Source organism: Sphaerodactylus townsendi, linkage group LG08 (assembly GCF_021028975.2).
Source record: "Sphaerodactylus townsendi isolate TG3544 linkage group LG08, MPM_Stown_v2.3, whole genome shotgun sequence".
Taxonomy (NCBI): Eukaryota; Metazoa; Chordata; class Lepidosauria; order Squamata; family Sphaerodactylidae; genus Sphaerodactylus; species Sphaerodactylus townsendi.
This window is the reverse complement of record NC_059432.1, coordinates 5,844,939-5,916,155: the sequence shown is the minus strand read 5'-3', so window position 1 is coordinate 5,916,155 and position 71,217 is coordinate 5,844,939. Positions and strand designations below refer to the sequence as shown.

General features: G+C 48.3%; 1 protein-coding gene across 2 annotated transcripts; it reads right to left on the bottom strand.

The window, feature by feature from the left end:
• Positions 1 to 39,710: 39,710 nt before the first annotated feature.
• CXCL12 (C-X-C motif chemokine ligand 12) lies at positions 39,711 to 62,704 on the bottom strand. 2 transcript variants are annotated; one of them, XM_048505902.1, is made up of 6 exons: positions 62,189 to 62,704; positions 60,306 to 60,423; positions 52,505 to 52,591; positions 50,575 to 50,628; positions 40,661 to 44,836; positions 39,711 to 40,525 (listed from the first exon to the last, which is right to left on the bottom strand). In XM_048505902.1, exons 1-5 carry the CDS (start codon positions 62,265 to 62,267, stop codon positions 44,821 to 44,823), a joined length of 354 nt encoding a protein of 117 aa, XP_048361859.1. In that variant the 5' UTR covers positions 62,268 to 62,704; the 3' UTR covers positions 39,711 to 40,525; positions 40,661 to 44,820. The 2 variants fall into 2 exon arrangements, with proteins under 2 accessions (XP_048361859.1, XP_048361861.1); XM_048505904.1 differs by lacking the exon at positions 50,575 to 50,628 and having other exon boundaries at positions 62,189 to 62,700.
• Positions 62,705 to 71,217: the final 8,513 nt, after the last annotated feature.

Sequence of the window (71,217 nt, the reverse complement as noted above, 5' to 3'; positions counted from 1 at the left end):
CTCCTGCTGGTTGATGTAAGTAGGTTGTTGGTAGAGGGTAACCTCTCATTTCTTCAACATCTTCTGAAACAAAAACAAAAAAAATGCAACATACTTGACAGCTTCAACATGTATAATTTTTGGCTGCATCTAAACATTGTCGGATAATATACCATTGTTGTTCTCTAGCAGTCATTTGTAACTAGATTCTTGTGTCCCAACAAGAAAATCCAGCTGTGAGTGGTTGTTGTATTGTAAAATCCAGCAATGTGTCCACACAGCCCACGTCTGCTCCCAAGTTACTGTCTTCAGTATTTCTCATGGTGTATCCACATCTCCCTTCTTTTAAAAAATGGATGCAGCAGTTTTATTATGTGACTACTATGTACCAGTTTTAATGACTAGTTTGAGAATATCATTCCACAAGTTTGACTCAATTTTTTTTAAAAAATTCTGGGCTAAATCTGCGTTTCATTTATTCTGGTAACAGACCCTGCTTACAACAGAATCAAAAAAGTTCAGGAGGGCACTCTTGTAAAGGGATTAGATCTGTAGTGTGATGGCACAGCGCCAGCAGACCCTTTCAGAGGGGCAGATTCATAGTCTGTTGCAATGTTTTCTGTATGTATCACCTTCCGCTTTCTGCAGTTGTCTTCCACCTTGGTTATCCACATACTACATTACAGTATGAAATGTCTTGAAGAGTTATTTTTGTTTGGGTATTTGTCCAGTTCTGCAATTCTAAACCTACATCGCTGTTAATTGGAGTTCTCTGTGGTGTAGCAGCAGTGGCGTAGGAGGTTAAGAGCTCGTGTATCTAATCTGGAGGAACTGGGTTTGATTCCCAGCTCTGCCGCCTGAGCTGTGGAGGCTTATCTGGGGAATTCAGATTAGCCTGTGCACTCCCACACACACCAGCTGGGTGACCTTGGGCTCGTCACAGCTTCTCGGAGCTCTCTCAGCCCCACCTACCTCACAGGGTGTTTGTTGTGAGGGGGGAAGGGCAAGGAGATTGTAAACCCCTTTGAGTCTCCTACAGGAGAGAAAGGGGGGATATAAATCCAAACTCTTCTTCTTCTTCTTCTTCTTCTTCTCTGCTGTCTCAGTGCTTTTATATTGGCTGATTAACCACCGGCACTCTGGCATACAGTGGGACCGGAAGCGCATCAGGGCAAGAAATCTTGTCCCAATGGACTTCCTCTTTGCAGCACACTGATAGAGGAGGTGCAAAAACTCTTGTCGCAAAGCGCTTCCTCTTTGTGGCGCGTCGAGTGAGGAAGCGCGTCGTCGGGGCAAGATTTCTTGTCCTGACATGCTTCCTCTAGCCCCATGTGCACTTCTCACTTTCTGTGGGGAAAGCAAGAGCACTTCTAGAGCAACATTTGTGCCAAAGCAGGGCAAGGGCGGGTACAGGCTGCAGTGGGTAATCGGCCATTATGTCACTCAACTTGAGTTTCTGTAAGAAAGGTGAGCTATAGATGATTTAAAAGTGAAGAAAAAATTAATAATTAAAAATTATTGAGTACTTTTCGCCATTTAAACTACCAAAGGTCATCTTTTCTCTCAGGGACCAAAGCACATCAGGTCTAAGAATACTGGAAAAGCAGAGACCAAAATCTCCAGCAACCAATGCCTGCCACCATTTTATCAGGATAGTTTAGACTGTATTCCAGTGTGACGCCAACTCATCGTGCTACATTTCTGTTTATCGCAATGTAGCATGGAAGAGTGTCCCGCAGTATGCACAAGTTGTACTTGGAGTTGCCTCTGCCAGGGCTGTGCATTTTGAACGGTCCCTCAGCAAACTCCTCTTGTTGGGCCCATCGTGTCCTTGCCAAACGCCCCTTTGCCCTGAACCCCCTGTCAGTTCTCTGTGCTGCCATTACCCCCCCACTGCCTACTTGCAGGTAAGGAAGCAGGTGGTAACGGAGCAAGAGGAGCAGCATACCTCACAAGGGAGACAGTGCCAGGATCTCAGTGCTGTCATCAAGATGGCCTCACTACAGGCACCCACCCGATGAACCTCTGTGGGATGGGTTGTGTTTTGTGTCTCTTTTAATATATATATATATGTTTATGTGTTTTGTGTGTTCTTTTTATGTGAGAAATTTTTTTTAAAAGGATGGCAGAATGCTCAGCTACCTGGTTATTTGGGTCATAACTGCAATTGTCAGCCTCCAGGAGGGTGTGGAGCAGCAGTGGCATAGGAGGTTAAGAGCTCGTGTATCTAATCTGGAGGAACCGGGTTTGATTCCCAGCTCTGCCGCCTGAGCTGTGGAGGCTTATCTGGGGAATTCAGATTAGCCTGGGCACTCCCACACACGCCAGCTGGGTGACCTTGGGCTAGTCACAGCTTCTCGGAACTCTCTCAGCCCCACCTACCTCACAGGGTGTTTGTTGTGAGGGGGGAAGGGCAAGGAGATTGTCAGCCCCTTTGAGTCTCCTGCAGGAGAGAAAGGGGGGATATAAACTCAAACTCTTCTTCTTCTTCTTCTTCTTCTTCTTCTTCTTCTTCTTCTTCTTCTTCTTCTTCTTCTTCTTCTTCTTCTTCTTCTTCTTCTTCGTACTACAGAGATCTTTTTCCCTGAAGAAAATGGCACAGCTACAGAGGGGCAGCAAACTCTTTGGTGTACCTTCCCGGGCCAAGAACAATTCCGTAGATTCTAGCTGAAGTCCCTCCCCAAGTTCTCCCCTCCACAGGCACAACCCCCAGAGCTCTGCTTTGGCTGCCTTCATGGGCAACGTACGCAAGAGTGCCTGGGGTGGGGGGGGGGGCAGCTGCAGTTCAGGCCCAAAGCTGCTCTGCCGAGAGTTCAGTTCAAACTTGGGGAAGAGGGGGGGTCAAGGCAGTCCAGTGAGAGGCTCGATTTGCACAAAAGCCCAGTTTGATCACAGAAAGCGTCAAGGCCAATTATGATCGCTTTGCAGTTCTCTCTCAGCATCTCTGCTCAACAGCACTGAACTTGATTGAAATTGACTTTGAACCGTGGCCAGCTATGAAACAGGAGGAGCCTGACAAGGTCATCCATCCAAAATTAAAAACTTCTGGTTTGCATGTATATATTGAAGAAATAAACCTTGTGTATAATTCTGTCTCACCCTCTATTTCATCCCAGGACGAATGGTCACAGAAAACAAGAACTGGGTAGTATCCTAGACTGGAAGAGCTCACCGCTCACTAGAGAAACTCAGAGAACATCCTAAGAAGGTGAGCTGTGATGAACAATGGCAACACCCTGTCAGACTCTCGAACATGGAAATAACAGAGACCGTAGGAAAGTCCTAAAGCAGTTTATTTCTTGCAACACAAAGAGTAACAATAGAAAGCAGGATCTGAGCTAGAGAGCTCAGATCCAGGACCTATATCCTTTAACCCCAACCCCACCCCGTTTCACCCCACACCAAATGTCCGCTACCGTTTCTACAACAATTGCACTACAGACCTTCAAAGAACTTGGGAACCTTCCACACCTCTTTGAAGATGGGCTGGCGCCCGGAGGTTGCCAGGAAGGGAAGAGGGGAACAGGAAAGCATTTACAGGAAAACATTTGCAATTCACACACAGCAAGACATCTAGGTACTGACAGGCTTGGTCCTGACATTCCGCCCCCCTTAAGACCTCCCCCCCTCCTGGGCGATCAGGGTAAGCCCGGTGAAACGCCTTCACTAAGCGAGGGGCTTGTACATGTTCGGAATCGACCCACTCATTGTCCCCAGCTGGGTAATGGGTCCATGCGATCAAATACTGTAGCCGGCCATGGTGTACCCGAGAGTCTAAAACTTCCTCCACCTCGTGGTGAGGCTCCCCCCTCACTGTTACTGAGGCCGGTACCGCCGGCCGAGGGTGCCAGTCATCCGGGAGAGGTGCCTTCTTGAGGAGGCTGCAATGAAAAACAGGATGTACAAACTTCAAGTTTTTTGGCAACTGTAATTCGGCTGTCACATCATTAATCACTCTGAGCACCTGAAAGGGGCCAATGTACTTTCCCCCCAGTTTCCTACACTCTTGCAGCCCCTGCAAGTTCTTGGTGGACAAATACATCCAATCCTCCACTGTAAGAGTAACCGGCTGCCGCTTCTTGTCAGCCTGCCGCTTGTACCCCTGCTTCGCCTTCCCCAGGGCTTGCTGCATCGGCCCCCACGCTTGCCGGATGGTCTGCACCCATTCCTGAAGCTCCACGGGCCCCTGCTGAACCTCCCCCAGGAATGGAAAGGGCTTAGCCGAATGTCCCGAAATGACCTCAAAGGGGGTCTTCCCCGTGCTGCTATGCACCGCGTTATTATAGGCAAATTCAGCAAAAGGCAGCAGATCAACCCAATTGTCCTGATGGAAATTAATGTAACACCAGATACTGTTCAAGAGTCGCGTTCGTGCGTTTGCTCTGACCGTCGGTCGCTGCATGAACCGCTGACAAAAGAGTTTGTTCGGTGCCCAGCGGTTTCAGAAAGTGCCGCCAGAACTGCGAAATGAACTGCCCGCCATGGTCTGATACTATCTTATCAGGGGCTGCAGGGAGCCGGTAGACGTGAGTTTCAAACAAGCGGGCCAACTTGCTCGCCGTCGGCAGCGAGGCGCAAGGGACAAAGTGCGCCTGCTTTGAAAACAAGTCCACAACCATCCAGATCACCGACTTCCCTCTGCTGGACGGGAGGTTGGTGATAAAATCCATAGAAATCACCTTCCAGAAATCACCTCACCACTGAATGAGGGCAAGTCTTCTCTCACAACCCACAGCTAAAGTTTTGCAGAATGGAAGCATTTTCCCATGAAAGCAACACCCTCCCCGCCCCCGCCCCCCAATTAAGTACTGAGCCCACCAGCAAACTACAACCAGGAGGCGCAAATAGTCCTTTCTCCTTAAAAATCCACCTGGACCCTTCCCAAAGATAAGAGCCCATTTTCCACCCCTCCCCCTGTTCTACTGGACTGTTTTGTTCCCTGCAGGGTTATTTTGTGCCAGGTCTTCTCTGGCAGGGCTCACCCTACTTTCAGTAGCGCAGCTGAGAAAAGAACTGGGAGGGGGGAAAGTACTCCTGAAGATGTGCGGAGGGCCTCTGCTTCTGAACAAAAGAGCTGCATCTCTTCATCCCCTGTGCATTTCGTATGTAGGATCAGGTTGCCTCTGAGCATAAGGTGAAGGATGTAGAGCTGTTTGGGGAAGGGCCCATCATCCCTTTCACTTACCCTTTATTAATGAAGAGCCATTAAGTCATAACCGACCCCTGGCGGCAGAGGCGCAGCTCCAAGGGGACAGGGGGGCGACGCACTGGGCGCATGCCCCTGTGGGGTGTGGTGAGGGTGTTCCGGGGGTGTGGCGGGGGCAGAGGACGCACCGGTGCATCGGGCGCTTCCCCCCCTTGGTACGCCTCTGCTTGGTGGTCTTGGGGTCTTGGAGGCCAGAGATGAGCAGAGGGGTTTATCATTCTCTTCCTTGGCATAGCAGCCCCCTTGGCATAACAGACATCTTGGTGGTCTCCCATCCAAAAAAACCTGACCATGGCTGATCCTGTTTAGCTTCCAGGGCTGTGGAGTCTGCTTTCCTTTAGACTGGGTGTTTTTCCCAATCAGGATGCAGCTGCCTTCTGGCCACCCTGCAGAGTTTTAAAGGCAAGAGGCAAACCGAGAGAGGGGGATTCCTCACACCATGTTTATATCTAGTTGCAGTAAATGGACCCATTTTCCTTTTTTCTGTTCATATGTGTGCCATTTACGCGTTCAGGAAGAAATTTGAGCCCATGAAAACAATTGGGGGGGGGGGTTGTGCCTTTGCATGAAAACGCTTCTCTTTTTAAAAAAAATTCCATGCATGCATAGCTGCGAAAGCATACAGAAATGGAACCCTCGCAGCCATTCTGATTTTTCCACGGCTGCACCTGTGTAGCTTCACATGTTCAACACACATTTTTTAAAAAAGGAGAAAAACAATAATGCAACAGCCAGGCAATAACGGATGTGTTACTGTAGACCTATGAGTGAAATGGCAGTCATGCCTCCTGCCACGGGGAGAAAATGTGCTTGGGAGACTTGTGAAATGGCGGGCACCCAAAGAATCAGCCTACAACTTGCTGGGCGAACTGCACAAAATGGCGGGCGGGCGGAATCTTCCTGACACGGCAGACAGTGGCAGAAACAGAAGCAAAAGGGTGCAAGAGAATTGGCCAGCAGGCGGAAAGAATAAAGCGTTCTTTGCCCGTTGTGTTTGCACGGGAGTTTCTTCAACCCAGGATTTGGCAAAAAAATAATAATTGCTAGTTTAGCAATTTTTGAAAAACCCAGATTGAGAGGAATATAATTGGCTCGAGTTGTTTTGGGGGAGACCTGTGTGAAGTTCTCCCCCGAAACACTATTTATAATATCCTAAAGACTTTATATTTGTGCTGTGCAGAATCCATCAAAGTTTGACTTTGCCTGCCTCTGAGTAGCGTACGGGGGGGAAATGGCGCCCAGGGTAAAATGGCGCAAAGAGCAGCCGGCTGAAAAAGCAGCCAGGTGGGAACTACACTTTCCAGGAGACCTTGCGAGCCCCAGCTCTTGCAGAGGCCTCCTTGGAGGGGTGGGAAGGGGGCCTTTGTGGTTTCTGCTCCTGCCGCACCAGAGGCTGCTCTGAGCTGCCGGGCCTGCGGAGGAAGGGGGAGGGTGTGGGGGCTATTTTCCACCCCATGTGACTGCAATGGTGCACGCCCAGGGCATGGCCCTGCCCCATTGCCCCCTACCCCATTTGTCTTGACGTGGTATAGTGGTTAACAGCGGTGGACTCTAATCTGATGAACCAGGTTTTGTTTTCTTGCTCCTCCACATGAAGCCTGCTGGGTAACTTTGGGTTAGTCCCAGTTCTCTCAGAACTCTCTCAGCTCACAAGGGGTCTGTTCTGGGGAGGGGGAGGGCAGTAATTTGTAACCTGTTTTGAGACTGCTTAAAAGGTAAGGGGAAAAGTGGGGTATAAAAACCCTTTTCTCATCAATAAAAGGAAAGTGGAAGAGGTCGAAGAAAGTCTTTTCTTCCTTCCTGGTGTAGCTAAGGCAGGATTCTCAGCAAGCTCAGAGAAGGAACATGTTTTTATTGAGTATCAAGGCTTTGGGGGAGAAAGGGGGACTTGCAAAAATCGAATTGTGCCAAATCCTCCATCTCTGTCAAAGCTTATATATTTGTGGGATCAAAAACTGTAATTTTAGACACCGTATCTTTGGTATGCGTCTCAAAAGGAAAGGACAATGTGGAAACATCTTGGCTTCATTTATGAGGCCTATTTGGGACTTCAGTTCCCACAGCCAAGAGGAAAAAGAAAAAAGATGCTGTTCTAAAATCAGCTAGATTCAAGTCCAGCAGCGCCACAGAAATCAACGGTTTCATGGTGTCAGCTTTCAACAGTCAAAGCACCCTTCATAAGATACCTCTAAAATCAGGAGGTATTGAAGTCTGGGAGATGCCTCTTTTCCTGACTATGGTGCCCCTAAGCTGCTTGGTGGGAGAAACGGCCCGGCTTCCTCTTTCTCCCTATCTCCGCATTTGGTAGGGTTTGGCCTTCAGATGCCCCGTTCAGCTTGTTGCCTGTGTTGGATTTCTTCCTCAGTTCGCAGATCTTCCAACACGTGGCACTGAGTTCCCTATCCTCGGGGATTATCTGAGACAATGGCTGATTCCGCATGGGTCAAAAAAAGCAGTGTGAAAACGGTGTGAAAATGGTGTAGAAGGGTTTAAAACAGTATAAAAGGATTTATACTAGGCTGACCAGACGTCCCGCTTTTGGCGGGACAGTCCCGCCTTAAAACAATTTGTCCTGCGTCCCGCTGGTTTTTTCAAGTGTCCCGATTTTTGGAAGGCTGACGCACTGCCTTCTGGGGTGCAAGGCAGTGCGGCAGCCTCCCGCGCACGCAGCCGCAGGAGTGCACGGCCTTATGGGGTGCTCCCGTTTCCCACCCTGTGACAGGGCGGGAAACGGGAGCGCCCCAGAAGGCCATGCGCTTCTGCGGACATGTGCGCCTGCGGGCGCCCGCCTACCCACCCATCCGTCCATCCCAGTTTACAAAGGTGACCATCTGGTCTCCTTAATTTATACTGTTTTCACACCGCTGTTTTTCGCCCATGCGGAATCAGCCAGTGTTTGGTGTGATGTCTCTGGCACTCCAGTTCCAAGTGTAGGGAGACAGCACTAAGCTTAGTCATCACCAGGCAAACAGCAGCTGTGTATACTGAGACACCCGTCAATGCAGCCGATTTGTGGGTGAGGCCAAGAATTCACAAGAAGTCTCCAGAGGCCAGATAAAATGGGAGCTCTGCAGCAGGCTCTCTGTGGCATCACGTGCCTGCCCAGGGGGAGGAAGGTAGACAAAGAGAATGTTTTCTCCCTCTCCCAAAATACTTGGACTCAAATTGAGCTAATGGACATTATATTCAGAATGGACAAAATGAAAGACTTCTCTAAACAGTGGGTGGAATTAATGGGTGGAATTCAATGGCAGAGAATGTCATGATGGCCACAGACAGAGGTGGACTTGGCACAGCATAAACATAAACATAGGACATTATAAAAAGATCCACTTTGGCATTTTGTGTTCCCACAGCACAGGAGAACAGAAGAGTTGCCAGCCAAAATGAATCTTTTTCCCCGCCATTTTGTGTGCTGCTGCAGATTCTCCATGAAGATTTCCCCGGGCACATGCCTTTTGGTCACACGGAAGTGATGAATGCCCCCCCCCCCATGTCACCAAACGGTTTGTGCCTTTGGCTGGAGGCCAGGAGCTGAGCCAGGCATGCGGCATGCAGCCGACTCCCAGTCCCTAGGAGTTGGTTTCAGACTGCGGCGTCTGGCACCCTGCTCAGCTCATCGCCTTGAGCCGGAGGCACAAAGCTCAGCTGGATGCCAGAGCTCCCAATCCTGCCTTCCCCAGCTTGGGAGGAAAAGACTTGGAGCCGCGATGCAGCTTCATCTTTGCCATCTCTCACATTCAGTTCCCGCCTTCCACCAGAACCCAGACCTGTAGTTCCATGTTAAGGCTGCGTCAATCAGAAATAGAACTTAGCTGGACCCAAGAACCAAGATTGCTTTTTTTCTCAGGTAAACTCCAAAATTGTCTTTTGTTCCCAGCAGCACAAAAGAGAGCTACAGACTCCAAATCCCTGCTAGGTAGCACTTCCCTTCAGCTATTAAATACCCTGCATCCCATGTATAATCTTCATTCTAGGTCTAAGTAATGATTGCCTGTGAGCAGGTTTATCCCATAATGCATCTCAGAGGCACTTTCATTATGAAAAAGTAATTGGGGGGGGGGGTGTTGTCATGGACAATTACGAATTCATGGGAGTTAAATCCAGCAGTGGCTGTTAGGCTAGGCTGATCAGACGTCCCGCTTTTGGCGGGACAGTCCCGCCTTCAAACAATTTGTCCCGCGTCCCGCAGGTTATTTCAATTGTCCCGATTTTTGGAAGGCTGCCTTCTGGGGTGCAAGGCAGTGCAGCAGCCTCCCGCGTGCGCGGCCGCAGGAGCACAGCCTTCTGGGGTGCTGCCGTTTCCCACCCGTTTCCCGTCCTGCCGCCCGCCTACCCGCCCGTCCCAGTTCACAAAGGTGACCGTCTGGTCACCTTATGTTAGGCATGATAGCTAAATGGAGTCTTCATATTCAGCGGAGGGATACCCGGAAACCACTTTCTGACAGGTAAAAGGCAAGACTGCTTCTTTGTATTCATTTAATTGCTGTCTTTCTAACAATCCAAATACAGTTACAATCGTAATAACCTTGGTCACAATTAAGTTGTACTCAGAAAGACCTCAATTAACAGTTGAATGCAACGTAACAATCACTTCACTGGGCTTCAACACCAAAATGTATCAAACACAAGATAATAATCTTGAGATTGCGATATATTATATGATAAGCGTTGAGGCGAAATAGGGTGGACCATCAGGAGAATGTTTCCCGGGAAGTGAGCCAAGCCTACATGTATTCATTCTCCCTGATGAAACTATTTGTGCACAGCTGCAGGAGTGATTGTATGTTAATGCTAATGCACTGTTGCTTGCAAAAACACGCTACCATGCAACGTTTTAAGTCTGAAAACGATTGTAGTGAGGTTTGTATTTTAAAATTGAAAGGCCGTGTGTACTGCAGTTTGTACTTTACAATTGCAATAGGGCAGTGGTGGCGAACCTTTGGCACTCCAGATGTTATGGACTACAATTCCCATCAGCCCCTGCCAGCATGGCCAATTGGCCATGCTGGCAGGGGCTGATGGGAATTGTAGTCCATAACATCTGGAGTGCCAAAGGTTCGCCACCACTGCAATAGGGCATCATCCCAATTGTAATAAATGCATTGCAAGGAACTTGTTCTTCAGTTAAAGAACGGCATGCACACGTTGTTAAGGTTTTTATTTTCCTCCTAACCCTGTGTGGGGTTCTCACAAATTGTTATTTGGATTGAACATCGTGTGATGCACCCAGACTTTTTTAGTGTGTGTTATCTTGTTTTTTATAAGGTTTGGCGTTGAAGCCCCGTGAGGCGATAGTTACATTGCATTATTAAACTCATCATTAAAGTCTTTCTGGTTACAACTTAATTATGACCAAGGTTATCACAGTTGTAATTGTATTTGGATTCTTCCGTCCATGTTGCCAAGTATTTTATAGCCTTTTTTAACAGTAACATAAATATAAAATAATAAAAGCTACAACATCCCCCCCAAAAAAAATTAAACACCTCAGGGAAACCATAACTGGCACTACACTATTCAAAGCGCACGCGCGCGCACGCACGCACGCACACACAGCCCAAGGAGGGGATCTCACCCAGGGAATAGAGGTGGGCAGCCCAATCCCAGGGAAGGGTCCCTCTCTGGAGAGGTCGTGGGCTTATGCTGGTGGAAATGCCTCCCCGGGACACTTATCTCAGCGGAGGGGCAAACCTGCTGCTCCCAGCTGTCTTCCAGGGGTGTTCCAGAGGGCACAGAGCCCAATCGCCCTTGTGCACCAGCAGAGTTGGCAGCAGAGATATGTCACAGTTTTTGTGGCTTATCCCTTTTGCCGCTGTGGGGACTTTGAAATGAGGGTTTTCAAAAACTTTTCCAGGCTTCCTGCACTGTGGGAAAGCCCTCTGGAGCCGGTGGAGTGGCGTTGAAGCGGCCCCTTCCTCGCCCGCCAGTCAGCTCTGAATTGGGCTGTTAGTCTCAGACACTGTAAAGAAGGGGTCCTTGATGACAGAATGCCTCCAGAAAGCAGAGGAAGGGGACAGCACTAGCAGGATAGAGATGATGGTTGCCAGCCTCCAGGTGGTGCCTGGAGATCTGGAATTGCAGCTGGTCTCCAGATGGCAGAGACCTGTTCCCCTGGAGAAAATGGCCGCTTTGGTGAGTGGATGTCATGGCATTATAGCCCCACTGAGGTCCCTCCTCTTCCTAAACCTGCTCTCTCTACAGCTGGCAACCCTAAGTAGGAAGTCTTATGGAAAATGGGACAGCGGCTGTTCAGGGGCTAAAAGACGGGGGGGTTTTTTAAGTACGTGTTTCAGCTGAAGTGCAAGAGTTGCTATGAACAGAGTTTGGAAGGGAATTTCAATTCTGAGCATGAAGAAGAAGTATTAAAGTGAAGCAAATCAGAAAATTCCCATAATAAAGAGCAAGGAATCCTTACTGTTAAGAACTTCTTAGAATCGCCTTCATGGCCAAAATAGAAGGGAAATAGTATTAGCCTCATTCCGCACATGCAGAATAATGCACTTTCAAACTGCTTTCAGTGCTCTTTGAAGCTGTGCAGAATGGCAAAATCCACTTGCAAACAGTTGTGAAAGTGGTTTGAAAATGCATTATTTTGCGTGTGCGGAAGGGGCCGCAGTTTCTTCTCTTCTGTTTCCTCCTGTTCCGTTTTGTTTGTTTCTTCTCTTTGGTTCATCTTCTTTTGTTCCTTCTTCTGGGTTTTTTTTTTCCTATTCTCTTTTCTATTCTTGTCTTTTAGTTATCAATTTCCACTTCTTTGGTTTCTTCTTCATTTTTTCCTCCACTCCAGTCTGTTCTGTTTCTGTTTCTTTTTTTATGCTTCTTGTTTCCTTCTCTTCAGTTGCTTTTTCTTCCTCCTCCTTTTCAGGTTATCCTCTATTTTCTAGTTCAGTTTTGTCTGTCTCTCCCCACCTTCATTTCTACTCTCCTCTTCTGTTTCTTCATCTCCTTCAGTTTCTTCTTTGCTCCGTCTCTGTTTCATATTTATGATTTCTTCCACAGCTGTTTCTGTTGCTTCTTTTGAAAACATGGGTCCAAAGCAGCTGACAGAAATACCAAAATGCAGTTTAAGCAGACAATTTAAATGGGTAGAAACACACTTTAGATTAGCAGAACAAACAAGGAGTCCCCAAGCATGCTTGTCAGTTTATACAAAAAAGACACTGCACATTGAACTTTTTCCCTGTCCTGTTTTCACTTACAATTCAGCTGCTGTTCTCTTATTTCATTATGAGAACTCAACACACTTGTGACAGGGCTGGGGTCTTTCCCCCTGCTACGGAGAGTGTTCCGAGACAGAACAGGACTTGAGGGTGTAGTAATATCCTTTATTCTTCATAGCACACTCATAGCATATAGATTCTCAGCACAACTTAGGAGTCGTTCAGTATTTCCGTCTTTATCATTAAAGACCAATTCCTTTAGGAAATGTTTCTGAGCACTCAGTTCCACAGGATTCTGATACTTGATTGAACAAATCAGGATTGGAATTCTGTTGTCCCAGCAGGAAAAGTAAATTACTTCTTCATGAGATAGGGATTGCCTTGTTTATTGTTCTGAATCGGCACTACTATGTGGATTTGTGGAAGTTTTGTGGTTACCCACATTTCTCCATATTTGTCCTGTGCAAACTGGTGAATTTAATGTTGACAGAAAACTGAGCATTATGTGTTTTTATTGTGCCAAACAGTTATTTACAGAGAACGAATAATGGGGCATTGTATTGGTAAGAACTTTGTGGCTAGTGGCACCATCCCTTGCTAGTCCTTTGAGACCTGTGCATTTGGTTGGTGTGGTCAGATCCAAAGTGAGTGTTCTGCATCTCTCAGGGACAAATCTATATATATTGCTCAAAACAGCACTGGGAACATAGATTTTGTAGAATTTCTGAAGAATAGTGCATCTCTCTCCTGTAATCCGATACAATGTGTGAACTTGGTTGGATGAGATTCCTTAGAACTTGGCATGCTCATATTTTTTTTTGTAATTAAAATGGGTTTTGATGGAGAAACAATTAATGAAAGTCAAACAGTGCACTGGTCTTGTCTCTAGACCAGTGGTGGCGAACCTTTGGCACTCCAGATGTTATGGACTACAATTCCCATCAGCCCCTGCCAGCATGGCCAATTGGCCATGCTGGCAGGGGCTGATGGGAATTGTAGTTCATAACATCTGGAGTGCCAAAGGTTCACCACCACGGCTCTAGACTGTTGCTCTGGTTTACCTCTAACACATTCTGTTTCTTTCTGTAAAAACAAATGTAATGTAGTATCTACTTTAGCCATTCTATTCTGTTCCAGAGGCATTTTTGATAGAAAGGGTTAATATAAGTGTAACTGTGCAAAGTTTTCATTTCTAAAGTATTGTTCTCAATTACCGTTACACATCCCGCTGATTTTTGTACTAATATTGTTTATTACATTGCTACTCAATTTCCGCTCTGGCGGTTCTCACCTGCCAGTCTCGGTGGCCTTCATGCCTGAATTGTGAGTTTCCTAGAAACATCTAAGAGGCCACAACTGGAAACAAAAGGCTAAGATCCATTATTTAGTCCACTGCAATTGGGATTTGCACCTGGTTTGCACCATTGGTCGGGTGAAGCGGGAAGTGTGAATCTTTCCCAGCTTGGTCTACCAACATTCTCAGACAGGGATTGCCATTAAAGGTAGCTGGCTGTTGTTAGTTTTCTTTAAATATCACAATCCTTTTCATTTGTATCCACAAAGCGCCCATCAGGATGAGCCTGGAGAGAGGACCCATAAGGTGACCCGGCTCCAAGGGCTGAGGTAGAGCCCAGAATTGCACCAGGCTTCACAATGTGGAACCACCACCACAGGTTTTGCAAGGCCCCCACCTGTTCTATTATATTTCTGAAAGCATAGAAAGGTGATTCCGTGCTAAGAAATCCCTTGGTCCCAGCCTGGTATAGCTCTCTGTCCAATGAGACCAGGCCCCTGTGGGACCCAGCACAGTTCCACGGGGCCTGCAACCTGACACTTGAGTACAGCAATGGGTCATTTACTTGGTTCCCCTCCCCCCTTCCTTTCTGTTCCATCCACCCCCTCTTCCCCCCTTTCCCTTTCCCCCTCCAATAACCTCTTGTCGCTTTCCACGCTGGCTACAAATCAGAAATCATAGCATCAGCTGGGACCCATGATCAGAACGTCATGATTGTTTATTAATAATTTTTCAACAGGACTCTTCAAGCTATCTATATCTAACGATAGCAGAATCCAAATTTCCCAATTGGCTCCCATTAATTAAAAACAAAATTGAGGAAATTGGCATTTCTATTGAATCCTTGGGTATGTTGTCCCATGCTGAAGCCTATATGGGGCGGGGATGGGGCGGTCTAGAAGCCCAAAGTATAAATAAATAAAAATAAATAAATAACAGTTTGAAAGAAAAATTACTAAAAACAGAATCTCAAAACCTATTTGCACCGGCATCCAAAACATGTTCGCCCCTTAGCTTTTCAATGCCATTTAAACGGGGATGCATAGCAGATTATATATGCATAATGCCTTAGGAGAGCTATATCATTGGCTAGGTTCAATGTTCAGCCTTCAGCGTAGCTATGTAGTAGATTTTAAAAAATAAAGGGCGCAAAGAGATTCTGCTCCTGTAATTCTAATCAAATGGAAACTTTAACCCATTCCCTCTTCTATTGCACTAAATATGAGAGAATTAGGGGGAAATATGCAAATGTTCTTCCCTTGAACTGTAACAGGATTTCAGATACTCAAAAGATCTTATACTTGTAAATAACCCTGATTTTGTAGTTTGCGAATTGGTGCCAAGTTTTTACTAGAAATTATACACCCTAAAGCAGTGATGGCGAACCTATGGCACGGGTGCCAGAGGTGGCACTCAGAACCCTCTCTGTGGGCACGCACAAACAGAGTTCATCATGTGGGGGGGAAATCACCTCCCCCCGCACACACATCTAGGTTGGCCTGGGCCACTGGACTTGATTATTAGCATTAAACCTAAGACCTAGTTTTAGGGAAGCAGTGTAGGTAACCCTATTAAGCACTGTTAAACCCCACTGATTTTGATGCGAAGAACTGAAGTGCGATCCTTTACCTGGGAGTAAGCTCGGTTGCTGGCAATGGGGCTTGCTTCTGAGTAAACCCTCCTAGGGTCGTGATTCACCCGTTGGAAGAGTTGCATGGTTGCTTCAAAGCAAAGCCACCGACTACCACCAAGCTTACTCCCGAGTAACACACGCCTCAGAACCAACTATTTTTTCTAAACTAAAACCTCAGTATTCAGGTTAAATTGCCGTGTTGGCACTTTGCGATAAATAAGTGGGTTTTGGGTTGCAGTTTGGGCACTCCGTCTCAAAAAGGTTCACCATCACTGCCCTAAAGGATAGTTCTGTTTTTTTAACTTTGTTGTGTCACTCTGTTATTAAGAGATCCTCTGCTATCATTCTCTTTGGGGATTGTTTTAAATCTGGTTTTTGTTTTCTGTTTTTTTCTCTGTATTTTACAGATTTTATTCCGAGTGCCGAGATGAGTGCGTGGTCCACCACTCCTCCAGCAACCCTGGAAAGCAGGGAGTGTTGTCCTCAAACTGCGGGACCAAGCGACTCAAACATCTGCGTGGAGCACCAGGCAGCAGTGGGAAAGCAGTAAATACCCTGTGCGCCACTTGCTTCCCATGCTGCCACCTGAGGTCCAAGGTGAGTTCAGGGTTGCCAGTACTGGGTTGGGAAATCCCTGGAAATTTGGGACTGTAGCCAGGGGAGATTAGAGGTTGGAACAAGGAAGGACCTCAGTAGGGTATGGCACCGTAGAGTCCCCCTGCCAAAGCAGCCAGGAGGTCTGACCTCTGTGGAGATCAGTTTAGTTTAGTTAGTTTAGTTTATTGGATTCTTCGACCACTCTCCCCCACAATGTACATCATTTAAAATACAATAAAACAGTCACACAAAAATACAGTAACAATAATGCAATAAAACCATCTAATAGTCTGATACATGGCATCCAAATTTCCCAGCGAAGATGGGGAAAGGGGGAAAAGGGGGAGGGGATACAAAGGGACGAGGGAGACCAGCTGCAATGGGTAGATGACTGTTGCAACCCTCAATCATAAGACCCACATGGTCACTTTTCATATTTTACGATTTTTCTATTTACAACAACAACAACAAAACCTTAATTAGGCACTAAGTAGAATAAATGCAAAATGATTTTAAAATCAGCTGCTTTGGAAAAAAAATACAGAACAGACACAAAGTAAAAATTGGTGTCACTAAGGTGACAAGTCAAGGATCTTAAGCACTTGGAATAAAAAGGTTGCAATGCTTTCAGTGTCCTTGTGATGGCTGCAATCCATCACGAGGACACGGTATCATCTTTAAATTATAAAGGTTCTTTGGCTTAGAGTCAGACTCAAGGGCAGGAAGGGGACATCTTATTGGGGGGATATGTACAAGAGTTTAAAGAGGATATGTACAAGAGTTTCAGGTGTTTTCGGACAGTAGGGACAAACTCTGTCATGAGTTGGAATATTCTGTAATTGGCCATGGAATAAAGTGGTGGGCCCTGGTGATTATCCACCTATGTTTGGGCTCTGTCAAAAAACAAAGAGATTTTGCCATCTGCCCTATTTAAATAGTGAAACATCAGAAATCTGTTATGATTCTTGACGAGATCCAGGCGCCGCCCTGAATTTGGCAACCCTAATTTGGACATTTCTTTAACTTTGTATATCATGGTCCTTAACTGATTCATTAATTGAACTTCTTGGAGTTTTGGTTATTTTTTAAATGTTTTGGATGATATTTTGGAGTCCAGCTAACACCCCAAGTTAAGCAGTTTTGAGTCCTGTTGCTTTCATTGGGAAGGTTTTAAGCACATCTCTAATTTCCCCACTGAAATCAAAGGTACTTTCAAATGTCAAGCATGGGCTGGATTGTGCTTGAATAATGTGACAGCTTTGTTAGATTAAATGACATTGATAAATCGCTTGAGTGAGTGTACTCCATAAATTGGTTGGATCAATTCCTTACACAGGGTCTAGCTCTGATTAAAGTTGGACTAAAGTGCCAAAATGTTTTCTTCTGTGACTAAGCATGCCACTTAACCAATTAATATTTCTGATATGTAGAAACATTCCCAATGATTGGGGGGGGGGGGGGGGGCGGCTAAGAAAACCTAAAACAGACTTTTGTCTGAGAAACTCAAGCCCTCGGGCCAAACGCTTTACTGAAAACTCCAGAATTAGAGCAATTCTGCCTTTTTAGCAGACCTTGGGAACATTGCTTGTAACCAAGTGTAAAAAATTAAATTATGCATCTTATGTTCCAGAAATGTTTTAAAATGAAGGCATGCCTCGTCCCCCCCCCCCCCATATGTGGTTTTGGAAATGAGGATTGGTTTAGTCCAGCGGTGGCGAACCTATGGCACGGGTGCCAGAGGTGGCACTCAGAGCCCTCTCTGTGGGCACGCGTGCACAGAGTTCGTCATGTGATAATAGTGTAATTATTTCATGGAGTTTATTTGCATTAAATCTAAGACCTAGTTTTGGGGAAGCAGTGTAGGTAACCCTGTTAAGCACTGTTAAACCCTACTGATTTTCATAGGAAGAACGAAAGTGTGATCCTTTACCTGGGAGTAAGCTCAGTTGCTGGCAGCGGGGTCATGATTCACCCATTCGAAGCATTGCACAGTTGCTTCAAAGCAAAGCCACCGACTACCACCAAGCTTACTCCCGAGTGACGTGTGCCTTGCAGCCAACCGTTTTTTCTATATTAAAATCTCAGTATTCAGGTTAAATTGCCATGTTGGCACTTTGCGATAGAAAAGTGGGTTTTGGGTTGCAGTTTGGGCACTCGGTCTCAAAAAGGTTCACCATCACTGGTTTAGTCCTTATATCCATATGTCGGGTTCCAATACTGCTAAGCATGAATTCCTTTAAAGACCTATTCATGCAGTACAAAGTTCTTGTTCCCACCACAGGGTTGGATCTAGGGCCGATAATGGCCAAGTTCATCCTGGAGAGCTCCCAGTGTCACAACTGATCTCCACGTGACAGGGGTCTATTCTCATGGAGAAAACGGCTGCTTCAAAGGGTGGACCCAACGGCGTCATACCTGGCTGAGCTCTTTCCCCAGGCTTCGCCCCCAAAATCTCTAGGAATGTCCTAAACCAGAATTGGCAGCCTTAGTTGTATCAGATAAGTGATGAGAATCTGGTGCCTCAGAATGATCACAGCCACAGCATGTGGAGAAAAGCAGTCTCAGCTTCTCAGTGGAGAAGCTGTGCTTTGTCCTAGTGGGAAACCGACCTCTAGGCATCATTGTTTATTTATTTAACAAAATTTATGTCCCACCTTTCTGCCTCATAAGCACCTAGGGGCTCAAAGCCCAGACACCATTCACCTGGGTTACAAGGGGGCTCAAAAACCAGGTACTTTTCACCTGGGTTAGATGGGGGTGCATTTGAAAAACCATTTTTCAGATTGTAAGAACACCTTAACCAAGATAAACTAAAAATGGCACTGAAGTTTAACTAATTATCTTTCATACTTGATATCTGGCAAGCTTTATGCGCTAAGGTGCAAAACTTCACAACTTGTCAAATACCCTGTTTCTCCTTAAATAAGACATCCCCTGAGAATAAGACGTAGTAGAGGTTTTGCTGAAGTGCTAAATATAAAACATTCCCCCGAAAGTAAGATGTAGCAAAGTTTTTGGTTGGAAGCATGCCCGTCGAACAGAACACCAGAGCATGCAGCTGTGGGGCGGAAAAATAAGACATCCCCTGAAAATAAGACATGGCGCATCTTTGGGAGCAAAAATTAATATAAGACACTGTCTTATTTTCGGAGAAACATGATAGCTGGAGGACCCGGAGTGATGTTGACATTCTGAACTCTCGGCTGGCAGAGAGAAAGAGCAGTCATAGATTGCATATTCCACAGCTCAGTTTACCAAGCCAAAGCCACAGTTTTATTTTGCATATGTATTATACTCTTAACACACAGGAATGTCATTCAGGTATACATTTCCCCACTTCCTGTCGCAGCGACTTGCATGAAACAAACACATCAGGTAGTGCGGGGGAGGGGGGCACTGTGGTTCCTCTACCCTCATTGTCTTCATTCCTGATCGTGACGGTGAGTCACAGTTTGACTACCACTTACAAGCAGCCCTTTGAACACTTTAGAAAACATCACTTCTATTAAACACTTGGAATTATTCTAAATCACATTACAGATGGTTTACACAGTCAACCTCTCGTGTGGCTTCTCGCTTCCGCCCACTGTCTTCCAAAACCACCTGTCAGGAAAAATATATATTAACATCCAAAAGACGGGCTTTTCTTGGCTGCCCCAGTTCTGCTGGTGTGTGTGGGGAATCCACGTGTCTTCTCTATCCTAGCCCTGCCCATTTCGAACACGGGCATATTCTAAGGTGACCAGATGGTCACCTTTGTAACCCGGGACGGGGAAGCGGCCGCGCGCGCGTGTGCACGGCTGCAGAAGCGCACGGGCTTCTGGGGCTTGCCGTTTGCCGCCCTGTCACAGGGCGGCAAACGGCAAGCCCCAGAAGGCCATGCGCTCCTGCGGCCGGGCGCACGGGAGGCTGCCGCACTGCCTTGCGCCCCCAAGGCAGTGCAGCAGCCTCCCAAAAATCGGGACAATTTGTAGAACCTGCGGGACGCGGGACAAATTGTCCAAAGGCGTGACGGTCCTGCCAAAAGCGGGACGGCTGGTCAGCCTAGCATATTCTGAACAGTGTTGCAAAGGGCTGGTGCTCATTATAATGCCACCACCTGATCCAGCTGGTTTTAATCATGCGCTAATGATGCATGTTTTTGACTGACCAATCAGCTTGCCAAGGCCACCCACAATGGTGTGAACCCACACTTCATTGCCTGCCACCACTCTGAATGACAGCAGGGGGAAAAGTGTTAAAAGTCACTGTTGCCTGTGCCATGATGTCACTTCCAGGGAAAACCAGGAAGGGATGTTGATTTTACCATAGAGTTCCCGGCAATTCCTAGAGCTACCTGATATCATGTCCAGGTTTCTATAGAACCGACACTGTGACTCATGCAATGATTCACCCCTTCTGGGGGAGCGAGGACACGGGGCGGGCAGCATTGCGTGCAGCACAATATCATTTGCATGGAAACCTGAAAGTGATATCAGGTAGCTGAAGGCATATCAGAAAATGCTGCTGCTTCTTCTTCTTCTCGAGCCACAATGGTCCATGGCCCAGTGTAGAGGCGACCAGCCATCATTCTCCAAAACTCAACTACAAAAACTAAGTCACCCCACAAGGGATGGCCAGATGTCTTTGGGTGGTCACAGTTTGTGTCTGTGAAGTCTAAGTCAAGAGAGAAGGGTGTAAATTGATCTACAAAATTCTTTGCAAATCTATCACAATGAGCCACTGGTGTGTCATAAGGGATCAAATAAAGAAGCCCTGCCCCCCTCCCCCATGTTGAGGAAAGCACACTGAATGGCTGGCTGTAGACTTGATGGTGGTAGAAAAGCAAGTGTATTTTACTAACACTGCAGAATAAGTTTTGTGAGGTATACTTCGCTGTGGTCAATTTTGCACGCGGAAATTGCCCCTCTGTTGGCACTGGGAATGCCCCGGTGCAATCGGGAGTTTTGCACAGCCCCTGGGGATGCAGCGTGGCTGCCATGTTTCTGCCTCGGAGCCGCCCCATGGCATTGGCTTTGCTCCACGAATTTCCTGAGCCGCAAAGGTTGAGGTTCTTTTGAAATGCCCCTTTGTTGCTCCGGAGGCTTCCACCACCATGCAAAACTCCTACATAGCAGAAACAGGGCCAATTTTCCCGCCTTACCACTGTGCCCCCCCCCCCCCCACCAATGGACAGGCACTAAGAAGTGGCGACCTCTCCCCACCCCCCTTGCAGTGAAAAAAAAAACGGAAGGAGAAACCTTGGGCAGAAAAGTGGCTTGTGCAGGCACCGTGAACGGGAGGGCAGCGATTCTCTCACACACTCAAGGATTTTAGATTTTTGGTGGAGGGGAGTGGAGTGGAGGATGGCGATCCACACGTGCAAGGATTTTAGACCGGGGGGGGGGGTTGAGGGCACCGACTCTCATCGCCTGTTTTGTGTTCAGAGTCATTTAAAACTAAAATAGTGAAAGTGAGTGGAGGGAATGGGGTGAGATTCAGCCAATCCAAACTTAGGAAATGGATGCGTGAAAGAAACTACGGAAGAGCTTGTGGTGCCTAAGCGGTGCTTATGGGAAAGCCCCGGGCTTGTGGGAAACCACTCGGGGCTTCCTGCACCAGCCTTGACTCGAGCGAAGGAAAGAGCCGGGCAGCAGTGGAGAACTTCAAACGGGGTGAGAAGCCCCGCAGCAGCTGTGCTCCCCGGCTAAGCCACAGAGCATTTAGAAAGTGCAAAATCACCCTGTGTTGTCAGCCCCATCCCAAGCATATGGGCCTGTTCTCCTGGACATTTACTCTTTTATGCAGACGGGTTTTTGCTCCAAATCGGTTGTACATAGAATAATCCTGCGCTTCCATTTTATCCACACTGCAACCATGTGAGGTAGGTTAGAATGAGGGTGCCTGACTGGCCAAAGGTCACCCAGCAAACTTCCATGGCAGAATGAGAGTCTGAACTCCGGTCTCCCAGATCCTAGTCCAAAACTCTACTCACTGCACCACGCCGGGAAAACCTGCCCGTGTCTGCTATGCTGGGCTCCTTTGTGAGATGAATGTGAACTCCACCCTCCAGCCTGAAGGGGCCTGCCTCAAATACTGGCCCTTTCCCCATTTACCCTTGTCGGAGGGTTGCTGCGCGCAATTCCCAGCACGCGCAATTCCTGGCGCACGCCCCGGCTTCCCCACAACCCCGCGCCATTTGAAAAGGCGCCAGGAATTATGCGCGCTGAGGGGGCGCGAGAGAGGCAGCGTCAGGGTGGCTGCGTTCTCGCCGCCCCTGAAGTGCGGAGTGCAGCTGGACCCCACGCTACTTTAGGAGAGTAGCGCGGGGCTTAAGGTAAGTGGGGAAAGGGCCACTAGCTCGCCACACCCGAGAGCCTGATACCTGCAGCCCCAAATCCTGTCAGACTGAAGAAGCCCGAAAGGCATCAAGACTGGTCTTTTGCTCCTCAGCCTCAGGGACCAATAAACCTTGTCTTGGCTGGGCAAGGATGCAATTTGAGATGAAAAGTGCTCTGCCCCTGAGAGGTTCGCGCAGAGTCGGCCGCCAGCCACTCCGAAGGCCCATTTGTCATCCTTTGCAGGGCTTCGGAAGGGATTCCTACAAACGGGAAAGAGAAGCCTGGGAGAGATGCAGACGGGTAATTTCAGCTCCAGCCTGCTGACAACTTCCAGATTTCCTTTGGCAAAATATTGCTTTAATTATAGCTTGTGTTTATCATTTCATTTGAATGCGGGCGGGGCGGGGCAGGGGGAGGCTATTTGGCTCCAGTGTGTTTCCACCAAGATCCACAGTCCTAGGGGTGCAGGCAGGGTCAGCCCTCCAACCGGGAGTGGTGGAAATGCAGCATCACTCCTGGAACCAGAAATGTAGAGATGCCGCAGCTCCTCCAAACCTCATGCGCCACCCCCACCCCCACCCCACTAACTCCAATGCAGAACCAAGAATTTACGATGGATGATGTTTTGATGGATGACTGTTGTTAAGCCGCCCCGAGCCCTTCAGGGGAGGGCAGGTTATAAATGTAATGAATGAATGAATGAATGAATGAATGAATGAATGAATGAATGAATGAATGAATGAATGAATGAATGAATGAATGAAGTATCTGTCATAAAACCCAAGCTCTTTATTTCCAACCCAACCCCCCCCCCCCCAATAGATCCCCTCTTGCCATGTCAAAGCAAGCAGGTAGCTCGGTTATTAAAAGGTGTTCTAGAAGACATCCAGGATGGGCAGGGGTCAGTGGAACAAATGTTTCCCCTAACCTGTGAGCTGGCAGCGGTGTAGCATAAATATTGCCATAAACTTTGATCATGTGTGAACATAAGAACATAAGAACATAAGAACAAGCCAGCTGGATCAGACCAAAGTCCATCTAGTCCAGCTCTCTGCTACTCGCAGTGGCCCACCAGGTGCCTTTGGGAGCTCACATGTAGGATGTGAACGCAATGGCCTTCTGCGGCTGCTGCTCCCAATCACCTGGTCTGTTAAGGCATTTGCAATCTCAGATCAAAGAGGATCAAGATTGGTAGCCATAAATTGACTTCTCCTCCATAAATCTGTCCAAGCCCCTTTTAAAGCTATCCAGGTTAGTGGCCATCACCACCTCCTGTGGCAGCATATTCCAAACACCAATCACACGTTGCGAGAAGAAGTGTTTCCTTTTATTAGTCCTAATTCTTCCCCCCAGCATTTTCAATGAATGTCCCCTGGTTCTAGTATTGTGAGAAAGAGAGAAAAATGTCTCTCTGTCAACATTTTCTACCCCATGCATAATTTTGTAGACTTCAATCATATCCCCCCTCAGCCGCCTCCTCTCCAAACTAAAGAGTCCCAAACGCTGCAGCCTCTCCTCATAGGGAAGGTGCTCCAGTCCCTCAATCATCCTTGTTGCCCTTCTCTGAACTTTTTCTATCTCCTCAATATCCTTTTTGAGATGCGGCGACCAGAACTGGACACAGTACTCCAAGTGCGGTCGCACCACTGCTTTATATAAGGGCATGACAATCTTTGCAGTTTTATTATCAATTCCTTTTCTAATGATCCCCAGCATAGAGTTTGCCTTTTTCGATTTCGATTTCGAATACCTTTAATGGCATATAGATTGTTTAAGATTAGCTTAGCAAGATAATAACAGCCTTTACAACTTTACAATTTCTGACGAGTTAAAATAACACCATTTAAAAATTTAGCCACCGCTTCCAACAGCTCGTAGTTGTGGCTGTTTAAAAGATATATAACCTTCTGTTTATCTTTAATGCCTTCACTTCCATGCAGGAAGGGGATTATGTGCTTCTTCCTACCTATCTCATAAAAGGGACAATCCAACAGCATATGAGATACTGTTTCCACAGAACCCATGCCACACGGGCATTTCCTTTCTTTATGTGGGATTCCCCCAAGGTGGGCGTCCAAGGCTAAGAGGAAGAAGGCAGGGCATTACACCTAGCTAAGGTGATTGCTCATACGGGCCTCAACCAGGAGATAAAAGGTACTGGGCTGCAATTAGTCTATCCATAGGTATTCCCAGAGAGATCGGGGGGGAACCCAGGTTTTATTAGCTTCCTCTAGCATCTGTTGAAACTCTCTGTCAAAGTCTCTTCTTGATAGCTCCATAGACCTCCCTGCCTGCTGTTAGCATTAGCGGTCCTCCAAAGGAAATGCCCAACTCATTAAGTTTGGCTTCGATTTTAACTCCACCACTGGGTTGTGTGTGGAGGATGGAAGCGTCCCTGGGATGTATAGTCCAGTTCATATCGATTAAAACAAATCCTGGCCCCAAAACTTTGAATGGCACCAGGCCAGAGTTTCCAGCCGATGCTGGCCTGTTTCTAAGCTACAGGGCGGGAACAGGGAGATATAGGGGCAAGCCAAGGATTTTTTATACAGAGAAGTATGACTGGACCCTTTTCAACCTCTCTGCTCCATGCCCCTATCCAGATGGGGATCCCATAAAAGGATTTGTTGACTCACTTTGGCATTAAATTGCTCTGCCGCTGCAGGGGATGTATCCTCCTCGCCCTTTCCCATAAGAGGAAGCGTATAATGGCTGAGGCACTTAATTTAGCGGCGGAGATGGCCCGATTCCTATGTAGTGTCCAGGAGGCCCTATGATGGTAGGTCCTAGGTATTTATATGACTGCACCTGCTCGAAACTACTGTGGCCTATCCCGCCCAATTGGTGGCTTTCCATTTTATGGAGTAAATACCACAACCATTTGGATTTATCCTAGGATTAGGTTGCAAATCGTTAGCAGGTGTGCAGTATTCACTATACAACACTCCTACAAAGCTCTCCTTAGTCCTAGACTCGTGAGCGGGGAGAAAGTACAACCAAGCGTCATCAGCAAACAGAAAGGGGTATGGGAAGTTGGAGTCCAGTGTTGGACTATGTACATGTGCATCACTTAGTGTGGAAGCTAGATCGTTAATAAAGCATTGCTTAAAGAGTGTAGGAGCCAATAATGCTAACCTTGTTTTAATTCTTTAGTAACTTGAATTTTTGGGGTTAACAATCCCTCCATGTTACATCTCACGTGGCAATAGGTGTTTGTGTGCAGGATCTTAATTAATTCAAGCAACCTTGGCTCGAGTTTGCCTTTTTCACAGCTGCCATGCATTGAGTTGACATTCCCATGGAACTATCAACTAAGACGCCCAAATCCCTTTCCTGGTCTGTGACTGATAGCACTGACCCCTGTAGCGTGTATGTGAAGTTTGGATTTTTTGGATTTTGGATTTTTTGGACGTTCCCTTTACGCTTGTTAAACATATCAGATACAAATAGTGGCTTTTTCCTCATGCACGAGGATATGTGATAGTGTGTGAGAACAGCCATCTTCCTGAGGCTACAGAAAATAAACTTTTGCATACATGTGCTCTGTTTACAGTCGGCAATGAAAGAAAATCCAGCATAGGAGATTGTGTTGTGCTGTGAAAAACAAGCTCCCCTCTCATATTTAGAAACGTATTTTCCAACAGAAAGAAAAAAACCTGGAACCAGCTTTTCTTAGGTAAAATGTAGTTGCCAAGGTTCATGCTGCCCTCCCCAGATGCTGCTCCAGTTGCTGTCTGGCTCCCAGCTAGGGCCTCTTCTGATCACATTCCTGTGTCCACTAGGGAAGCTGCCCCTAACCTTCTGACTGCTTCTGTCATATCTGTGGCAACATCCTAGTTGTTTAGGTCGGAGCACAGCAGGTTACAGATCCTGCTGAACGTGAGCAAAGACTGTTGCAGTTTGTGGATGGGGAAAAGGTGTCATCTGCAGATGTGAAAATTGTGCACATTTCCCACTCATGGGAGATCATCATCATCATCATCATCATCATCATCATCATCATCATCATCATCATCATCATCATCATCATCATCATCATATGAAATGGACATCATTTATGACATCATCCTGAATGTATGAGAGAGGAAGACAGAACTAAACTAGGGATTGTCCACAGTATAGAAGAGAGAGAACGTTCTGTGGATTAAAAGACTTCTGCGCTCACCAGACCCACAATCCAGCCCCACCAGAAATTCTATTGACTTTTCACAAGAGTGCATTCTTTGCAGCAAAGGAGAATCCAGTATCTGATGCTGTCTGCCTAGTACAGGGGTCTGCAACCTGCAGCTCTCCAGATGTTCATGGACTACAATTCCCATCAGCCCCTGCCAGCATGGCCAATTGGGAATTGTAGTCCATGAACATCTGGAGAGCCGCAGGTTGCAGACCCCTGGCCTAATATCTGATGCTGTCTAGAACTGAATTCAGACAAATGAAGCAGCCAGAATTCTTCAGTTCCCAGTTTTGAAGGCGCCTTTTGCCCTGGAGCAGAGGGGCTGCCCATGGAGTCGCCAGCCTCCAGGTGTGTGTCTTATGTGCCGTCCCGTTGCTTCCGACTCATGGCAGCCCTAGGAATTAATGTCCTCCGAAATGTCCTCTCATTAACAGCAAGGACTCAGGGCTTGCAAATGGAGGGCCACTGTTGCTTCCCTGATGGAGTCCATCTGTATCATGTTGAATCTCCCTCTTTTCCTGCTGCCTCCAACTTTTCCCAGCTTTGCTTTCCCAGTGACCCTTACCTTCTCAGACTGTGACCAAAGTCATCTCTTGAAATGGCAGCTGGTCTGCCGAGAAAATGGCTGCTTTGGTGGGCGGCATCTGTGACTTCACGTTCTTGCCGAGCCGCTCCCCTGTCAAACTCTACCTTAGGGAGGCTTCACCTCCAAACCTGCCCAGAGTTGGCAACCCTACACCCTCTATTCCAAGGCTGCATTTTGCATCGTCGTGATAACACCCCTGTCTGTCACCTTGCCCAGTCCCAAACGTGGTCACTTTTCCATCAACTCCAAGGCTGGTCAGGCCCTAGAGCTGTGGTGGCGAACCTTTGGCACTCCAGATGTTATGGACTACAATTCCCATCAGCCCCTGCCAGCATGGCCAATTGGCCATGCTGGCAGGGGTTGATGGGAATTGTAGTCCATAACATCTGGAGTGCCAAAGGTTCGCCACCACTGCCCTAGAGTAGGGCTGGGGCCTCGCATGTGCACAGCCAGCAGCGAATCCAAAGCAAAGATGCTTCAAATGAAATAGAGTTTGATGGGAAACATCCTAGGCTAACGTCATTCACACTCCATCCTCCTCTGAAAGCTGGCGGGACTTCAAGGCGCTCCCAGGCCCTCGTTCCAGCAGGAGAGCCGTGCTGATGATGGCAGGTAGACCATATTGGGCCTCCTGCTTTGCAGGCCTGATGATGCCACAGTGTCTCCGGTCCGTCTCTGCTCTTTCTTCACCTCTTTCCTGCCCTTCCCTCATAGGCTCCAAAATGTGCTGCACCCAGTTCTTGCTTTACTGTTATTTGACATTTGTTTGATTTCTACCCTACCCCAGCAAAGGCCGGGCTTTAGGGCAGCTTACAACCCATCAAGATACATTCATCAATCAATACAATCATAGTTAAAATGAATTACTCAAAAGACAATTACAAATATAAATATGCAAAAGTTAATGCTGCATCATTCTCTGCTCTGTTATTGAGCCAGAGATATAGTCCAATAATTTCAGCTATGATAAATGTAGCACAAAATCAACCCCCTACGTTCAAGCCTACTCAGTGAAAAAGGGGGGCAGGGGGAGGAAAAGGACAAAACCAATTAGGAAAGGGGGAGGCAGGGAAAAGGTAAGGGAAAATAAGACATAAAAAGGGAAGGGAGGGAGGTGAAAGGGGGGGTGGGGGGGAGAGAAAGGCCAGGTAGTTGGTAGCGCCAACTGCTGCAACCATAGGCCTGGCAAAACATCTCTGCCTTACAGACCGTGCAGAATCATACTGCATCCCGCAGGGCCCTAGCTTCAGGTGGCAGAGAGTTCCACCAGGCAGGGGCCAAGGTCAAAAAAGCCCTGGTCCTGGTTGAGGCCAGCCGAATGTCGTTTGGGCTGGGGACTTCCAGAGGAGTGTAATGCCCTCTGGGGGTGGTATTGGGAAATGCAGTCCTGTAGCTTGGTACAGATGTTTTGCGATGACATCTGTTGCATTTTCCCAGGCTCCACAGCTCCATCCATCTCTGTCTGTTTCAAGCCGGTTCCTAGGGTTGCTGACCTCCAGATTGAGCCAGGAAATCTCCCAGATCATAGTTGAGCCCATGAGTCCGGAGATCAGTTCATCTGGAGAAAAGAATTCCTTTGGAGGATGGTCTCTGTGACATTATACCTGCTGAGGTCCCACCCCTCTACAGAGCCTGTCCTCCCCAGGCTCAATGCTTCAGTGATGTCCCAACCTGCAATTGACCACCCCAGCTGTCCTCCTGATCTTGCCATGCAGGCAGAGTGCGAGAGGGTTACTACACAGGGAGGTTTAAGCATGGGCCCTTCTACAGCAGATCAAGCTGTTCCCAGGACAGAGGAGGAGATCTTTGGTCTTCAGCTTTTCATACAGTCTTGCAAGCATTCTCTGTTTCTAAACATGGTGTAAGAAATTATCAACCCTGAATACACAGAACGTTTCAGGGACAGGCACAAGATAGTTTTAAGGCGCTACTGGACTCGAATCTAGCTGTCCTATGGCAAAGCAACACAGCTACCCTCTGAAACTATGGTGGATTCCACACAGCATAAATATAACGTCTTTGGGATGTTAGGAAAAGATCTGTTTGGGGATTTTGTGTTCCCGCAGCAAGGGAGAAGCGTTGTCAGCCCAAATGGATCCTTCCCCCCCCCCCACCTGCTGCATGGAGCTCTTGTCAGCTTCACAGTGACGTCTGCCATTTTGTGTGCTGCAGCAGTTTCTCCGTGGAGATTCCCCACAGAGGTTTCCTCTGCTTGCAGCTCATCTGTTTGCTATTTCACTGGAAAAAGTAGACAAATAAAGTTATTCTTGCCTAGCAATCTTGTGCATGAGTCTTTTTCCTTCTTTTTTTGTTTTGAGGGGGATGTCTGCGAAGCCACAGTAACACAAATATGTGCATATTGCAGCTTCTCTAGTTGTATTGCTGTAACTTCATAGACATCCCCCTCAAAACAAAAAAAAGGAAAAATTACACATGCACAGGACCAAGACAAACTTTATTCATTTACTTTTTCCAGTGAAATAGCAAACAGATGAGCTTCTAGCAGAGGAAAATGGTGCGCTCAAGCAGCAGAAACGAAAGTAAGAGGTTTGAGCGGGAGAAATAAAGTGTTTCCTGCCTGCTGGTGGATCACTTAGCAGGCAGGAATAATCTTCAACCCAGGTTCGTGGGGAAAGATTGCTAGTTTTACGATTTTTGAAAAACCCAGGTTGAGAGGAATATAACGGACTGAACTCATTTTGGGGGAGAGAGCTGTCCCCTCATTTTGGGGGAGAGAGCTCCCCCGAAGGGCTCAGGGTGGCATACAACAATGGTATAAACAGCAGTATCAATAACAATAACATCAAGTACAATTACAATAAATAGTTAACATTAATTAACATGGGCAATAAAGTCCCCTATCAAAATATGCCAAGCAGGGGAGTCTCAAGGTCCAAAGCGGAGGCAGGAGTGACAGAATAATGCAGCCTTTAGTAGATTAGAAACAGTCTTACCATATCAGTGGATAATATATATTGGGGTATACTATAGTTTCTCTTCAGATCATATAAACTCTTTGCGTATATATACTAGGAATGCATCTGAGAATGGAAAGAATGCCCCGCTAAATACAAGTGAAGGTATAATAGTTCAACAATTAAGTGTATTGGTTGGGGTCCAACAGTTAATGGATGAGAAACTCATCATCACTATGTCTGATGTTCTTGGTTATGATGAAAACTAGAAAGAATGAACCAATATCATTTTTATGTATACATTTAAGAAAATGTTTGCGTATAGGCAATGTTGTATGTTGGTGAACGTACATCTAGTTAGCCAAGAATGTAAGCCCTATCAGGTGGAACAGAAGCTCTTGCAGAAAGGTGATTTTGACAGCCTTCAAGTATGGGGAACTGAATGGATCATGAATCTCTTCCACAGGAGCTGACTGAGGTAAAGAATTCCATAGTCTGGTCACCACAGCAGAAAAGGCAGAGATAATTTAAGCACTTAAGAATCAAAACAATTAAATTTAATCTGATTCAATGTTGACTGAGAAACACTCTCCCCCAGTGCCAGGACAGGCCAAAGGACACGGCCACACCCACATTTTGCCACATCTGCTATTCTTTCCTTGGGCTTCCCGGCACAGAAATCCATGGTGGCCTGTCAAAATGTGGCCAGCTCGGTTCAGGCTGTGAGGCCAACTAAGGCACACCTGACGTAGTCAGCAACACAATTGTGACTGGAGACGAAATTCCTTGTCCCCAACGCATCCCCAGGGAGGCAGAAACGAAACCTATTGTCCGTTTTAGTTTTCTGCTCTTGAATGAACCAATTAGGCCTTTTGTTCTTCACTAGGGTGAATGGACTAATTAGCTAATATTTTAGTCTCTGCAGCGGGCTCAATTGGGGCTCTGGACCCCCTGCTGAGACCCTTCCCGTGCCTCAAGAGCAGCAGTCTCAAATTAAGACCATCCTGCCATTCGGTTTGCAGTCGGCTACTTCTGTGGTAGGTATTAAACGTGGTCAGGTTCAAAAGATCTTAGAAGCTGGGCACTCTAAATAGAGGACCCCCACTCCTATCAAGCTATTCTGCCTCCCACAAAGCGAAATTGGGCAGCATCCAAGCCCTAGCCCTCCCCCACCCCCCCACCCCAAGAAATTGGCAGTCATGAAAGGCAAAGAACTGTGTTTTCCTCTGGTGGGATTTTGGCAGGATATATAAACCCATCCTTTTCTTTTCAACTAATAATTTGCAGGTGAACCCCAGAAGAAGTTAAGCCATAGCTTATTTTGAATGAATCTACGCCTGTTAAAAAACAATGTGGACTTTGAGAATGGTTTCTTTTTGCATGTTGGCCAAATCCCCACTGGGAAATTCAATCTAGATCAAACCAAGTTTGAAAATAAACTACACCTTATCATCGAGGTTTCAACCTCCCCACCGCAGCATGTTTCCAGTGAAGACATCTTGACCTATCTTGGATTCAAGAAATGTAGCAATCCCCACTACCACACGATCGGCTTGGTGGGTCTCTTCTGATTGGCTGTTGTGTTGGGGCTGGACCTTTTTTTTTCTCCCGTAAAAAGGTGCTCACGTTATGACGTCAGCCCGTCTTCCCCGCCCAAGTTTCTGGTTAGTTATCGTGCTCTCGTGAGAACAGCACCGCGTGCACTGATTGGTTGTAAGGCATTTGCATCATGCTCCATGGTGGGAAATTTGAACCAGGATTAGACCCCCGATCCTTCCCTCCAAACTGGATCGAAGACGTGTTTTTTGAAAAAGTAGTACTTTCAAGCAGGTTCGGCAAAGACGCGGGATAAGGGGGAGAACGAGCGCCAGAACCGGGATGAATCCTTGTTCATCGATCAGGCAGTGGGGAGTTCTTCCTGAATCCTTGATATTTCACATGAGTATCACTGTGGGGAATTAATTGACCGTGGGGAATCGGCCGTTGAGCAGTCTAAAACTGTACAGTCCCTCAGCTGCAAGCACCCTTTGAGTTTGATCGGTCAACCAATTGCAGAATGCACTAGTTCCAGGAGGTCTCCAGGCTCTGCCTGGAGGTTGGCCACCCTACTTCCCAGGTTATACCATTTCCCCCTGCCCCAAAATCCAGGAATTCCCCAACCTGGTGCTGACGACCTTATGCGCCTTCTCTGTCGCGTGTCTGATGTGACATAGCTGCACTGTGGCTCCCAACTCCAGGAGGAGGCTGCGTGGACTGTAAATAGCTGAGCAGCACAAGCCATCAGCCACCAGAAATGGAGAGTGAAGCCCCCAACTCTCAAAGGAGAACAAAGTAATTTGATCAGGGCAAAATCCTCTGAAGCCTCTGCTATTCCTCCTGCCCGATAAACTCGTAATCATTCCCAGCTGCTTAATGCACGGTTTATTTTATTGCCGTGTCTGGACGAACACTTTGGCTCTCACATCACTCGGTTCACTGCGAGCTCCCCGACAGGAGCCTTGCATGGAAGTGGGACTGGATGCAGTTCAGTCCGTTCTCATGTGCCAGGAAGACCACATGGCCGGCTGACAGGAACTGACACAAGATGGAAAGCTCTGCAGGGAGACTGGGCCTGCAGCCAAGCTACGGGGTGGCCAGTCGACGGGGGAGGTGACCCTCAGCTGTGCTCACGGGCTGGCCGGCCCCTGAGGGCCCCATCAGCCATGGTGCTGGCGAAGGGGGGGGAGCTGCCACCATCTTTGTGGTACAGAGGAAAGCAGGAGGAGATGAAGGGGCGTTTCAGGACTGCCCCAGACAGCAGCCAGGGAAAGTGAGGGCTCAACCCTTTGGGCTGGGCCTGACTGAGCAAGCAGCACTCAGATGCCTCATCTGCCTTAAGGGAGAGTAGGGTGGTTGCCAACTACGGGTTGTGAAATTCCTGGAGATTTGGGATGGAGCCTCAGGAAGGTGGGATTTGGGAATGGAAGGCGCTTAGTCCACTCTGCAAAGTTTCCTCCAAGGAACTGCTTTCTGTCGTCTGAAGATCAGTGGTAATTCCAGGAGATCTCCAGACCCCACCAGGAGGTTGGCAACCCCAGAGAGTGTGGTGAATAAGAAGAGTGTTGATGCCCTGCTGTCCAGGATTTTCTTCCCACACTCATTAACTTCTGCTTATTGAACTAATGAACATGTTTCTATCACACACTCCCCACAACAAAGTCCTTGAGGCAGCTACGCTTGAGTTTAAACTTTAAACCAATGAGAACATAAAAACAAACTAAACTCACTGCAAGGCTGATCCTGTCCAAAACTGCAGTAAAATAATAAAAGCGGCATAAAAAAAGCAGAGCATAAAACCAAGAACCAAATTAAAAAGAGCAACAACCATAAAGGCAATATCTCAATGTTAACATTGCCATAAATCGATATCAGTGGCAAAGCCACCAGGAAGCGGGGGGAGGGGTGCACAACACACCGAGCGCACCGATTCTGGACACATGGGGGCGGAAAAATCCCCCGCCCTCCCACGGCCCCGCCCCCTTTCTGAGGCGCCCCCGCCCCCCCATGGCGCCCCCCCCTGCACTTACTTTTAGGAATGGAACATCCCAGAGAAAAAGCCTGCCTGCATTGCCTGGACCTGGTGGGAACTACATTTCCCAGCCCCAAGCAACGCAGGCAGACTTCTTCAGCCTGCTCCTTTCCTAAAAGTAAGCGGGTTGGGGTGCCGTGGGGGGGTGCCGCAGGGGGCGCGGGGGGGGGCGCGAAAAAGCCAGAGTGTGCACCGGGCGCACTCTGGCCTAGCTACGCCTGTGATCGATATTGTCACAAAAGCAGCAATAGTGCCTTTTAAAAATCGGAAACAATTACAGACAGGACAGCTGGTTTTTAATATCGCTGCCTGCTCCGAATTCTTCCAGCACCAGAGCACAGTGAGATGGCGAGCAGGATCCAGCAGAGTTTAGAAACCCTCCTTTGCAATTCAACAACCGACACCCTCCCCACTACCCCTCTCTTGAGGGTCCTAGGAAAAGAGGAGAAAAAGCACTCCAGCGTTCCAGTCCATATTTCCATTGGGCCTGCTGAGCAAGTGGGAATTATTATTGCCTGTAAAAGGGGGACCTTTTGCCCTCTTCATCTGTAGCGCAAGAGGAAGGAACTGTGCTGGAGTTGTGCCGCGCCGAAGAATTTCATCCAAACCTGGAAGGAAAAATGTGCAGGTAGAACATGTACACTTTCAGTGAAAACCAATGGCAAGAGATAAAGAGTAAAGAATTTTAATGAAAAAATAAAGAAAGCGAATGAAGAAATAAAAGAAACAAGTAGAACAGAGTCCAAATAAAATTTCAGTGCACTGCTCTGCCCCACATGGGGGCTCTGGTTCCCTCAGGTTGTGGGTAATTTAAGAAACATCTCCGGTGGACTTGTGCTGGACTTTGCCAGTATGCACTTGTAGATTCAGCTGGTTCTAAACCAGTACAAATAAATCCTTCAATATCTTGCCTAATTAAAGGTCAATAGGCATGAAATTCAGAGCAGCAAGAGAAACGGGGTTTGCTGCTTCCCTTTAGATCCCTGAGAGAATCATCCTTTCCCAGATTCACTATGTGTTGTGCAAACAGGCTGAAGCTACACAGGAAAGTGTAAGTTTCAGGTTATTTAGCTTTCTTTTAAGGTTGGGGAAAGAGAGAAGGCACCATGTGCACCCATAGAGCTCTCTATGATTCGTTTAGGGCTGGGAGATCTCTCTACTGGTCTAAGAGGCTGACTTCAGAACAAAAGTCCTAGCCAAGAGTAACCTCATTGGAGAGTTAAGGCTGGCCTTCTGAAGAATCTGGCCCTGCTGGATGACATCAGCAGGCAACTCTGCTCTGTGTGTGTGTGTGTGTGTGAGAGAGAGAGAGAGAGAGAGAGAGAGAGAGAGATTTGCCAACACCAGGTTGGAAAATTCCTGGAGATGTGGAGGGGGGAGATGAAGGCTGGGAGGGTGAGAATTTTTTAAAAGACAGCCTAAAAACACAACGAAAGCAGCCTGCACAACATCAATATAAGAAATATTGATACCGCATTTAAAAGGCTTAAAAAACAAAATGAAAAAGGCAACCTTCGATCTTGGCTTTTGACAGGGGAGCGACTGGGAGTGGAGGCCGGCAAGAGCACCAGCTGCGTGGCAGACGGGGGGGGGGGGGGGCCCCTAAAGTTTAAACAAGGGAACCCAAGGAGACCCCCTGCGAAATCACTGTGGGGTTAGAAGCGTTGTGGAAAGGGATCGATGCATAATGGGCCATGGAGTCAACCCTCCAAACAGCCGTTTTCTCCAGGGGACATTCATTCATAATTTGACATTTTGCAGCAATCAGAGTTTTCAGAGCAGACCTCTGTCCCTGACAGTTTCAAATCATTGCCGTTCATACAAACTATTGCACATTTTGGAAGCATAGTCAAATGGAATTGATGACCCACTAGCCTTGAACTGTGTATGAGACCAGCACACATCCGGGTTCCGGTTAGCTTAGTGGCCTTCCATCGTATCACACAGGATCTTTGCTTTGTATCGCGCAGAATTTTAAACAATGTTATTTGGGTCTGTATTTCAGATACCCTTGAGGGGCTGCTGTATTGCTTATGGATTTGGACACATATTATACTTATAACAGAGACTTCAGCTGAAAGCAGATCGCAATTGCTGTGAGCTTTCTTCAGTGTAATTTCTATCGGTGTGCACTGATCCCCACTTAATTCATATGGTGTTCTCTGCAGGGGAAGTGATCTGTGTTGTCCGGAGATAAGCTGTAAGATAAGCTCCACACCCTACCAAAATTTGCTAACCCTAAAGGCACCTGTTCTACCAGCATTGTTGAGGCTCAGCAAATACAGGCTTCATCAGTTGCCGGATGAGAAACCGCCTGCAGCCCTATCATATTTGCCAGCTGAAGCATCATGATGGAGGGAAGAGGGGATAAAAATCCTGTAATAAGAAGTACATTTGGTGAAGGAAACCCGAGGCCCAGGAAAAGGAGGAGGAGCCCCTCCCCACCGGCCGCTTCTCTGCTCCTCGTTTCACCCTCTTAGACCTGCATTTTTCTTTTTAGAAAGGCTGCCGGGCTCCAGTGGCCCGTGCTCACACATAATCTGCAGTTGACCTTGGGAGCAGCATTCCCTCCATCTCTCTCTTGGACTGGATGCTCGTGTTTCCAGGAATTCTGCTGCATTAACTTCTGCTTTCATTCTCCCAGACTTTGGCAAATCATCTCCGCCCAGGTTCCCGCCCTGGGGCCCATCCGAGCCTGGCTGAGACATCTCGGCGCAGGCCCCTGCTGCTCCAGCACAGAGAAGGGGTTTCTCCTCCAGCCGGTCATATGGTCGGTGGTTACAAGTTGCTGTTTTTAACAAAGGCAACACAAAGAGAAGCTGCTGCCTGGTGCCCAGTGGACCATCCTGTGCCCTCTCTAAAATCTCCCTAAGCTCCCAGGACGAAATTAACTCTCTGAACTGATGCAAGGGGTGGAGGGGCAGGTGTCACATATCTGGGAACTCTGGTGACACTTTTTTTGAGGTTTCAGCTTGCTTGGGAGGTCGAGGACTCCAATTCTGGAGCACAGGAAGTTTAAAGGCTTCAGGTTGGTTAGCTTTGTCATGAAATCTCTGGAAGAGCTGTATGGCCATTTGGGATGAGGAACCATCAATATGCAGACAACCTCCGGTTTTGGTTTTCCTTTCTGTCTGATCCAGGTGTGGTGGTAGATCTATTACAGATCCCCAGAGTCAGCAATGTGGAAATAAATAATAAAAACGGTTGGTGTCTTGATGGGCCAGCAAGGTATTGTACACAGATTTATGTTTCCCCTGGTGGCTGCAGTCCTCAAACCATAAGTCAAGACACAGAGAAGATTGTGACTCTTTCACTGGTGGGTCAGAGGCTGCAAACGTGGAGAAAAAGGAATAATGCAAGACAATTGTTTTACGTCACTTAATAAATACAGACTTTGGGAACAGATGCTCAAGATGCAGATCAAATATTACAAAAATCTACCTTGGGAAAAAGAGAAGGCCTTTGGCCTGATTCAACAAGACAACTGTAATGTACTTTTGTTCATTATATTGATGGAACAATAGAAAAGGTCCACATCGCTGCCGAGCATTCTGCTCCAAATCTCAAAGGTAATCCAACAGAGAGTGCCTTGGATGTGGTGGAATCTCTTTCCTTGGGGACTGAATGATGCCAATAGAGAGCCCCTTGTCAAGTCCTGTTTAAGTTGACAAAATCCTGACATTCATTGTCTTCTTTTTAAAAACTCATCCCAATTCTTTATGGCTCTAATCATACGCAATGCAACACAGGAGGCAGGACCCCAAAGTGGGCCTGCGGCCAATGGAATTTAGCATTTCAATAGGAAATCCAAGCAATTTGTTCAGGACTTTTAAAAATGGGCGTAAAACTACAAACATGAACATATTCCAGATTTGGACATATGAGTGGCCACCCCAGCTGTGCATGAATTGAGACAGCTGCTGGTCTAATGCTGTCTCCTTCACACACACTCCCCAGACAATTTCAGAGAAGAAATGGCAGGTTCGCCACTTTGTCATTTTAAAAAGGCCCACAAGAAATGTTGATTTTTGACTGTCATAAAGGAAGTCAATTTAGTCCATGTCCTACAGGTCCCTTGGCTCTTTCATACATTCCTTCCTATTGGCATTCCAATTGCATTAAGTCTGACATGACACCAAATGGTTCCAAAACACCAACGCCAGGTGTTAGGTTTGAGGCCCAACCTGTGGCATAAGAGAATCTAAGGCTCAGATGGAAAGAAAAGCCCCTGAGGGGTCAGCTGGATTTCACGAGATCTATAACTGTTTACACGCTGAATTTAAGTAGCATTACAACTGCTCTTCTGCACACAGTAATCCAGGTGCAGCTTGACCAATGTGGTATTACGATATCTTGTGATGTGGATGTTATGTCCCTATTGATACACCCAAGACCACATTAGCCGTTTTGGCCGCTGCTCCTATTCAGCTTGTTCACACGCTTTCTTTCAGACAAGCGTCTTCTTGAAAAACAAGCCTCTCTTTGGCTTTTGCAAAGGAACAACACAAGCAGGGTCTCTTTTTCATCTCCAACCCCGCCCCCCCTTCCCAGCTTTGCTTCCAACCTCCTCGATGATTGGGGGGCGGGCTTTTCACAACTTTATTTCAAACAAGACTGTATTTTAAAACAAATTTCCTGGCTGCAGCAGTGGCAGGAAGAGAGAGAGAGTGTGTGTGTGTGTGTGTGTGTGAAGGGGAATCTAGCACAAGGTCCCCTTCTTCAGCAGGGAATGGCTTTGCCTTGTTTTTTGGGGGTATATATCAATGCATTGGCTATCACAGGTGTATCAATATAACAAAGCCCTTTCTCTTGCAATTATGGATGTGACTAGATCTGAGATCTTAAGAGGAGTTGATGGGCAGAGTTAAGAGAACCAGGAAAGCTACAGAGGCCCCACTGAGACCAGCAAGGCAGCTGCACAGCAGGCAGAGAATGGCTCCTTGCATTTAAACAGAAAAAAAGGAGGAGACCCCTCTGCAAGCCCACTGAAGTGCCTCTAAAGAGCCCTGAGGGAAGTATTCTATCGTAATGGGCCATTATCTCCTGGGTTGTTTGTTGCTACTCCTTATTTGGTGTCATCTGCAAACTTAATTAGCCCCTCCACACCCTCATCCAAACGTTGCAAAGTCATGGGCCTAGAGCAGTGATGGCGAACCTTTTCGAGACCGAGTGCCCAAATTGCAATCCAAAACCCACTTATTTATCACAAAGTGCCAACACGCCAATTTAACCTGAATATTGAGGTTTTCGTTTAGAAAAAACGGTTGGCTCTGAGGCGTGCGTTACTCAGGAGTAAGCTTGGTGGTAGTCGGTGGCTTTGCTTTGAAGCAACCATGCAACTCTTCCAACGGGTGAATCATGACCCTAGGAGGGCAAGGTTTACTCAGAAGCAAGCCCCATTGCCAGCAACTGAGCTTACTCCCAGGTAAAGGATCGCGCTTTACCCTTCACATGAAAATCAGTGGGGTTTAACAGCACTTAACAGGGTTACCTATACTGCTTCCCCAAAACTAGGTCTTAATCGAGCCCAGCAGCCCAGGCCAGCCTAGATGTGTGTGTGGGTGGGGACTCTGTTTGCACGTGCCCACAGAGAGGGCTCTGAGTGCCACCTCTGGCACCCGTGCCATAGGTTCGCCACCACTGGCCTAGAACCAAGCCCTGTATTACTCTGTTGGTCACCCCCCTCCATTCAAATGGAATGCTGTTGACCACTGTTCTTCAGTGGAGTTCTCCAAACAGTTCCCGATCCACCTAACTCTCCTGGAGTCTAATCTGCAGTTCTCCAGCAAACATCTGTCGAAAGCTTCACACAGTTTTTCAGTTTGAGGGATAAAGCCTGTTAAAAGGTGCAGGAGTGGCGCAGGATGTTAAGAGCTCGTGTATCTAATCTGGAGGAACCGGGTTTGATTCCCAGCTCTGCCGCCTGAGCTGTGGAGGCTTATCTGGGGAATTCAGATTAGCCTGTACACTCCCACACACACCAGCTGGGTGACCTTGGGCTAGTCACAGCTTCTCGGAGCTCTCTCAGCCCCACCCACCTCACAGGGTGTTAGTTATGAGGGGGGAAGGGCAAGGAGATTGTCAGCCCCTTTGAGTCTCTTGCAGGAGAGAAAGGGGGGATATAAATCCAAACTCTTCTTCTTCTTAAAGCGTGAGTGGACCGCACACACCACAGGAGGAAAAGGGTTCCCCTCCAGGCTTCAGCAGTGCCGGTGGGTGGGTGGGTGGTTGTGTTTATGCTCGTGTTGAACAGAAAGACTACTTATGCAGAAAAGAACTTTTTAATACAATTTTTTTATTAAGAAAATGATACAAACTTTGGTGGTTCTGATATTTTATATGGATTTTACAAAAAAAGTATGCAATGAAATAAAGCTTTGAAAACACATTTCTTTTCACATTCCTTGGGAAACTTCGCGACAAGGTCACACACGAGAAGCCAGCGCCAGTCACGTCCCAACCACGTTCAGAAGCAGCTCAACCCAGCAAGCTGCTCTGCAGGGCTGGCTTTCAGTCCAGTTACAGAAGACAAAGGGAGGCAGACCCCCACAAGTGCTCTCCACAAACAAAACTACAGAGGGGCCTGAAGCGTGCCGTGGCCATCCCACACACGCCAGCTGCAACAGGCACGTGACCACATTGCTACCAACTGAAAAGTGGCTCCCGTATAGTGGCCAGCTTGGCCGTGTGAACGGCTCCTACAGCCACCCTTGCCCTTCTGTCAGACGCCTGATCCAGGCTGCTGATGGCTCTCATTCAGTAGTTTGTGGCTTTTCCTCCACTGGGGAGCACAGCCGCTGAGGAACCTCTGCAAATAGCACTGGATGTGCCAGTCCAGTCTCAGGTGGGCCTCCAGAGTTAACCCCTGGCTTGTCTGCTCCCAATCCCCCCCACCCAACATATCTCCCCTTGTGAACGTTGACTCGAGAGAGATCTAGGTGAGTATTGGAGCAGGGAATTTGGGACTAGTGGTTAAGGACCACTAGCTGTTGTGGGTTTTCTGGGCTGTATGAGTAGAATACCAGACCACGGCCACGCAGCCCTGGCCAAGACTTTGAAGCCCCAGATGAACTAAACAGTGGTGGCGAACCTTTGGCACTCCAGATGTTATGAACTACAATTCCCATCAGCCCCTGCCAGCATGGCCAATTGGCCATGCTGGCAGGGGCTGATGGGAATTGTAGTCCATAACATCTGGAGTGCCAAAGGTTTGCCATCACGGAACTAAAAGCACGACCCAAAGCTCAGGATCGGCAGTCATAGATCTGCTCTGGGACACTTCTCCATGGAGGGAGCCCTTCTGTGGAAGTTCAAGGTCCCCCAGATCACAGGGTGAAAGCCATGGCCATCACACATCCGTGTTTCTTCTTCAAACCGTCAATACTTGCCCCGCATTTGTATCCAAAAAACGGCAGGCCGAACGGTCAGAATCCAATGACCGGAGTGGAAATGGAAACTCAACAGCACTGAAAAGTAAACTCCAATTTCACAACCATTTTAGTCGAATGATCTTGGGAACTGTGGATTTCAGTGTCAAAATCTGAATTTCAGGGGCCCACCTTCCCCCAGCAAAATTAAACACGGAAGCAGCTCTTCATGTCAGGAAATAAGAAACATGACATTATGCGTTGCCAGGATGTGAAGAATCACTTGGGGGCCTGAGCTCGAGGCAAATCAAATTTAAACGACCCCCCTCCCCATCGCCCCCATCTCTGCAGAATGGCCTCTCTGGATATGCAATGAAGCAGGGCCCACCGTGCAACAGGGCAGGCATTCCAACAGGCACAGAATGGGTTAAACTGCACCTGTGTTCCATTCACAGCTGAGATGGGAACTTGAAACAAGAGGATCTTTAATGCCTAATTGACCTGATTGACTCCACTAATTATTAAAAGCTGTGCAGCATTCTTTGGAGGGTTTCCTGTGATCTGTAGGAAGAGGCATCCCCTTTTGCAGGCAATTATGGGGAGGGGGGGTGTTCCAATTAATTGAGCCTTCCATTGCAAGTGAGAGGTGCAGAAAAATTCTAAGTTACTTCATCAATTCTCTATTGGGGGGGGGGGCGAAACATATGTTAAATACTGCACAGTCTACAGGGAGACAGCTCTTATTACCTGACACGATTAGGTGGCTACAAACTGGTACCTCCATCAAGGCAGCACAAGCCAGACCTGTCATTTGTTTTTCTAAGAAATAGTTGTGCACTAGTTTCAAATGCCAAAGATGGAGACGGATTCTGCGCATTGCCCTGCCCGCAAGATGTAATTCAAATTTCTGCAGAGAAATCCAGCCCCAAATAAAATAACTTTAAGTATGACATTTTCTTACATGTTCACCTCAATGTATCAGTTAAAATAACGAAGGGAGACAGGTAGGGCAGACAGACGGTCCCGTTCTCCCCCCCCCCCCCCCCCATCACTAGGTAAATTTACTATTTCTCATGAATTGTTTTGGGAGCAATTGCATTTCCAAATCTGTTTAGAAGTGCCACCTTTGCCCGGCTATCATCATATAAATGTGCATTTTGACTATTAGTTAAACCTGAGGCTACAGCCTGTTTAAAAGGCTTTTTTGGTGAATTTGTTCACATTAATGGGACATTAACTTCCTTGAAGCCAGTCTCTTTCCTTACACTCCAAAATGGCTTTTGTTATTCTTCAGTGTTGCAAGCCAAGCTCACACGGAGGGGAGACCTCAGGCCACGGAAGCTGGAACCGGCACAGGGCCCGCGTGCAGAGGGTCAGCTTTGCTTGCTCAAGGCTGCCACGGTGTTCAGTGCCACCGGCATGGCGGTTTGGGTCAAAATGGAACAGGGTACTGTCAATCATTATTATTATTATTTATTGAATTTGATATACCGCCCTATCCCCAAAGGGCTCATAAAGCTCAGCCTCCCCCTGGCTAAAAAGGGCCCCACACACAGACTAATGATACTGCTTTGGGATACTGTGTGACTGACTGTTTGGGGTCTAGACAAGACTCTCTTATCTTTCAGCAGAGAAGGCACGGCAAGACAGAGTGGGATTGTAGAGTGGGATTGTAATTTTGCAGGGAGCAGGGCGGGGGGGTCCAGTTCTGCACCCCACATGCTACAATCCTTGGGGCTCCCCCTCCTAGTTTCAAACAGGTGGATTCCACACAGCATAAACATAATGTCCTTACAACGTTGTAAAAAAAAAAAAACCCTTTGGGCATTTTGTGTTCCCACAGTGCGGGAGAACACAACCGTTGCCAGCCAAAACAGATCTTTTTCCCCGCCTGCTGCACAGAGCTCTTGTCAGTTTCACAGTGGCGCCCACTCCATTTCCTCTGCTTGTAGCTCACCAGCTTGCTATTTCATGGTAGAAAGCAGATGAATAAAGTCTGTCTTGTCTGGCGATCCTGTGCATAAGTCCTTTTTCCTTTTTTTTTTGTTTTGAGGAGGATGTCTGCTAAGCTACAGCGATACCAACATGCGCATACTGCAGCTTCTCTAATTATGTCACTGCAAACAGAGGAAACCTCTGGGGGGAATCTTCACAGAGAATCTGCTGCAGCACACAAAATGGTGGGCGCGAGTGGTGGAAACAAAAGGTTTGGGCAGGAGAAATGAAGCATTTCCTGCTTGCTGGCATTCACTCAGCCAGCAGGACAGGTCTCCAGCCAAGGTTTGTGGGCAGAGGAGATCACTAGTTTAGCAAGCCTTGAAAAACCAGGGTTGAGAGGAATATAACAGGCTGAACTCATTTTGGCGGAGAGAGCTGCGCCAAGTTCTTCTCCAAAACACTTTTTATAATGTCCTAAAGGCATTATATTTGTGCTGTGTGGAATCCACCAGAGAGTGTACAAAAGCCCATAACCCCCCTCAGGGCACAGAGTCCCATGTGCAGAAAGGGGTCCTCCGTCGAGCTGTGCTCACCATTCACACCCAACCAAGACATGGCCCTGGCTGTTTCAGTGATCTAGGGGGGTGGGCAGTCCCGGACGAAGGGAGCTTTGATTCTCAAAAACTCGCACCTGGGAAATAGTGTTGGTCTCTAAGATGCTACTGGACTTGGATCTTGCTCTTCTACTGCAAACCAACACAGGTGACCTTCGGGAGGTGGAAGTGGGGGCCACCTATAGCCCTGCAGTGGAAAAAACACAATGTGCCCCGACTGGCAGAGCCCCTCCTTGGCAAGCCGAAGGCCCCAGCCTCAATTCCCAGTTTTAAAAAGGACCTGGTGGGAGGTGCAGTAAAAGACTCCTGCCTGCGATACTGGACAGTCACCGCCAACCTGAGTAGACCAGACCGATTTTGACGCATCGCCCATCTGATTCAGGACAAGGCGGCTTCATGAAAGCACAGGGCGCTTATCTACAGCACCTTCCCCAACACAGGAACTCCATGGAGCATAGAAGCTGCCAGAGCTGAAACCATGAGCTTTGCAGCTCAGCTGGAGACCCTGAGAGAAGGGCAAGCAGCACAGACCAAGGAAAGTGGGTTTCCCTCCCCCGCCCCCCCTGTCCCCGGCAAGGTTGCCAACCTCCATGTGGAGAGATCTCCTGGAATGACAATGTAGAGATCTCCTGGAATGACAAATGATTTAAGAGAATATGGATGCTTTAGAAGGGGGTTGGGGTTCTATACTCCCCCTGAAGTCCCTCCACTCCCCAAAGCGCATCCCCCCCCAGCCTCCACCCTCAAAATCTCCAGGTATTTCCCCACCCAGAGCTGGCAACCCTAATTTCAGGTCAAGGCCGCAGCTCAAGGACCATTTGCCCTGGTTCTAGGGTGGAGGGTGAGGAAATGGCCACGGAGGAAGGCAAGGAGCAGGCGCAGACCAGGCCTGACTCTGGAAAGCATTGGGCCAGTTCAGGTCTCCATCCATGGGGCGGCCTTCCCCCTGAAACGAGGGGGTCGGCCTGCACGCTCATGGAATGCCGGGGGCCTTTCTCCCCTTCCACCACAGCATCAATTCTGGCAGCCACTAGAACAGCCTGATTTTCAGCATAGCCCTGCCAAAAGAAAACCAACAACACAAAAAGGGACATTTTATCTGCAGCTAGTGGTAAGGTTTCCCTTTCCCTCCCTCTCCCCCCTCCCCCCACTTGCTTTCCACTCTGACCCCCTCTGCAGCTACCTCCTGGTGCCCAAAGTGTCTGGGTTCTGCTCAGCATAAAGGAAGAGTCATACAAAGCTGGGTTACTCTAAGTTCCCCTCTGCTGCCACTATTAGTGCTATGTAATAAACCAAGCTGCGTCTGAAAGATTCCTGCTACATCAGGCAGTACTGGGGAAAGCAAGGCGTTCTGTGCAACTCAAAGCCTCCGGGAGCGCGTGGGAGCAGTCACGCCGCGGTCCCTACGAGTGGGACCATCTGCTCTCTGGGTCCCACAGCGAGGCATCCCGCCCTGCTCTCGCCTCTTATATCTTGGCTCGCCTGTTGACGACAAAGAACAGAGGGAGATTCCATTAAGGGGACGAGTCCGCTGAAAGCCAGCGGCAGTTTCTGCTCCTGATCAGAAAAGAAACAAGGTCGCCAACTCCACGATGCTTTCCAGGGAGTGGATAAATGGGGACCTCCTCCTACATTATCAGTCGGGGTGCCTGTTGACCACTCAGGTGGCCAAAGAGCTCCTCTCCTGCTTTCAGCCCCCACTGGAGGATCCCAAAGCCAGCTGCAGCCAGGCAGTGGCCTCCGCAAGAAAAATAAGAGGGTCCTGCTCCCCTCAAGGGGCCATCCCCACCCCCAGGAGACCTCTGTGTCTGCCGGACGTGGGCACTGCAGAGAAGGAGCCGGGCGATCGCCATCTTGGACCTGTGCGAACTGTGCCAGGGGAGTCAGGACCAGCCCAAAAGGTGGTGGGAACTGTCAGACCTGGATCTGTAGTTCTTTGTCCAAGTTTTGTGTGTGGGTGTGTGGGTATATATGTATCAGTGTGGATGATATGCTGGGGCCTAATTCCCTCCTCCAGCCATGAACAGGTGCCATATCTGTGCTCTCCTTCCCAGCAACTGATTTTTATTCTTATATCCTAGTTTTATTTCTTTTTTCCCCCCCTATTTCCTATTCTTCTATCAGCCTCCATCCCTGAAGACTGGAAGATGGCCAATGTCACACCAATTTTTAAGAAAGGATCTAGGGGGGACCCAGGAAATTACAGGCCAGTCATTTTGACATCTGTTCCTGGTAAATGAGTAGAATCTGTCATTAAAGATAAAATTATTAAACATGTAGAAAAGCAAGACCTGCTGAGGAAGAGTCAGCATGGCTTTTGCAGAGGCAAGTCCTGTCTTACAAACTTACTAGAGTTCTTTGGGGGTGTAAACAGGCATTTGAATAAGGGGGAACCAATGGGCATTGCCTGCTTGGATTTCCAAAAGGCTTTTGACAAAGTTCCTCACCAGAGACTATTGAGAAAACTCAGCAATGAAGGAATAAGAGGGGAAGTCCTCCTATGGATTCAAAACTGGTTGAGAAACAGGAAGCAAAGCGTGGGTGTAAATGGGAAGTTCTCACAATGAAGAGATGTAGGGAGTGGTGTCCCCCAAGGATCCATTTTGGGACCAGTGCTCTTTAACCTATTCATAAATTACCTGAAAGTAGGGGTGGGTAGCGTAGTGGCCAAGTTTGCAGATATACCAAATTACCATGTTTCTCCGAAAATAAGACAGTGTCTTATATTAATTTTTGCTCCCAAAGATGCGTTATGTCTTATTTTCAGGGGATGTCTTATTTTTCCACTCCACAGCTGCATGCTCTGGTGTTCTGTTCGACAGGCATGCTTCCAAACAAAAACTTTGCTATGTCTTACTTTCGGGGGATGTTTTATATTTAGCATTTCAGCAAAACCTCTACTACATCTTATTCTCAGGGGATGTCTTATTTTGGGAGAAACAGATGGTATGTAGGATGATGAGAACCGCCAAGGATTGCGAAGAGCTTCAAGCGGACCTTGATAAATTAGGTGAGTGGGCTAAGAAATGGCAAATGCAGTTCAATGTAGCAAAATGTAAAGTGATGCACATAGGGGCAAAAAATCCAAACTTCTCATACACGCTACAGGGGTCAGTGCTATCAGTCACAGACCAGGAAAGGGATTTGGGCATCTTAGTTGATAGTTCCATGGGAATGTCAACTCAATGCATGGCAGCTGTGAAAAAGGCAAACTCTGTGCTGGGGATACCGTATATACTCGTGTATAAGTTGACCCGCATGTAAGTCGAGGCACCACAAAAAACTGGGAAAACTTATTGACTCGCGTATAAGTCGAGGGTGGGAAATGCAGCAGCTACTGGTAAATTTCAAAAATAAAAATAGATACCAATAAAATTACATTAATTGAGGCATCAGTAGGTGAAATGTTTTTGAATATTTATTTCAAAGAAAAACAGTAAACTAGCTCTGTAAGTGGAAAAGAGGGTCAACAAGAACAATATGGTATCAACAATAACTTTAAAAGTACAAAAACCTTAGCTTTTTTGTAAGGAAGTATATTTTGTATCACAGTATCTTTAGGAGCCCCTCCTGATGAAACCACCCAGGTTTGGTGAAGTTTGGTTCAGAGGGCGCAAAGTTATGGACCCTCAAAAGGGTAGCCCCTTCTACTATTAGCTTCCATTGGAAACAATGGAGGGTGAGAGCACCCACTTTGGGGATCCATAACTTTGGACCCCCTGAACCAAACATCACCAAACCTGGCTGGTATCAGCAAGAGATTATCCTGATGATACCACCCAGGTTTAGTGAAGTTTGGTTCACGGGGTCCAAAGTTATGGACCCTCAAAATGTAACCCCATCTACTACTAGCTCCCATTGGAAACAATGGAGGATGGGGGCACCCCTTTTGGGGGTCCATAACTTTGGACCCCCTGAACCAAAATTTACCAAACTTGGCTGGTATCATCAAGAGTGTCACCTGATGATACCCTGAAATTTTGGTGCTGCTAGCCTAAAAACTGCGCCCCCTGGCGGATGAGAAAGTCAAAACCCTAAAATATTTTTTTAAAATACACCTGACGTGTATAATGTGCTGAAAAAATCAACATATACATGAGGAAAGGAATTGATAATAAAACTGCAAGGATTGTCATGCTCTTATATAAAGCCGTGGTGCGATCGCACTTGGAGTACTGTGTTCAGTTCTGGTCACCACATCTCAAAAAGGACATTGAAGAGATAGAAAAAGTGCAGAGAAGGGCAACAAGGATGATTGAGGGACTGGAGCACCTTCCCTATGAGGAGAGGCTGCAGCGTTTGGGACTCTTTAGTTTGGAGAGGAGACGTCTGAGGGGGGATATGACTGAAGTCTATAAACTTATGCATAGGGTAGAAAATGTGGACAGAGAGAAATTTTTCTCTCTTTCTCACAATACTAGAACCAGGGGAGATACATTGAAAATGCTGGGGGGAAGAATTAGGACTAATAAAAGGAAACATTTTTTCACGCAACGTGTGATTGGTGTTTGGAATATGCTGCCACAGGAGGTGGTGATGGCCACTAACCTGGATAACTTTAAAAGGGGCTTGGACAGATTTATGGAGAAGTCGATCTATGGCAGTGGTGGCAAACCTTTGGCACTCCAGATGTTATGGACTACAATTCCCATCAGCCCCTACCAGCATGGTCAATTGGCCATGCTGGCAGGGGCTGTTGGGAATTGTAGTCCACAAGATCTGGAGTGCCAAAGGTTCGCCACCACGGATCTATGGCTACCAATATTGATCCTCCTTGATCTGAGATTGCAAATGCCTTAGCAGCCCAGGTGCTCGGGAGCAGCAGCAGCAGCAGCAGAAGGCCATTGCTTTCACCTCCTGCATGTGAGCTCCCAAAGGCATCTGGTGGGCCACTGCGAGTAGCAGAGTGCTGGACTAGATGGACTCTGGTCTGATCCAGCAGGCTCTTCCTTATGTTCTTATCTTAGTTTCTCCAATGGGGGAGGAAAGCTAGGATTTAAGAATAAAAACAAATTGCCAGGAAGCAAAGCCCAGATATGGTGTCTATTCATGGTCGTGGGAGGGAACAGGGCCCCAGCGTCTCATCCACACTTGGCTACTTGAGGCATTTTTCCTTTTTTCTTTTTTTGCTGTGGAGCCGAGTTGCTGTTGAACAAAGGGGGGGGGCTGAGTTGTCTGCCCCCTGCTCTTTGAACAGCCTATCAGCTGGATCTTTAACCTTGGAGTCAAATATGAGACAAGCCCCACCCCGCTCCCACACGGGGCATGAGGCACTCAGGAAGGGGCACGAATATCCAGAGCAGAAGGATTCTTGCCGAAGAGGGGCTGGGGGGGGACAAGCTTTGCACTGCAGCAACTCAGACCATGGAAGCTGCAAAGAGGCGGGAGGTAAGGGAGTCTTTTCCTGGGGGGGGGGACATTTTAGGAGGAAGAGTGGCCCGCTCTAGATGCCTCTTGCCTGGCTTAGAATCATAAAGTTGGAAGAGACCCCAAGGGCCATCAAGTCCAACCCCCTGCCATGCAGGAACACACAATCAAAGCACTCCCGATGGATGGCCATCCAACCTGTTTAAAAACCTCCAAAGAAGGAGACTCCACCACCACATTCCACTTTTTCCTGATGCTGAGGTGGAATCCCTTTTCCTTCACCTTGAACCCATGACTCCTGGTCCTAGTCTCTGAGGCAGCAGAAAGCAAGCTTGCTCCCTCACCAATATGACATCCCTTCAAATATTTAAACATGGCTATCATGTCACCCCTTAACCTTCTCTTTGCCAAACTAAACATACCCAGCTCCCTAAGTCTTTCCTCGTAGGGCAGAGATGGCGAACCTTTTTGAGACCGAGTGCCCAAATTGCAACCCAAAACTCACTTATTTATCTCAAAGTGCCAACACCGCAATTCAACCTGAATACTGAGGTTTTAGTTTAGAAAAAACAGTTGGCTTCGAGGCGCACATTACATGGAAGTAAGCTTGTGAAGCAACCATGCAACACTTTGAACAGGTCGTGCCCAGCGGCCCAGGCCAGCCTATATGTGTGTGGGGTGTGTGTGTGATTTTCCGCCACCCCACATGATTAACTCTTTGGGCGCGTGCCCACAGAGAGGGCTCTGAGTGCCACCTGTGGCACACATGCCATAGGTTCGCCACCACTGTCGTAGGGCATGGACTCCAGACCTTTTACCATTTTGGTCGCCCTCCTCTGGACCCATTTGCTTGCTAAAGCAAAGGCACCTGATAGGTGTAGGAGAGGCTGGGGAAAGGTAGCTTCCGATGAGAGAACACAGTCCCTAGGGAAGAAGGTTTCATGCCTGTCCCTGCCCATACACACAAATGCTGCCCAGACCAAAGCCTTTTACAATCATCACAGAAAAATTCCCAGCATGCAGTTCCACCTTTCACTTGGTAAGTCTCTTGGGGCAGGGACCTGCCCTCTCAGACTTAAGCTGTAAGGAATACATGCCTCAGTTATGTGATAACACTAATTTCAACATTTAAAGGACCAGCTAATAACCCAAGGAAACTGCAGGACAAGAAAACTATTTGAAGATTTAAAACTGCCCCCCTCTTGGGGTCTAAAGCGGGGCCATTTCCTCTCTCTCACACACACTTCCCTCCCATTTAATTAGCACTGTGTTGTCCTCAACATCCCGTACTTCAATTCTCTTCAAGGTCAGGGGGTTTTGTTGGGGAAGTGTACTTTACAAAATTATATTATTCTGCATGTAACACCCCCCCCCCAAGTGAAGACACCCCTCCACACCTGTGATTGGCCTAATTTTGCCATTTTCAATACTACAGAAAGGGTCGGCCACTTCAGTATTAGATGTACCGACAATGGTAAAGACAGATAAAACTAATTCCAGCCCGGTCTACTTTAGCTAAGAATGAAGTATGCCCCCTTCTCAATATTACAAGCTGAATATTTCATTCAGCTGTCATTTACTAAGATATTACGATAAGTAAGGAAATGCTGAGTCTTAGGGACAGAATTTCAATGATCCTGCCCCCCCTCACAAACCCTCTGATTAAACCTAAAGTTAAGACATGCAGTTAGACCCATTGCAGTACCATTAAGCGATGAAATACCAGCAGTTCAACGAACAGATACCCCTTGGGATAGCATTGGTGTTTTCACTGTTCTCTGTGTCATGAAGGACTTTTGAAATAAAATAAAGGACCACCCCCCCCCCAAAAAAAAAAAAAAAACTCAGCCTGCCTTTTAAATCTCTGCATGGTTCTGCTCTGGTATCTTCCAGCCATGGTATCTTCCCTGCACAAAACAGCAACAAGAAGGTTAATTAGCAGGCTGCGATTAAGCCAGATTAGTTAGCAGGCTGCATTTCTGGACGGCAAAAGTCCCCTTCCCCATCCAAACAAACTTCATGCTGCAACAGCTGTATCCAGGCACAAATGCTCTAGGCCAGAAGTCCAAGCAATGGCAGACGTGCACGCATGCACACACACACACACAAACACTGATCTGGGAATTTAAACAACTTACAACAGCCAATCTATTAAAAAAGTATTTATTTTTTTCCAGAAAAATAAATCCCCACATATAGTTCGGCTTTTGTATTAAGAAATGATTTGTCACATTTATTGCTAGCATATGTAAATACATATTTATATGTGTATTTATATATTTCAGTATAGGTGATAACAGGAGTGATTGATAAATTCCATTAAAATACGTAAATATTCAGATTACACAGCATTACGCAGTCATAGGCTAGGCCTTAAGTGACCAGTTGATCTCGTGGCTGCAATTCAGGGATACCCTTCAACTGAGAGAAACCAAAGAAACTTCTTTGGGATTTGGGGGAAACTCTATTTATTTATTTTATTTATTTATTTCTTAAATTTATATACCGCCCGATCCCCGAAGGGCTCCGCCAGGCAGAGGGGCAAACTGACTTAAAGAAAAGCTGGAAGCAAGGCTCAAAACGCTTCATCCACCAGGGAGATTCCTTCTGAAACAGGACTCAAACGCAGCTCCCTGGTGGAGGGTACCCAGCGTTGGCCAGCAAGGAACACATTCACGCAGGACAGTTTCTCTGGAAGTAACCTAGCTGACTGGTATGTCAAATATGCCCCAGATCTAGTGCAGGACTACATTTATTGTGCTGTTTAACACATCTTGGACCAGATACTCCCCCTCTATTGTTCTGAATCTGGAAAAAGTTCATTCATTCAAAAATCAACAGATCACATAAAAGAGGGATAGGAAAGCTCCTACAGCAGGAGTTTCCCTATGTGGTCCTTCGGCAGTTCAAGAGAAGGATGTGCACAAACTTTGTGTGAAAAACAATCTTCCCTTGTGGCTGCAGACCACACTAGTCCCAATGCCCATTTCTGGACCAGGCAAAGGCCTCCCTGGGAGAGGGCTGAGGAGATCCCTGATGCAAAAGCTCCTTCTGACCCTCCAGCCTTCTACGGAGACTAGATTCCCAGGCTCTCATTCTCGACAACATCCAGCCGCAGGAAGCAAGAGGAGCCAAGCCGGGAAGAGATCTCAAGGTGAGCTTCATCAGCTTGTGGGCGTGACGGAAGGAAGCAGGGCACGAAGACAAGGAAAGGGGGCCTGCCTGCCCTGAGGGCCGCCCCACGACCTGCCTCGCTCGGCATCGAGGAGATCCCACCCCAGTTACCGGACTTCTCTCCTCAAGTGGCTTCTCTGCAGTGGAAGCTGGCTGAGATCTGCTGCAGGGGGGCACCCCTCCGTGAGAAGGGTGCTGCCCCACGGCAGGCCTCAGGACAACCACTATGCCTCTCAACAGCTGACCCACAGCGAGGCTTCCTACTGGCACTTGTCTGGTGTATGGCTGATCTCCTGCAGCTAAGTAGTGCTGCCATCCATACGTTCAGAGGGTGATGTCATGGGACCGGCCCTAAGACCAAACCGTTCTGATTTGTCAGAACATAACTGGGAATGGCCTCACTAGCCCCACACAAGAGGAGCCATGGGCAACCTATTTGGAAGGGCCTCAAACTGCTGACTGGCTCGAATAGAAAAAGAACCCCCCAAAGAGCCCAACGGAGAGCCGGGCCAGTTTCTGTGGAGTGCTGCGTCCACCTGGCCACAGACGGTCGGCAGTGCTTTCCCCGGGGCTGCTTCAGCGGTCAAGTCCTTTAGGTCCTTGGCTTACTTGGGTGCATATTTCTCCAGATATCCCTGAAGCCACTTCAGATTGGGATCGAGGCAGATCTGCTTGCTGCTGTTCTTCAGTTTGGCTCTGCCCAAAAAGAGAGAGAGAATTATTGCAGAACGAAGATCTCGATCGCCCCCCAGTTCAGTGCTATCAAGAATGTTCCACGAAATGCGGAGCTGCTGGTGAAACTGACTTCACCCACAGACAGTTTTGTCCAAAGAAAAACTTGGCCAGATGGGAGTTGCCAATATTCTTGAAGGTGGGGAAAAGTGTCGTCAAGCGGCAGCTGACTTTGGGGGTTTTCAAGGCCAGCGATAATCAGAGGTGTTTTGCCGTTGCCTGCCTCTGCCTCTCGACCCTGGATTTCCTTGGTGGTTGCCCATCCAAGTTATAGCCACGGCCGAACCTACTTCGCTTCTGAGATCTGAAGCCAGGGCCCAAACAGTTTTAAGCAGCTACTAAAACTCAGCATATCTTTAAGAAGTGGCGTTTAAAAATTCCGAGCTGCGGCCCCGGCATTAGTGGGACAACGCTAGGAAGAAGATTTCTTTAAGAAGTCACAGGAGAGCTATTCCTGTTGGCAGTAGAAGAAAGGACTCACTATTATCGGGAGAAAGGTTCTGGAAGAAGAAGAAGAAGAAGAAGAAGAAGAAGAAGAAGAAGAAGAAGAAGAAGAAGAAGAAGAAGAAGAAGAAGAAGAAGAAGAAGAAGAAGAAGAAGAAGAAGAAGAAGAAGAAGAAGAAGAAGGGAGGAGGAGGAGGAGGAGGAGGAGGAGGAGGGAGGGGAAGGAGTTTGGATTTACACCCACATTTCTCAAAGTGGCTTACAAACTCCTCTTTTTCTCCCCACAGTGGACACCTTGTGAGGTTGGTGGGGTGAGAGAGTTCTCAGAGAACTATCACTGGCCCAAGGTCACCCAGCAGGCTTCATGTGGAAGAGCAGAAAAACAAATCCAGTTCATCAGAAGAGTCCAGCACTCATGTGAGGAAGTGGGGGATCAAACCTGGTTCATCAGATTAGAGGCCACCATTCTTAACCACCACACCACACTGGATATTGGGGGGGGGGGGATTGCAGCAAGAGTTGTGCAACGATGGAATCAGCTGCGTCCTCCCCACAGCAGCTGGACAAAGATTTGTCAGGGATGCTCTAGGCTGATCCTGCACTAAGCCGGGAGTTGGACCAGGTGGCCTGCGTGGCCCCTTCCAACTCTATGAATCTACAAACAAAACAGACAAGTTTCCAGATACAAATGAAAGCCAAAGCCACACACATCTTTTAGACAGTGCTAAGGTGATCCCACACTATTGACACGCAATGGGCTGGATCAGGCCCAGCTGTGGCATAGAGGCCTAGCCGAGGGGCTTCTGTGCTCCCCATGTGCCTGCGAGGGGCTTCAGTGCCCGCTGCTCCCTTTCCCAAAGTGGCTTCACTTCACCAGATTTCAGAACAAAACCCATTTCTTTAATGCTTGACTCAACCACATCAAAATCCCTGCTGTTTTAAGGTTATTTTGACACTATCTTTTCTAACGCCCAAAGAATCACATAGTCAAAACGTAGTCTGGAGGCAGCAAAATTTCTTTTCCAGGCTAAACATTCCACAGACACAGATGCCGGTTTTCCCTGGAACAGATGAAATATTTTGTACGGGGCTCTATTGTTGTTTCGTGTCCCAGTGTGGTCAAGGCTGTTCCCATTCTGAACTGCACACTGGATTACAGCTGCATCGTCAGTCTGGGCGCTGTCTGGATGGCTCAGGCTAACTCAATCTCTTCTGACCTTGGAAGCTGAGCAGGGTTGGCCTGGTTAGTAGTATTTGGACAGGAGACCACCAAGGGAGCCCACCAGGGTCACTGTGCAGAGGGCGGCCTCCTCTGCTCAGCTCTTGCCTTGAAAGCCCCATGAACAGTTGCCATAAATTGGCAGCCACTCTAAGGCCCCTCCCACCTGGAAATTGGGGAAAGGGTATGCCTGACACATTCCAGGGACTTTGACTTCCCAAAGCACAGTGCATTTTTCAGCTGTCTACAACAGTCTACAAAATGAAGCTTCCCTTCAGATGAGTGTTTGTCGTGGCCAGCGCACACCACGAACAGGTTCTCTTGAAATGTCTAAAGATGCCTGGAGGGTTTCCTTTCGCCAAAAATGTACAGCTGCACATAAGTTCAAAAAAGAAAATGTTGGATACTGTACAGAACACAATATCCTTCTGCTCCCTCGTTCTATGCTGGTGCTTCATCAGCTGAATGGCTGCTACAGCATCCTAAGCAAGCGCACGTCACTCAGTCAGCAACAGAAGCGGAAAGCCACTGTGGATTTATACCCTGACTCCTGTCCTGTAAGGAGACTCAAGGCGGCTCACAAAACCCCTTTCCCCTCCTGTCTGCACCCCAGATACCTTGTGAGGCTGAAGGGGAGACGGGGCTGAGAGATAGAACTGTGACTAGCCCAAGGTCACTCAGCAGGAATGTCGGTTCACTAGATAAGAGTCTGCCGCTGAGGTGGAGGAGTCGGGAATCAAACCTGGTTCTCCAGGTTAGAGTCCACTGCTCTTAATCACTACACCACGCTGGTGTATATTACACAATGCATATGACAAACAATTAATAAGAACACATTACAAACACATAACAAAGCAAATAAAAACCATAAAATAAGCAATTCAAACATTACAATTTGGCTAGGATTCTGACAGAAATAACAGGTACTGATTTCTTCCTCATATTAATTGTTAAAATGGAGAAAGTAGCCACTTTGAAAGTTACCAGCGGGAGACAGCATCAATCAATAGAAAGCTAATGCGCTCCTCATCAGAGCCGCAAAACCTGTTCAGAGAATTGCTCCCTGTATGCACCCCAGTAACAATCACATACAGGGAGCTGAATTCTGGTTCAAGAAGCATCCCAACGCCCCGCCCCTGCCCCCCCCCCCATCCGGTTTGGTTTTGTTTTTAGAAAAGTCGGCAATTAACGTATCATTACAGCATTACAAAGTTACAACGATCCGTCTGTCAGGTTCTCTGTGTGTGTAGCCTTCATTTAAAAATAAAAAGTATGTCTCTAGCTGCTAGTCACGTAGGGGTAAAAAGATCAGAGACTTTTTTTAATGAAAGGGGTCATATGTATTGTCAAAGGCTTTCACAGCCGGATTCAACTGGTTCTGGTGGGTTTTCAGGGCTGTGTGGCCGTAGTCTACATAGGAACCACAAAATGCAGCATTCAGACCCGTATTAAGGAACACGAAAGACACTGTTGGCTTAACCATCCTGAAAAATCTGCAGTTGCAGAACACGCGTTAAAACAAAACTGGACATAATATTTTATTTGAGAACACTGAAATTCTGGACAATTCAGAAGCTTACTATGTCAGACTGCACAGGGAGGCCATTGAAATTCACAGACACCAGGACAGTTTCAATAAGAAAGAAGAGTCCACAGTAGCTAAAATTAGCAAAGCCTGGCTCCCAGTACTTAAAAAATGGACTGATAACCCCACCTGCAATACAGTGCACTCAACCACACCTTTGCATCACAAGTTCCACCCAAACACTTAATGATTGATGGGTGCTGCCTAAGCGCTTTCACGGCCGGAATATTTTGAAGGGTTGAAGCCATGTTCTTATAGCATTCTTTCTGGCGTTTCGCCTGCATCTGTGGCTGGCATCTTCAGAGGCTGAAGATGCCAGCCACAGATGCAGGCAAAACGTTAGGAGAGAATGCTGCTTATGCAACCATACGGCCAGGCTTTCCCCACAGCCCGAAACCACAATGAAAGCCTTGGACCAATGCAGCTTAATGATTGGTTCCCCACCCTGGGACATGGACAATATACCCCACTAAACTTTCCCTTCTCACTTAGACACAGTGTGAAAAAGACTTTTCTCTGTGATACACCTCTGAAGATGCCAGCCACAGATGCAGGCGAAACGTTAGGAACAAAATCCACCAGACTACGACCACACAGCCCGGAAAATTCACCAGAACCAAAGCGGTCAGAGACTTTTTAAAAAACGAAAGCTAGGAATTCAAAGACCCTAAACTGACAGACATTTATAACGTTGTCACATTATAATGAGAGAGCCACTACCATTTTTTAAAAAAATAGAAAACCTGGGAGTGAAGGAGGGCAGCCAAGCAGGGAAAATGCAAGGAAATCTGCTATGTAGAAGCCAGCCCCTCATCCCTGTCTGGAAAACAACTTTGGGCAACACAACACACCTCAATTTTGAGAAAGGTTTGAATTCAAATGAGAATTGAAACACTCATGTACCATGTGAGGGGTTGGGGGGGGGGGGGGGCTGCCGGGTCACCAGTAAACTACGCTTGTGCTGATCGCTCGTGCTGATGGCAGTGTTTGCCGCCATGGCTGAACAGAGCCGGTACAATTTGTTTCTTTTGTAGGAAAGGGGCTTTTTTCAAACAACCCACCCGTTAATCTGAGGCTACTTTCTCTACTTTCTTTCCTTGTTCGACTTATTCTCACTATTTATGTGAGTGGGAAATGAGTATTTTGACAGTGTCACAGGGTAGCTGTGTCGGCCTGCAGTTGAAACACCTTCAAAACCAACAAGATTTTGGGAATCATAAGCTTCTGGGAGTCAAAGAGAGCTTTGGGCCTTTCCCCACTCCCATCGTTTCCCTCTATGCCGCGCTGCTCAGCGCAGCATCTAAGCCTTGACGTCCCCACGACCCCAGCAGCTCTCGCGAGAGCCATCAAAAGCGAATTAAGAAGCCTGGGATGGCGCTGAAGTCTGCGACAGCAACAACCGAGCTGACAACAATAGCCGCCCACACCTCTCGAGTAGAAGTGCGAGGACCCGGCGCTACCTCTCACCGAGTAAGCAGCGGAGCTTAAAACCAAAGTGAGGGAAAGGCTCTCTGATTCCTGAAAGCTCACACCTCAGGAGTCTCGTCAGTCCTTAAGATATGAATGGGCTCGAATCTCACATCTTTATGTATCTGCAAAACTAAAAAATAAATAACTGCCCCCCGCCCCCCCAATCCACAACTGAGAGGCCTTATTCTCCTGTTAGCAGATGGGGTAAAATAAAGATGGCCTCATTGCCCAGGTTGGCAGGACTGCCTGGGAGGGGAATCTCCTTTCCTTGCAGCTTCCAGGGAGCTTGTCAGGGGTTCGGGCCGACTCAGGTGCTACTGAACTGGCCACTGTTCAGCTGGGCCCTGCGTGCCGAGGGAAATACTGGCAGCAGCCGGGCAAACCGGCGCAAATGATGGCAGCGAGCAACATGCAGAGAGAGAAGAGTCCTGCACCTCGAGTCTTCCATGCGCCCCTTGCAGAGGCTGTGAATTCCCACGGGGCCTCACCCCTAAGCCCTTCGCTCTCTGTTTCATTGCCTCTTGCGGGCGCTGTGGCGCTTGCCACTTGCTCATGTGGGAGGATGTGGGAGACCCGGGTGTGCCCCCCCTCCCTACTTAACCTGTACTGGAAACTGTGACTTTGGAAGCCTCACGCACTCACAGCCAAACCGATCTCCCGGGCAGTTTCAGAAGGCAGCGAGTTAAGTCTGAAGTAGAAGAACTAGATTCAAGTCCAGGCCTCTCAAAAATCTTGTTGCTCTCTAAAGTGGTCCTGAATTCAGATCTAGCCGCTCTGCCTCACAGGGTTGCTGTGAGGACAAAACAAGGTAGCCAAGAACAATGTAAATTTGTTCAGGTCCCCACTGGGGAGAAACACCAGGGTGTCAATCAGATAAATAAATGAAGCCGCATGACTCACAACTAGTGCCCAATTGTGTGTCCCTCTGCAATAGGGGGAAAGGGTTTTCACGATCACGTTGATGTCTGTGTCTCCCCTTCAGACACATCAAGCTGCACTAAAGTGAGCAAGAAAGGAGGGAGGGAGGAAGGGGCAGGCTGAGACCTCCATGCAGACGGGAAAGAAATGGCAGCTGGATAGAGCCGGAGGAGAAGAAGAGGGGAGGCCTCTGACTGAAGGTCCTTTTAAAATATCCACGGATCCCCCCCTTCCCACCACAAGGACCCCCACCCAAATCATTACACAAGGTCTCCATCCCCCAACTGCGCCAGCAGACTACAGGGGCATCCAGGAACGTTCCATTCCACAATGGAAAATTCAGTCTGGATCCAATCTCTTAATCTTTTTATTAGAAAAAGGGGCACGGATGTAACAGAGCCAAGAACACAGAACGTTGTCTTAACAGGAAAAAAGAAAAGAAATAATAGCAGGGGCAGCGGGAGAATATCCAGTGTTCTTGTAGTAAGTCCAAAGAATCACAATTAGTATTGAGAAATGAAAGGTAATTACATCTTATACGATGCGACCATGCATTAAGTGTACTTAATTTCACCAGATTAAATAACCCCAAAACTTGTTGTGGGCTCAACTAAAGGAAAGGCGGTTTTCCTTGGTAAATAATTGCCACAACAAGCTCCGGGGGTGGGGGAGGGGGGGGCGGGGGGGGGGGAATCAACCCTTCTGTATTGTTTTCCTGGTCTCAAACAGCCCTGGGGCTACTATCAATCCTGCAATCACAAGCAGAAGGGAAATGGGATCCCAATTCCAATCACGGCTTCCAGCAGGCAGTTATTTACAGAGACTCTGGATCGAGCCATTCCTGTTTCCATAAGCTTTGAATGTACTACCCTTTTTTTGCAGATTCAGGTAAACAGTTCCTCTACCGCTTTTTTGCAAAACTTATAAAGGCTGTTTGCATGGTTGCGCAGATCTTGCTGAATCCAGAGATCTCACTTCCCCCAAAGCTGCAGGTCTCCCGCAAGCCCACAACCACATTCCCCCCCCCTCCCGCCACCCACCGCAACCTCCCCTAATTTATTCTATCAGCCTCATTTCAAGCATTAAACACGGAGTTCCTCAGCTGATTGCTATACAAAATTACACAGCACACACACGCATCTCACCCCTCCTCCAGCCAACCCGACACACGTTTTTGCAACAAGAATGGAGTTCTACCCATGTCAGGCACAGCCACAAGTTCCTGACACTCGATTCCTGACATCTTGCTTACGCTTTGGAGCAAAGAGATATAACGTGCAAACAGAAGACTATGGCCGGCTGCAAATCCTGCAAACGGAACCATCTCCCAGTTTTCATACTACTGTTTTTTTTCAGAATAAATGCTGGTCGCAATGAAATTATTTCAGACCGTCTCCCTCTTGCTTGTTCAGTTCCACCAAATCCTGCCTTCCCTCTCCTAAACTCACAAGTCACTGGGAGAGGTCAGCCCCGGCTTCCTGCGCCCAAAGCTCTTCTTGTGACCCCTTTTGGCAAAGTATTTTGCTCAAACTGGGATCTATTTTTTTGAACCAAAACCCACCAACAAGACGCCTGGATCCAAGTGCACACTCTGTAGAAAATCAGCAGAAGGCGGTCGGGGCCTCTGCACGTTTCAGAGAAGACCAAGAAAATCAAGTCGTGGGTGTGGACGGCCTGGTCTGGGGGGCTCAGCTTTTGGACCCCGGTTGGATTACACTTTGGAAGAAATACCACACCGCTCTGTTTGGTTCTCACAGTCAGACAGACTAGAATTAACCCCTCGGCCCTAAAACCACAGGCACACCAGAAACCATTACAGGCCAGTTAAGCTCGCAGTGGGTTTTACTTTATGTCTTTGCAAACCGGTGAACAAAAGATGTGCAAACATTTTTCCTTCTTGTGTTTTTCGAAGGTGCTCCTTAGCATCCATGACCAACCCAGGCGTTTTCATCTACATTCACAACACCGAGCAGGAATCCGCCGGTGGATCCAAACCCCAGCTTGCCCGGCAGTGGGCTCACCCGCGCAAAGAGCATCCTTACATGATCTGGAGGGAGCAGCCGGCGACCGTCAGGATCTTGAGGTGCTTGACCTGCGATTTGGCCACCTTGCTCTCGAAGAAGCGGCAGGGACAGCGGTAGGTCAAACTGATGGGCTTCCCTGCAAGGAGAGAGGGAGGGCGAAGAAGAGGCTTTTGAGGAGAATCAGTGGCAAATCACACACACACCCCCCCCCACAAGCCCTCCAGCTATGAGTTCAGCCCTTTAATCCTGGTGCTTCTGGGGTTCAGGAGACAAAAGAAGAGCAGAGAAACTGGTGATTTTCCTGCAAAGGAGCCAGCTATTCATCCCTCGGCTGGTGGCAAACAGGTAAGATAAAGGCATCAATTGAAGCGTTTGACCTGAGGCCACGTGAAAAGGCCCAGCAGGGGAGGGGGAGGGAAGACCACCACAAAGTTTTGCAAAGCAAAACAACAACCCCTCCCCAAACACCCGCTCACCCCCTCCCCCACCAAAGCGGTTTGAGGGGGGCTAGCAAACTGAGCCTTTGGCCCTCCTAAGCCAGGCTGTTTGGCCAGTGATGGTTTTCCAATCTAAAGGGAAACCTCTTGTAACCCCCAGCCCGCAGAGCAATGGCCAGCCACCGACCGCAGCACACGCAGGGGGGGTGGCCAACGGGGGCCGACCCCAAGGGTTCAAGGCAGTGCCGCTGGGGCCAGTCCTGGCTTGGAGCTTGCGGTTCACCTCCATCTTGCTTAGCCAGAAGAGTCAGGGGTCCCAAAAGAAGTTGGAGGGGGGGGGGGGCATTTGTATCCTGGCTGTAAGGGGGGGGGGTAACCCTTCCATTTTGCTCTCCCAATCAGAATTCCCACCACTTCTAAATAGCTTTAAGGTGACCGGGTGGGGGAGATGGGCACCCCTGTTTCAGCAGGGGGTGGGGGGCACCGTCTGATAGGAAAAAAAAAACCCTCCAGGAACACACCGGGAGTCCCCGAGGCAGAGCTGTTGCACTTGGGGGGGGGGGGGCTCACGCAGCAGGAGACTGAAACCGGGGAGGCCGCCTCATCATTAAAGAAACACATCAAATCCGGGGCTCAAGCTCCGTCCCCCGCCCGCCGCCAAGCTGGAGCAGCCTCTGCCCCGGACGGCCAGGTTCGATCCTCGGCGCCCCCCCGGGTCTCCTCCGCGAGTCCCAGGAGGGTTTCGGCGCTTCCGCTCCAGGCGCACCTGCCGGGACGTCCACTGTGAAGGTCCAGAGCAAAGCCGGCCCAAAGCAGCTGGCTGTCAGGGGGCCCGCAGCAGGTGGGACCCCTCCCCTCCCCCCCCCCGCTGGCAGGGGCACCCGGTAGCCCAGGCCTGTGGGGAAGAAGGGCGGGGGCGGGCAGGACCCCCCCCCCCTTGCGCCAAAAAAAGCTGCCAGGGCTGGCGCGAAGGGGAGCGGCTGGGGAGTGCCCTCGGCCCCGGGGGATGCCAGCAGGGGCTGCGATCCTGGGGAGGAAGCCCGAATGCGACCCGTGCGGGTTCCTTGGGAGTAAAGGGGGCAGCAGGAGAGCCGCTCCGCCCGAGCGTGGCACCAGCGGGCTCTCCTCCGCCCCAGGCACAGGATCGGGGAGCCACCGCCGGGAAAGCCGGGCGCGACCCCCGCGCGGTCTCCGCGCCGGCCAGGACGAGCTCCTCCGCGCGGCGGCCGAAGCCGAGGGGGCGCGCCTGGCTGGAGGGGGCGTCCTGCTCCGTCGGCTGCCTGCCCAGGCCACGCTTGGCTCGGAGGCTCCCCGGGCGTCCCCCTCCGCCGCCCGCCCGAGCGGCTGCCGACGCCCCACCGCCGTCGGGGACACTTTGCGCGGCCGCTGCTGCAGCCCCCCCCCCCGCCGGCCCCCAGCCCACGCTGCCTCCCCCACCCCCAGCGGCGAGTGGGGCGGCCTTACCGTCGGCGCGGCGGAGGGCGGCGAGCAGCAGGAGGGCCAGCAGGGCCAGCAGGAGGGCGAGCGGCGCTTTGCCGGCCATGGCAACCCCGGCACTGACGGCGCGGCTCTCTGCCCGACCGCCGGCCGCCTCCCTCCCCTCTATAGGGCCCGCCGAGGGGCGGGGAAGGGGCTGGGCCGGCAGCCCGAGGGAGCGGAACCCAGGGGAGGGGGCTCGCTCGGAGGGGGGTGGGGGGAGGCTCGAGCCCGGCTGGGAAGTGGCCCACCCCGTCGGACAAGCCGGGAGGCAGTCGCCCCCCCCCTCCGCTCCCCCGGGGATGGCCGCCCGCCGGAGCCGCTGTCCGGGCCGTCGGGGAAGAGTGGCAAGGTGGGGGTGGGGGGTGTCTCCGAGCCCCAAGGCCCTGGACGGACCCTCGCAGCAGGGTGGGGGCCCGGGAGTCTGCTCTGGGGGGGGGGGGCAGGCGAGGCGGCTGCGACCCCCAGATCCCCACCGGCCTCCTCGGGGGTCCGCGCAAGGGGTCCCGCCCCCGCCCTCCTTCGCCGGCGGACTCCTGCTGCCCTCCTGCGGCCAGAAGTGGAAGTGCGCCTGGAGGCCGCCCTTGGGCGCCGCTGCTGCTCCCCTCCGGTCTCCCCCACCCCACCCGCCGTGTGAGCGCCCAGGAGGCGGCGGCTGGGGGGACATGGGGCGGCGGCTGGAGCGCACATGGTCGCCCCCTTCGGCTCTGAAGGAAGGCAGGCAGGCAGGCAGGGACGAGAAGCCCCGGCTGGGGCAGTCGATGGGCACGTGTTGCCCTTGGCACGTGTGAACCGGATGCAGCCTTGCAGAAAGAACTTGGGTGCTGTGCTGCAGCCCGTCACGTGTCGAGGGTGGGGACACAGGCTGGCCGGCCGGCACCTAAGGCTGTTCTCAGGGGATGGGACAGCATCGCTGGCTCCCTCGGTGGGGTGCAGTCAGTCAGTGCCCAGGAACGAGGCAGAAGTTTGCCCAGAGAAGAAGGGGAGTTTGGGTGTCTCTCCTGTAAGGAGTCTCAAAGAAGCTTCCATACTCCTTCCCTTCTTCTCCCCACAACAGACGCCTTGTGAGGCAGGTGGGGCTGAGAGAGTTCTGAGAGAACTGGGACTGGCCCAAGGTCACCCAGCAGGCTTCATGTGGAGGAGCAGGGAATCGAACCCAGTTTTGCTGGTTAGGCCACTGCTCTTAACGGCTGGCTCGCAACCTAGCAGGTGCCAACCTTTCCATTGCAGGCTGCCGTTTCCTGAAGGAGAGGAGACAGGTGGGTCTCTCCACCTGCCAGCCCACCACAGGGAAGTCTCTCTTGCCCACTATTTTGCCCGGTATTATTTTAACCGCTGCTGTTGGCCCACCGGGTCCCTCCGGGAATCGCAGAGCTGGCAGGGGGTGGGTGGGGGTTGCAGCGCCCTCTGCTGGCCCTCTGCTGCAACATGTTCGTTCAGAGACGGACTGGATGGACCTTTGGACAGAGGCTTTGGCTAGTAGCCACTGGCCACAGATCTGTCTCCTTTAAACTAATGGCACAACTAGATCCTGTGGCAGTAGATTCCATGCATTCAATATGCCTGCTATTTAAAAAGGGCTGCTTTGGTGGGTTGACATTACAGGCAGAAAAGTACCAGCTGGATTTGTTTTATTACACTAAGAATTGTTCAGCTGTGGAATCGCCTGCCTCACCTGCAGCCTTCAGGAAGTGCCCAGAGAAACACTTGTCAGGGATGCTCTAGGCCTGTGGTGGCGAACCTTTGGCACTCCAGATGTTATGGACTACAATTCCCATCAATCCCTGCCAGCACGGCCAATTGCCCATGCTAGCAGGGGCTGATGGGAATTGTAGTCCATAACATCTGGAGTGCCAAAGGTTCGCCACCACTGCTCTAGGCCGATGCTTCCTTGTTCAGGGAACCTCTACGGTTCCTTCCAGCTCTGTGACTTCACCTGAGGATCCCACGTTTTTGCAGGCATAGCCTTCTCAGTCTCTGAACCTGCCTGCCCCAGCTCTCTTTTTTTCTGCATGAAAACGCTTAAGCCTGAGGTTCTGGTTGTTTGGGTCGTCCTTTAGGGTTCCTGGTGCAGTCTTCGCAGGGTACAGCCGTGTCAAATGCACAGATCTAGACAAGAATATTCTGAAACCAGCCGTTTGGTTTTCAGTCCTTTCCAATGCCAAGGACAGAGTTTACCTGTCTGCTGCTGTCACACACTTAGAGATTCTTACTGAGCTGTCCCTAAAGATGCCGTGAGCTTTTTATTTACTTTGTAAGCCCCGTCTATGCATTTTTTCCAAGTGGCTTCTAACAGCAAAACAGACCAACAGCAGAAAATAATCAATTCTGCAAAAAATAAAAACAACCACAAGTTACTAAATAAATCTACCACAACCCGGAAAACCCACAACATCGTAAATCTACCATACTTCTGCAAACTAATCCACATGTTGGGGAGGGGGCAGTGGCACTCTGTCCTAGAATCCCCCCCCCGCCTGAAAAAACTTGGCACGCAGTGCTTGATCAGTCATGACCAGATGCTCCGCTTTGTCACCTGTTTCTGTTGCGCGTCTTCTGCATCCGGTTGACTCGCAGCATTTTAGAATTCACACTGGCTTTAAAGCTGTGCCCTTTTGGTGATGGAAGAAGGAGAGTTTGGGTTGATATCCAGCCTTTCGGTCCAGTAAGGAGACTCAAGGTGGCTTACAAACTCCCTCCCTTCCTCTGCCTACCACAGACACCTTGTGGGGTTGGTGGGGCTGAGAGAATTTGGAGACAGAACTGTGACTGGTCAGGGGTCCCCACAGGCTTTGTGTGAAGGAGTGGCAAAACAAACACTCTTCCCCAGATAAGTCGCCCACTCAGGCAGAGGAGTGGGGAATCAAACCCGGTTCTCCAGATCAGAGGGCAGCCCTCTTCATGACTCTATGCTGGATCTCTGGAGCAACAATCTGGTGAATTCTTTTGCACTGTTTAGGCCAGTGGTGGTGAACCTATGGCACAGGTGCCAGAGGTGGCACTCAGAGCCCTCTCTGTGGGCACATACAAACACAGTCACCCCACCCCCACACACACATCTAGGCTGGCCTGGGCCGCTGGGCTCGATTATTAGCATTAAACCTAAGACCTAGTTTTGGGGAAGTAGTGTAGGTAACCCTTAAGCACTGTTAAACCCCACTGATTTTCATGCAAAGAACAAAAGCACAATCCTTTACCTGGGAGTACCTCGGTTGCTGGCAATGGGGCTTGCTTCTGAGTAAACCCTCCTAGGGTCATGATTCATCTGTTAGAAGAGTTGCACGGGGGCTTCAAAGCCACCAACTACCACCAAGTTTACTCCCGAGTAATGCACGCCTCGGAGCCAACCGTTTTTCCTAAACTAAAACCTCAGTATTCAGGTTAAATTGCCGTGTTGGCACTTTGCGATAAATAAGTGGGTTTTGGGTTGCAATTTGGGCACTCGGTCTCGAAAAGGTTCGCCATCACTGGTTTAGGCCCCTGCTTCGGGCTCCTTGCTGTAGCCAACCTCCTGCTCAGATGTAGCTTCCAGTGTGGGGGGTGGGAGGGTGTCCATCCAAGAATCCCAGCCTCACTTTGCAGAGGGACTGTCTGTCAAGATCCTTGGAGCCTTTCATTTCTGTCTCCCTCCCCTCTGGCAGCCAGACTCGCTGGGGCAGGATTTCAATTTTAGCCCAAAACAGCCATCGGGAACCTCCGCTTGCTGGATGCTCCAGTGTTCTCTGGCTCCCAAAAGTCTCTGGTTTCAGATGCAGATCCAAGCCACCTGCTCCTCCCTTGAGAAACGTCCATACCTGCCTAGACACTCTTTGCTCATCACTGCCCCCCCCCCCCGCAAGGGTTTCCTCAGGGAGGAGAAAGGTGATCAAAGAAGCATCTCCAGGGGAAAAAACACACCCTCCTTCGTAGATGCTGAACTGAAGGAACATAAATTTAAATAAGCCCCTTTTTGAAGAATCTTGCTTGCTGTAAGCAGCAGTGGCATAGTGGTTAAGAGCAGGTGCACTCTAATCTGGAGGAACCGGGTTTGATTCTCCGCTCTGCCGCTTGAGCTATGGAAGCTTATCTGGGGAACTAGATTAGACTGTGCACTCCAATACACGCCAGCTGGGTGACCTTGGGCTAGTCACAGCTTTTCGGAGCTCTCTCAGCCCCACCCACCTCTCAGGGTGTTTTTTGTGAGCGGGGGAAGGGAAAGGAGCTTGTAAGCCCCTTTGAGTCTCCTTGCAGGAGAGAAAGGTAGGGTATAAATCCAACTCTTCTTCTTCTAAATTCACTCCAGTTGGGCCAAGTGTTCTAATTCTGCAGAAAAGTGGGGACCATATGAAATGGGGAACTTTTTGAGGACTTGAAATGTGGGGGGCAGGGGGTCAATGCGGGGAGGGGGTTGGCTGGAGCTGCCAGTGACTTTTCAGTGCTCTGGTGTGCCTCCCACGTGCCTCAGAAGCTGATTTTAAGACTCGCTGGGAGGGTCAGACTCACCTGGGCACACTGACATGGTGCACACTGTCATGGGGAACACAACGCCTAGCCAGGGTTGAATCAGGGGGGAAAGAGCTTATGGAGGGGAGGGGTCCCCAGTCTCTTCCGACTGGAGGGATTGGTTCTCCTGGAGAAAAGGGCTATTTGGAGGGGGTACTCAAGGGCATCGCATCCCTGTTGCGGCCCCTCCCCAAACCCGCTTCCCTCCCCCCTGGTTCTGCGACAAAATAACCGGAATGCCTAAACTGGAGTTGGCAACCTGAGTGAGGGGAGCCTGTGGACCAGAGAAGGGGGGGGTGTGTGTCTCTGCTCTAAACAGCACACCTAGGAATTCGTGGGTGGGGGGCGCATGTGAAAGAAGCTGGGGAGGAGTTGCTGTGAAAATGTGGAGGAAGGTGCAGGAAGATGGGCAGCCCCACCTCTCTCCTTCCCTCCCCCAGCACAGCTCCTTCCATCCAGTGGGGCTGCCGGCCAAAGCTGGTGCTTTTGGGACCTGTGTTTTTTTTGGGGGGGGGGTCTTGTGCCACTTTCAAAGAAGTGCTTCTGGAGGTGGTTCGACCCACTGAAATCTCTCCCTGCCCCCGGCCAAAAAGTCCCACGCTGAAATAAAACCAGAATTAGGGGAGAGGGACGCCTGGGATGAGCTGCTTGCCAGAAAATACTTCTCAAACGTTGGCCACTGGGCAGCTTCCATGTTTTATATAATAATAATAATAAGCCTTTATTTGGCATAACAATAATCATAACAATAAAAAACCTGAGATAAAAGGTATACAAATACAAAGGTTTAAGATAAAATATAAATTATTGATTGTGCATCACCTCCAGTAAAAATTGTGCAACCAATTCACAAGTTTCATTGTCAGAATTGTCCAGAAGAAAAGGAAGTCTACTTGATTCTTCCATTTCACTAGGTATCCTAGAAAGAATGTTGGAATATTTTGATCCTGATATTAGCGATTTAGAGACAGCAAAGCAGTTGATGATGTGCCAATGTTTCAATTTGTTGTTCACACAAGAACATACCCTTTAGCTCATTTCAAGTTGTTAAATCTACCACCTTAATAATAAAGCGGAGGGAAAACATTAAGCGAGCAAGTGTGAGGGCTCTTTCTGCATTGGATTAGTCAAAAATACAAATGAGAACCATCCTGTTTTGATATGAGGTATTGAAAGATGTAAAAAAATTGAACAAGTTTTCATAGCAGCCTAAATAAATTAATCCATTCGCTTTCCAACAATTTTTGTTTTTTAACAAGTTGTAGGATTCCTGAACTAGATAGCGGGGAAAAGCGAGTCGAGAGATGCGCCACCAGAAGTGATTCAATCTTTCTTTTCGATCAGAAGAACCATGGATTAGCCTGGTATCAGACAAAGAGTAGGTGAATCAGAGTGCTCATCATCTTTGAGAAATGCAGGCGAAGCCAAAATTTAAAAACTCTCAACCAAGCCCCTATAAACTAATGAATTTTGGCCCAGTTCTAAACAGGGGCCGCATCACGGTCACACACAATTTGGCAGGCCCACATAATTTCTGAGGAAAATTTGGATTGGACAGTATTCAAGGTAGATCAACTTCTTGGAGCCAGATAGGTACTCATAAAGTAATACTTCTATCTTAGAGTTAAAGATTTTTTTTAGTGCTGCTGGGACAGGAGTCAGCCCCTTTCCATAAAAAAAAAGAAGCGTGCAATGGCAGAATAACTGATGGTAGCGCAATAGCAGCTTTTGTGGGGTAACCAGAAGGAGGTTATAAGAAAATGAATTCAAGATATTTGTATTGGTTAACCTCCACTGGCACTTTATTAATAAGCCCAGTTATGTTTTGTATTGTTTGCTTTGGAATCAAAATCTTGAGATGCTTTTGATAATTGATGACTAGTCCGTTATCTGTACAGTACACCCACATCTATTCAGCAGTCATTAAGTCCAACTTTTGAGCGGATAGAAGGATGGTATCATCAGCATATAGAAATATTGGAATATGCCTTGAGCCTAATTTAGGGGCATGGTTATTAATTTCCAAACTAAGGCTGATGGAAAGGTCCTCAAAATAAATTGAAAGGGTTGGTGCTAACACACAGCCTTGCCTCACACCTTTAAAGGTAGAAATAGAATCAGTCATGAGACCTTCAAACGTGAGCACTTAACTCTGCAGTTTGTGTTGGTATAAAGTTGCCTGATTAGAAAAGAAGTTTATTGTCTATTCCTTGTATAGCCAATTTATTCCAAAGGCGTTCTCTAGAGACTGTGTCAAAAGCTGCCTTCAAATCAATGAAGGCAGCATAAAGTTTTATCTTGGACTTTTGAATTGTTTATTAACCAAATGCGTGAAGCATAGCATCAGTCTAACGTGGATTTCCCCTCGTGAAGCCCTATTTGCTCTGGGCCAATGATGTTCTGATGAATGGTCAGGCCTGTAGTTTGGAGTAGAAGTGTCTTAGCATATATTTTCCCAATGACTGATGTCAAACTAATTGGGCGGAAATTGGCAGGATCCGATGGGTCACCTTTTTTTATAGATAGGTACAATGACTGCAGATAGCCAAGACTTAGGAATGAGGCCTGAGTAATTGATTTGGGTGAATAGATTGGCCAAAAGAGGTGCCCACCACTCTATATGCGACCTTCAGTATCTCTGGGGAAATTATATCTGGGCCAGAGAGGAAGCTTCACGGGGTTTCAATTCAGTTATTAGATCCATATGATTTCCTGAGTTGTAACAGGAGGCCATTTGGAATCATCTAATGATGGAGATGGATGATAAATGTTACTGGTCTCTTCCTTTTGGAACAGCTTTGCAAAGATGATCTATCAAACCTCAGGAGAATGGAAAGAAAACGCCCTCATTTTATTGGAGTCAAGTCTGTTTGTCAAGGCCCAAAACTGTCTTGAGTCATTGGAGATACAATGATATAAAGCGATCCCACTGATTCTGCGCATACTAGACCTGTTTCCTTTCATTAAAGAATGAAGAGTAGTTTTATATTGAACTAGCTGATTAGCGACAGGATTTCTAAATCTCTTGAATTGTTGGTAAGATGCGAATTAGTTTGTTTAATTCATAGCACTCTTTGTCAAACCAGGGGCACCTCTAGTGCTGTATGGAGTTTCTGTACTTGGACTTTACAAGATAGTCTGTGATATACTTGATTAATGTTCAAAATTGCCAATTGCCACACAAAGTAGACCTGCCTTATAAAAGCACTTAAGTTACCTAGATGCTGAAATTAATTAGCTCATTGGCCGGTAAGGGCCAAATGGGATGTCCAAGCATTAGGTAAATACTCTTTAGATGTATCCATAGGAACGTCCACCCCCTCTTCCTGATGGAGAACAAGGTTAAGTGAGAGGTGATCTCCTAGTAGAAGGTCTCCTATCTTAAAAGACTGGACTGAAGTTCTTAATTTTGGTGACATAAAACAATAATCTATAACACTGTTCCCCAGCGTACTAACAAATGTGAAATTATTAGAACAGTCATAGCATTTTAGACCATTGAGCCATAACATGTTATGTTTGATAGCGAATTCGATCAGATTCCTAGCAGTGTAATTGGTCTGGGTATCCTCAGAATGACGCTCTGATGGAAGTAAGAGTGAATAGACATAATCGTTATCATCATAACCTTCACGTTCCAAATATGAGGTTAGATGCTTCCATGTTTTGCTTGCTGTGCCCAGCAGGCCAAAGGGGGCTACTGGACGGAGCTGCTGGTTTCTCCTGCATCCCCAACACTCCAAGAACTCAGTCAGGGCGCAGAGCAGCTCAGGGGCTGCGGAGGAGCTGAAGGCCTTTCCTCCTCCTGTCTTCTTCATCAAAGGGACTTTCGCAAACACAATCGCAGCTCCAAACAGCGTTGCTCAAACAAGTGCAAAGATTTATTAGCAAAAATTCCCAAGGTTAAATCATCAGCTCCCCATGTACCATATCAAATCTTAAAAGAGACGGCTAATACAAAATTAACACTCCAAGGAAGGACAAAAACAACCGGCTCTCAATTAAAACGCAGCCGCCGCCTCCTCCTCCTCCTCCTCCCCTAACTTCCCAACTGTTTTTAAAAGTCAATTACCGCACTCAAGGACGGGCTGCCCTTTCTATCAGTGAAGCCTGTGATAACCATGTTTAGGTGTCAGGCCAACAGCAAGATTGCAGGAGACAGTTCATCTGGTAAAGTCAACCCTCATAGCCCCTCCCACCCACCCACCCACCCCACAGACACAGACACACACACACACACACAAGGCAGGTAAACCATCTGTCTTCTGTAATTAACAAAGTAGCTTTAATACAGACATCGAATTTTATGGAATGTTTTCATTGCATTTATAAATCACCTTGAGTCCTGTCTTGGCCAAAAAGGGAGAATGTAAATCTAATAACATAAATGTTTAAAAATGGAAAAGAACACTGTTACCGCTGCTGCTCGGGTAACTTTAAGTGATTTCAGCTCAGGCAACGTAGTGAGACGCAGGAAGCCGATGTTCTTCAAAAGCAAAGTATTTTATTCGGAAGTGGTTGCTAAAGCTAAGGCA

What these genes read in the sequence shown, in the direction of transcription:
- CXCL12 (XM_048505902.1), bottom strand. Translation starts at nt 62,267, where the DNA reads ATGGCCGGCAAAGCGCCGCTCGCCCTCCTGCTGGCCCTGCTGGCCCTC. An exon ending in CGCCCTCCGCCGCGCCGACG is followed by an intron (nt 60,424 to 62,188) that starts GTAAGGCCGCCC and finishes CTCTCCTTGCAG; the next exon opens with GGAAGCCCATCAGTTTGACC. An exon ending in CTGGAGAAATATGCACCCAA is followed by an intron (nt 50,629 to 52,504) that starts GTAAGCCAAGGA and finishes TGTTTTGTGCAG; the next exon opens with GGAAGATACCATGGCTGGAA.